The sequence below is a fragment of the Ipomoea nil genome, unplaced genomic scaffold (assembly GCF_001879475.1).
Source record: "Ipomoea nil cultivar Tokyo-kokei standard unplaced genomic scaffold, Asagao_1.1 scaffold1043, whole genome shotgun sequence".
Lineage (NCBI taxonomy): Eukaryota > Viridiplantae > Streptophyta > Magnoliopsida > Solanales > Convolvulaceae > Ipomoea > Ipomoea nil.
Window position 1 is genome coordinate 5755407 of NW_017617471.1, and position 68032 is coordinate 5823438.

Here is a 68032-nt window from a genome sequence, read left to right on the forward strand (position 1 = left end):
AAACCCCATAACAGAAGATCATAAAAAGCAGTCTGCTTTGATGACAATCTTAAGAAACAAAAGAATTGGAGCAAGATGAACCATTTTAAATTTTAATTTTACCCTCCATGAAGAATATCAACATTGTTCTTGGAGGAATTCGGCCACATATCGAGCTCAATCACCCTAACACCGCGCTCCAGAGCTTTTATAATTGGCACGTCGCTACAATCGCTGTTTAACTGGTTCCCAGTTAGGTAGGTATTATGGCTAGTGTATATGAAATAATGTGACAATGGAGCATTCATATCATGATGCACCTGGGATTCCAAAAAAAACATGACCATTAATGTGAAACAAACATCAGAAAACCTCCAATCTTAAATTTCTTAATCCTAACATCACATATATCAGAGTAAATGGACAATTTGGATCAACTGATGATGATTGTGTTGAGCCATGTGCAATCTAACTATCAGGCTTTTAGTTGAAATGGAGTCTAATTTGGTATCAGAATCAGACCAAAGGTCATGGGTTCGAGATTGAGCCTCAGTACCTTATTAGCAGGGGGAAGAGGAGAGTTTGTCTCACTGAAAAGGAATCGAAAGAACGATTCGAGATTGAGGCCTTTGCTGCGATGGAACACATGGAGATGCTCAAGGGACTTGAGTGCAGCCTCCATTATAGTCTCAGCTTCTTCCTTAGAAACCCTTTCTTCTCCCTGAACTTCCTTCAGGAACTTGTGCAGATGCTCCGCACTCATCATTCCATTCTCCGAAAATCTGCCAAACAGGGCCTTGATCTCATCTGGTGGCTCAGCATCTCTCAGCTTGAACTTTCTCGAGAAACAGCAGATTCTGTAAGTTTGCTTCGACATTTTTTTTTTTGGGATTCTGGGGAATTTGGGATGAAGATGAGGCTTTGATACTCCACAGTTCACACTATGATTGCTGCTTTTAGTAAAGTGAAAAAATAAAAATTACTCAATATGCTTAGTTCAATGATTAAGGGTCCTAAAGCAATAATCTTGGAATTCATATATGGTGGTGTTTGAGGCAAGAAATGACATCACAATTCGCAAGCAATACAAAGGCAACCACTAAGTTGGATATTTTTGCTGAAAAGCTTGCATGAATTATGAATACGGACAATGTATAGTACAGTAGCTGAAATGGTCCCAAATTCCCAATATTATTAAATTGCATATACCGTAACCAAAAATAAGACCACTTTGGCCAATAACACCACTAATTTAATCCGGAATTTATATTTACAATTTCATTATATTTAATATTTCATTTTGTATTAGTTCACAAAGTTTATATATTCGGGTGGATATTTAAAGGACCCCGTCAACCATCCTTTTATCGAAACGTTACACCGAGTGATATACAAGTATAAGAAAATAAAGTTACATTCATTCAAAAAAAAGAATAATAAAGTTACACATTCACTTCTAGCTATAATTTTTGGCAAAGTATTAAACGTTTAATAAGACAATTGGCACAAAAGCAAGCATATTGTGCCGTTGAAACTGACATGAAAAATTAAATAATAATAATAATAATAATAATAATAATAATAATAATAATAATACAATTGAATTTTTCCAAATAATTTTGTTACTTATTTGACCCTTTTTCCTTTAAATTTATTTTAGAAATATTAAAGAAAATAAGTAAAGAAATAAAGAATTTAATTTGTTAGTAAACATGATAGTTTATGTGGGATGGATGAAATACTTGTTTAAATGAATCTGAATGTCACATCAATCTTAAAATTTGAATGTAATTTTTAATTTGCATACATGTTCAGTTGTTAGTTGTTACTTTGATTTTTTTTTTTTAACAAATTTAATGACGTAATTATTATTTTCAAATAAATAAATATTGTTTTTGTTTCACATTTATCCCTTTAGTTACTTTAAATTGTTTATTTTGTTTTATTTAGTTAAGGGGGTGATTAATCTTCCTAAGATTAAGATTAACCAAAGTTTAATCTTGGTGTCTAAAAAGACATTCAATAACAACAACTTTATGAGAATTTGTCTATTTCTTCCTGGAATGAATAAACACACTATATTTCTATATCTCAACTAGATAACTATTATATAGGTCATGTTTGATAAATGACATATTCATCCAATTTTTTATATATAGATTCGTCATTTTTAATGTTTTGTCAAACCTTTTATAAATATTTATGTACTTTTAAAAAAAAAAATTACTGACTCTATTACATTATAGTAAATATTTATGTACTTTTTGATTAATAAGTTTGAGATGAATGGTCGTGCTAGTAATGCTATCATTCCTATCAAAACAAGCATGAGGATGCATGGTTAATGGCGGTGGGGTCCAAATTAAAGAAGACAGTCACGTTCAGAAATTTTGAAGTCAATACATGATAAAGTAGTGGGCCTTGGCTGTGACAATCTTATTAAGACATGTTTCTTCTATATACAATGGAAACCAACATAAAATCAATCATTAAATTTAGAACTTATTACTTTTGTACAATTAAATCATTCAATTTTAAAAGTGGGCAATTGAGCCATCAAATAAGCAAAATATGTACACTTAGGACAATTTTATGATTTATTTTAATGTAATTTAAGTTAAAAATATTTTAATCTGTCATCACTACTAGTATGATTAAAGAAATTGCAGTTCTTAATAAATACGATGTAATTAATATGATAGGATTGTATCGATAAAAAATAGAAAAATGTCCAAATTACATATATTTTACTTGTTTAATGGTTTAATATAATTACACATTTTTAAAGTTTAGTGACTCAATCGTACAAAAGTGATAAGTTTAATGACATGTTTGACATTTTTCCTTCAATTTAATGCCTCTAAATTAGGGTTTAGTACGTATAGTATATATATCTGTTACGATCTAGTAAAGGGTGATGGTTTAGAAGGAAAATGCTACATGTAATCTCAAATTCTACTCCTAATTAATTTTTTACTCCTACACTTCTACTGTTGATGTGAACATTTTGGTAGGACACATCACACACATAATGAAAATGTCTTATCATATTTTACCATGTAAGGGTGTAAAGTAATCTAAAACTCGGTTAATAATAATTATCTAAAGATATCTTCATCCAAGCAATTCTTTGATTTCTTTCTCATTTTCAGAAATGGTCCTAATTGTAATATTATTAAATTTACAATTAACCACTATTCAATTCGTATGTATCGTCTATACAATTCTCTCTCTAATCTCAAAAGTCGTCGCACTTTCACATTATTTTTTTGAAAAAATATTATCAATAAAAAATTCTTTTTTACAATTATTTTCTTTTATCTATATATAATTTAATTTAAATATTTAAAATAATAAAAATACATATTCACATTCTGTCAAATAATTTTACAAAATTTGAACTAAAATAATTCGTATTCCACTGCACAAATATTCAAAAAATTTATTATGTGAAAATTTGAAATAAATAATTCATATTATGCAGAATAAAAATTAAAAAATAAAATTAATTAAAATTTAAAACTCAAAATACATTGAAATTATTAAAATTATTCAAACATAAAATCCGAGTGCATAAATATAAATATAAGATATGTATGAATGAATGAAAAGTGCGTGATTAAATATTAATATATTATTGAGAAAATTTCACTTTTGATCCCATTACTATTGGGGTATTGTTAATTGGGATTCACGATTTTAAAAACTGTCAATTTGACTCTACAAGTATTCAAATTTTTTCAATTTCAGTCCCTTTGACCAAATTGTAGACGAAAAGTAGCTAAAAAATTTTAATGAGTGAAATGATGAGGGCAATTTAGTCTTTTGTTTCTTCTCTATTTCTTGCTCTTAAACTGCAATTCCCCTGATCTTCTTGAGTTGTTCCTTGGCGATGTTGTGGTTGCCGCGCTCAATCAAGGAGTTCGGTGTCTTCGGGAGGAAGATGGAGCCGATAATGATGAACATCGCAGAAATGATGGCACTGCTCAAGCTCAAATGCATTATCTAACAAGTCGATGTTGTTGAATAGCATGGGGCGTAGAACATGATAACATTAATCCTTGTAAATTGTTGGAAAAGATTCCTCTGTACACATGTTGCGCCATGGATGCTCGACTTTCCTGGAGGTTTCACTTGCCGCGATCAAGTCGTTCAACTCTTCATCGACGTTGTCAATTCCCCTTATTTTCTTGAGCCATTCTTTGGTGACGTCTTGGTTGCCGCGCTTGATTAGCAGAACGACGGTGAATGCTCCTCATAGAAATACTAATGCTCCTCATAGAAATCTAGCCAAACCAAATGATTATATTTAGATACAAACACAATATCAAACAACACACTTGAATAAAGTGGAAGTAATAAAAACTAAAGGTAGATCGATCAAGATAGTGAAACTAAATTGAGAGCTATTGCACGCAAATTAAACCAAACCAACAACACATGTAGCCCACCTTTATTTCCCCTCTATAAGACTTCAAAACCCATTTGAAATGCTATTCTTTATAAGGTGAGAGTCCGAAGAGTTTTGATTTTTGAAAGCAAGTTAAAGAATGGCTTTCCAACAATACTTGTGTTGCTATATAGGGCATCACAGATATTACGCACGAAATATATTATATTAACTTTATTTTTAATTACAAAGGAAGGGGTTACCCACTTATATACAATTTAGTATACTAGGAGGCTCGAAACTCAGACCTCCCACATAATGAACCAACCGAATACCAGTGGACTTCCCATATATTATATTTAATTTAATTTTTTATATTAACTTTATATATTCAACATTAATTAATCTTCTTTTAAACATTACCCTCAAGATCGATCCATGAGACTTATGATCAACAATCATTTCAATCTCTCAAATCATGCGGAGCCAACAAATTGAAACCAAAGAAAAGCATGCGGTTATTTCACTCACGGCTTCAATCATTGGAGCAGATCAGATCGAAGACGTACAGACATTGTGTTCTCATGTGGGAAATGATAACACATACGTCGTATTTTGTGTATTTAAGAATGAGATGATTGTGGGATCAAGGTTTGCGCCCGGAAATTGTTATGGGTAATGGGCCGGATAATTAGAGGGCTGCACCACAAAGAGGAATAAGCAGAATGAATGCTCATCTATATTCAGTCAATCTCTCCTCAAACTCCTCATATCAAGAGCGGGAATTGCCAGAAGATTGGGTGCGAATTGATTCTTCATCAGATCAGAAAGAAAAGAGAGGTATGAAGAACAAGGCCAAAAATCTGGTAAGAGCTCTGAAGGTTAGGTCATGGATGGTGATTGGATTCTGCAAGAGAGCCTGGTATAAGTTGCGCCACCGTTTAAATTTCTGAATCTGCAAATAAATTAAAAGCGCCCATTAAACATGTACCAAATGTTGTATTCATAATCCTATCCTATATATATGCCTTCACTACTTTTATGATCACTTCTCTATGTTTCTTTTTAGCTATATATATGTGTGTGTTTTTAAATTATCATGGTGATTGAGTTTTGCAATTTGAATGTCTCAAAATGGAGGAAAAAAAATGATTATGTTTATTACGTGATAACATGTAGTGTATTACATATATGATAAATGAATAATACAATAAGAATTTGGAATATATGTAATTGAAATCTCAAAAATATCATTCATAATTAAATGTCTTTAGGTTGAATGATAAGAATTATTCACCATGCATTAGAAATTAGACCATTATTTCATTCTTACTTTGCATATACACACACATTTTAAAACATTTATGTTGTAAAAGCTAGTTTTTTCAACAAAATAATAATAATAATAATAATAATAATAATAATAATAATAATAATAATAATAATAATAAAAGCTAGTGTTTTAAATTTGGAGATAGCTCCTTTAAAAAAAAAATTGGAGATAGCTGCTCAACGTGACAATTCTCAATAAGATATTTTTACTTGCATTACTCTTCATATAGAATTGTGGTTTTATTCCATTCATTGCATAAGGGCTTGGGGCTTTTTTTCAGGCTTGTTGGGTGATATTGGCTTGTTAATTGTATGGTTTGGGAAAAACATCATGGTTTATATGCATATATGGTGTTTAGAGATTATATTATCTTACTTAAAGTTGATTATATTTTCATCTTTTTAATCCTTGATGTTTGATGTGGTTTAACATTGATACTTCAATAATTTTAGACTTTGTTTCCACGTTATACCTACTCAATATATAAATGTATATTTACATAGTTACAAATGAGGGGAAGACATATGTATTTGCACCTACATTATGTCATGGTGTTGTCTTAGCACCAAATCTATTGAACATAACTAATTTGACCTCGGAATGACCATTGGGGATGTTGGATGGATATGGCCAAGCTAGCTTCCAGCTCAACTGATTGTCTCAATTAATTTGTGTTGTCGTTTATTGATGGCTCTGTCGAGTTATAGGTCAACTGTCAAGCTAATGGCCAGGAGAAGATTGGTGGTAATTTTCCCCAAGGCCAACACCTACTCAATATATTTTTGGCATGAAGCCTTTTCTACTCAAGTGTTTTTGAGTTGTTTTCAAACTTTAGGTCTTGAATATACTTAGACTTAGACAATATACTCTTTGTTAGGATGTGGTTTGTTTGATATCATGACACCTTTGGTGGCCTTTAGTATGTATATGTTTTCTTCGAGTAATAAAATGATCATGTTTAAAAGGAACATTTATGTTGTATCTAATATCGTGATGATAGACTAAAGTTTTACTTTTTTATCGTTTATTACGTCTTGCTATGTCAGACAATATTGTTATTTGATACAAAAATAATTATAAACTTTCTTAAAATGTGTATCTAAAAAGTTTTATACATGACCTATTAAAGTGATTATATTTTTTTTAAATTGTAGCAATTAGATTCGAAATGAGTATTCTGTGTAAAAGGTATAAATTATTCCATGAAATTGAAACCAAATGATGAGGTGAGCCAATTACTAAAAGGAAACAATTACAACATAAATGACTACATAACAAATAGCTAGTTATTGAGTCTATAACCTCATAATTGAAATCTTACACTATTCCCTAGTTCACTGATTAATTAATAATAACAAGTGGACTAACAGAATCACCACCAATGAATTTTACATGATTTTTGAAACAGTACAAGCGCAAAGAATTAGTTTTTTATTAATGGGATATGAAGTTTTTTAATTTGTTAATTTTTACTTCTGCAAAGGGCCAAAGGCTGCAATATACAAGTTTTTGTAATTTCTTTTTTTTTTTTTTTTTTTAAAAGGCCAGTGGGACGCACAAGTCTCACGTCTCACTGGCCTCCCAAGTACACACGCGCCCGCTTGGACACTATCAATTGAAGGCTTATGTTCTTTAAATTTAAAAACATGTTGGCCGTTGTAAATGCAATGACCGTATTCTTCTTTTTAAAAGAAAAATTTAAATTTAATTTTATTAACATTCTTGTTTTTTTTTTTAAAAAAATAAGTTTTAATTTAATATTATTATTCAATTTATAATTATTAATTAAATTAAATTTTCTTAATTTCAATAATATTATTATTAAATTTATAATTATCAATAATATTATTATCAAATTTATTATTATCAATAAATTTTAGAATGATAATTGATAAAGAAATAATTAAAATATAGTGGAGTAAAATAGTTGGTTTAAAAAAAATGAAAAAAAAAAAAACTAAAATTAATGAGGATAAGAGTTTTTGTAATTGAGTGAGATAATGGATGATAATGTGAATGTTGGGTCCATAAAAAATGGAGAAAAATGATGAGGATGCTTTAAAATCTGCCAGTCAAATATAGTGTTAGATTGCTAGTTTTTCTTTAAAAAAAAAAAATCATAATTTACATAATTTTTCAATCTTATCCATGTTTCCAAATATAGTGTTAGATTCCTAAGCATTTGACCTTTAACTATAACTTCTTTATCTTGCGTTTTTCTCTCTTTCGCGGTTGTTTGCAGTATTTTTAAATCAAGAAAAATACACAGTAAGAGAAGGAGAAGATCCGTGAAGAAGAAGATAATTAGATAGCTTTAATTTTTTTTTTTTGTTTATTGTTTAAGTGATGGTGAAAGACTTAATTACCCCTCTTAAATCTAAATATAAAAAGGTAATTTATTGATTCCGATTAAAAGTAGTTGCTCATATGACCGGAAGAACTAAAAGTGAAAAAAAAAAAAATCAAAGTCAAGCACTACTTATGTTAGGAATGAAAATTGTGAACCTAAGTTGACTGAAACACTAAAGTCATAGGACCTAAAGTGAAAAAAAAAATTCTTTAAATTTTTTTAATTTTAATAGTACTTTTAATATAGATTCTAAATATACAAATTTTATATATTAATACTAAGTTTAATATTATGGAAAAGTAAATTAAAAGTAATTTCAATTAAATTTCATTAATTGATTTAGTATATAAAATGAGATGAAAGAAGTACATAAATAAAAACTTTGGATCCGCACCAACCAAACGAACCCTTATCATACAAAGTCCCCATCCCGTTGGAAACAACGAAATTGCCAGTTAGACCTCACACTTTACCAGGCTGTTCCACACTTCCACCATACTAATTGCCAATTTCCATTTCATTTTTTCAAAAAGTTGAATTTTCAACTCCAGGGTCTTCACATTCTGACCCGATAGAACATCTAAGATGATGTAATCATGGTAATTCAGCTGAACCACAGAGGACCTTTGGAGGTTTGTGCGAAGAGCTCGATAGCATCTGCGTATAAGGCCTCACTTTGAGAGGTTGTTCCCACACTGTCGAGACTCGATCCTGGTCATTTTTTTCAAACTTTACCCCTATAACCAACTGAGCTGCCTATACGGACCCCAATTTCCATTTCATGCCCCTAATGATGATTGTGTTCAGTTGTACCGTCGTTTAAAATGACATCATATATTAATCATGATGGAGAAAGTGACAAAAAAAAAAATGAACGCTCAAAAATTTATTCCCAAATTTTACTTGTATTTAAATTTGATTGGAGGAAGACAAAATTGTATGAATAAACATCATGACCCCCTATTAAATTGAGCAATCAAAGCATGTCAAATCATAAGAAGTAGAAAATAGGAGTACATAGGATTATTCAAAACAAAGCAACATAACAATCATAATAATGATAATAAGATTGATTGATTTTTTTTAAGTCACACATCTTGCTTATTCCTTTTTTTTTTTGTTTTTTTTTTTTTGTTTTTGTTTTTTTGTGTTTTTTGCTTTTAATTAGCTAGCTCTGTTAAGTTTGTTAGAACTGTCACAGTTTTTTTTTTTTTGTTTTTTTTTTGTTTTTTGTTTTGTTTTTGTTTTGGTTTTTGTTTTTGTTTGTTTTTTTTTTTTTGTTTTTTTTTTAAATGTCTTACATGATATATCTACAATTTGTTGGAAATTCTCACAAATTTTGAAATAAAATTCTTCAAAACTATAGTCGAAGTAATCAACGAAAATTCAAAATTTGTGAAAATCACACTTTCTTTAAAATCGATTCGTTCCCTTCGAGAGTGCTATGTGCATTGAAGCGCCAATTTTTCAAGATACGATGAATTACATGTAAATATTTGAACACTTAAATATAAACATTTCAACGAACTTGCACAAATGCACACCTCGTAATTTCAATATAAAGTGTTGACAAAATAACAATAGAAGTCTAAAGAATTTTGAAGGAGAAAAAATCATAATTTTGAAGTCACAGAAAGCATTTTACAACATTATGTCCAACATAATTTTTTTTTTGGATTCAATGGGTTATTTGAATTTGGTGACTTAATTGATATTTTTCAAATAGCTCAGTGACTTATTTGAACTTTATCCTTAATAATAATAATAATAATATAACAGTTTTTAGGAACCCCTCTAAACGACTGAACGCATCAAACCGGCTCTCCTCCATTGCAGATTTCCCTACCCAGATTAGCAGCAGAGGACCCGTTTTAAATCCAGACCCGTTTTTTTTGTCCACGACCAACAACCTATAAACTCGTTACACTAATTTCTACCCGACTCGGATCAAGTCAAATCTGGAACTGGTTCGAATCGAGGGAGAAATCACATTTCTTCGTAGCCGGAGAAAATGGGGGATTTCAATCTCGCGCTGTTGATCGTCGCCATAGTGGTGTGCGTTATCGTCTTCCTCATCAACATCTATCTCCTCGTAAACTACCAGCACCCAGACGATGCCAACCAGGCCTATTTTCCTAAATTCGTCGTCGTTTTCGGCCTCTCCGTCGCCGCCATCTCCATCCTCATGCTGCCGGCGGATGTGGCAAATCGGCAGGCCTGCCGCCACTCGATTTACAACGGCGCCTGCAATCTCACGCTTCCGATGAAGGAACTCTGGCTCGCCATCTACATTGTTAACGCTGTGCTCGTTTTCTTCATTATTCCATTCGCTATGTTCTTCTATGAAGGCGACCAGGACAAGTCCGTAAACAACATTCTCTCTGGGTTTGTTTTATTCACTAGGTTGAGACGTTTATCGATGATTGATCTTATCATTTTTTTTCTCTGTTAAATTATTCACAGGAGCCTTGGCAAGAGGATTAAGAGCTCTTTATGTTGGGTAGCGGTCACGGCAATTGTGTGTGCTCTCTTGCTTGGAATTTTATATGGTTAGCCTTTCTGTTAATATATTCGTTCAAAGCTTTTGCTATTTTGAAGATAATAATGTGGCCTTGGTTCTGGATGCAAATGTCACATAAAATTTATGCTTTAAGGATAACCTGTTATTATCTTTGAAGAGGAAAGGATCACATTTGAATTAGGCATGGAGTTTAACTAGACTAGACCAATTTCGGGGGTTGGGGGGGTATATCTGTATTTATAATATTGATTGATTGGTGTGGCATAAATGATAATGTTGATATCCCTATGTCTATTAAGTAATTTGAAATTTGAAAAGTTTATCAAAATGGGGAACCTCTCACCCTATTCAAATTTGTTGTTACCTTTGATTTCGAAAGCAGAACTGTAAAATGAGGGAATGAACTAAGGACACTTGAAATTAGCTTGCCGTGTATCACCATATATATGATACTCATATATGCATATAGAAATTGTTGTAATATAGATTACTCTTGATTCTACACTCAAGTGTTTCACTTTAACTGTTTTAGGGCTTGTTGGGAAGGTAGACTTCACCGTGAGACACCTTTCCTCTGGTACTACTGCCTTCACGAACACATTTTCATTCTCTAGTAGCGAGCCATGTATTGGAAATGGTCCTCATCAGGTTGGAGAACTGTTTGTTACTTCAATTCATTTGTCATTTTATCATGACCTTCCTGTTCGGTAAAAGTAGTCATCTAGCCAGACCCTAGTAGATCTTATTGTTTCCTTATATTCTCCATCTATTCACAATTCATACATTCTGTAATTTCCAGTGCTCTGCATATTCTGCAAGTCCTTCATCTGAGAAGACATGGACAATGCGCGCTACATTCCCTGAATATGTTGTTGCTCTGGCTACAATTGTTGGATCAGTGCTTTTCATGGTATGTGCATGTTTATTGTATTTAGGAATAGAATACTACTCTGCCCTATTGTTGATAACTGAGCAAAGTGATTTTACATCTTTTAGAACATTCTGACTTGGAAATTAAGCAAGGCCCAAGGCCAGCTTACGCTCAATATAAAATTCATTGGAACAACTGAAAAACTTAACTATCATATCAGTGTTCTTATCAAGTTTCAATGTTGAAATCATCTGCTTATTGAAATTTCTTGTTAAGGCAAAACAATTTGCCATTGATGTTTTGATGTTTCATTTCAAGGACTGGCTAAAATAAATAATTCAACCGGGACAGTGAAAGGCATCATTTTAATGAGATTACTGGAGTGGCTAGTTTTATCACTGGGAAAATGGAAGTCACTTTATTACTTCATTATTCTGATTATAATTCCATCTCCAGATTTTTGGTGGTGTTGGCATTGCTTGCCTTCCATTGGGGCTTATCTTTTCATTCATTAGGCGTCCAAAGGCAGTTATAACCCGGTCACAGTATATTAAGGTACATTTACCTTTCCCATAAACAAAAATTTAGAATAAAAAATCTTTTCTTTTATGTGCGGCTCATGCAGCGTTTTTCTTTTAATATGTTATAAAGGAAGCAACTGAACTAGCAAAAAAGGCAAGAGAATTGAAGAAAGCAGCTGATGCACTGCATCAGGAAGAAAGGAATGGGAAAAAAGGAAGAAAGTGGCGTAAAAATGTGAAGGCCGTTGAGAAGGCATGTCTTTTCTTAGCATGAAGGCAAAATGTGCTGTTTCTTAGACAATAATTGTGAATTAATTAAACTTGTGGTTATGAGTTTGCATATTGAATATTTTCTTCTGAAACACTACATTCTATAACGTCTAGGGTTCAATTGTACCATTTCTTGAAAAGTTAATTGCTTTTGTTGCTTTACTTTTGCAGGAGTTGCTTCTTCTGGAAGATGATGTAAAAGCTCTAGAAGAGATGTACCCTCAAGGTGAAAAGGTAACTGACTGAAGTGTATTTATATTGCTCAGTGTAATTATGCTTTTTAAAGTTTAATTGGTTTAAGTATAAAAGAAGAAAGCCTAATGTTATATCCTTAATTATTTAGGCAGAGACTACTTGGGCTTTGACTGTTCTCGGATATTTGGCCAAACTTGTGCTGGGCATTTTAGGGTAAATAATTGATTTATGTTTCCTTGATAATGCTTTCTTTTTAATCTGCTATCTGTAAACCTTTGGTGGAATTTTACTGATAGCATTCAATCTGGATTGCTTCCTATGTTAATTATGCTTACATTTATTTATATACTTGTATGTATGGAAGTGGGATGCTTTTTATCTATGAACTTTGTGTGACAACACATTGTACATGTTATGCGATTGTTTTAATTGTTATATGACCATGTAGAGATAGGCTTTATGGAAGTGCATCCATTTTCAGACCCATGCTCTAGTCTGTGCCCATGATCTTTATGTTTGGAGGTGTAAACTCAGGGGATATAAGAGAGCTTCATTTTCCATGAAGGACTGGTATCAGTTTGTTGTTTAGTCAAGATGTGGCAAGAGTAACCCTGACTTAACTTGAAATTATATGACAACCTTGCATTCTGAGTACTAAAAATGTGGACGTAATGAGTATTAAAAAGGATAGATCAGGGATTAGAAAGAAAGTACTGAATTGAGGCTAGGTTTTGATGTGTGATTTGTCTCACCAGTGAGGTATTTAAGTTTGAAGTACACCTAAGGTGCAAGTTAAATATATTTGGTCTCTGTTGGTTGTCTTGAAGTCCTTCTAATGTGTAATATAATTCAGGTTCCTTCTTATCTTTAATTAAGCTATGTTTGAGTGTGGTTTATGTATCACAAAATGTAAATATTTGTTCACTCTTAACTTGTGAAAAACAGTAATTTTGTCATCTTGTGCAGCTTTACGTCTATGAATTTTGGTGGGGTGGAATTCATGTCTTCCTAACCATAACAGCTCCATTTCAGGACAACATTTTGATACACATTTTTTCTTGATCTTTTTAACAGATCGATTGTTTCAATTGCTTGGATTGCTCACATTGTGATATATTTGTTGATTGACCCTCCACTTTCTCCATTCCTAAATTGGGTTTTCATCAAGTTAGATGATGTTTGGGGTACATGATTCTACATCTCTCATCTTTCATTAGCTTATCATGTGGTAATCATGGATTCTAATAGAAAAATTTCTATTATTTTTCCAGGTCTTTTGGGCACTGCAGCATTTGCATTTTTCTGCTTCTACCTTCTTCTTGCAGTGATGGCTGGGGCTATGATGCTTGGGTTGAAATTAGTTTTCGTCACAATCCATCCAATGAAGTAATGAATTTAATAGTCTTGAATATTTTTCTTTTCTTTTGCCGTCCACCCCTTACCATTTTTCACCTCCTTATGTTAATAATGCGCTGATGCCTCCTGGCTATGTTGTTGCACTTGAACCATATTTGCAGATGGGGAGCTACGCTAATGAACTCGTTTCTTTTTAATGTGGGCCTCATTCTTCTTTGCTCTATCAGGTTGGCTTTGTTACCCTTCAATTTAACTTGTTTCTGGAGAAATTCAGCTTTCTCTGGATTATAGTGGGCTTAATTTGTGTGTGTGTGGATCTAAGGTAGTCACTTTATTGCCAACGCTTATAAGAATTTTGGTTTTCTGTGAAGTGCTCTGTGCTTGATATGTTTTAACATCAGCAAATTTTATTCTTTAGCAAGTTAGCTTCAAAGTTAGGTATCTGCTGTTACTTTATTGGCAAATTTAGTAGTTAAATCTTTATCAATCTATTAGTTTAAGTTTAACAGAAACGTGAAATTTCATGATACTAGTGAGTTAAGTCTTGTTTATTTCTTGTAATTTTGTAGAGGATCATGTTCTATTCATGAATGTATTGTCTGATAGAACTTTTTGATATCATAGTTATTGTTCTTCTGAATTATTTATCATGGTATTTTTTATTCGTTGCAGTGTCATTCAGTTCTGTGCGACTGCCTTTGCATATTATGCTCAAGCTACTGCAGCTCAAGAAATATTTGGTCACACATTGCAATCTCTTCGCGGAATTAAATATTTATACAAGTCAGTGTCTGCTTTCCCCATCAGTAGTTGTGTATTAGAATTCTGTGGTGATATATGGATACTATGTTCCGTTGCAGGTATAACGTGTTTCAAATTGGATTCATCGTTCTCGCAGGGCTGACATTTGTGTATTACTCACTTTTTGTAAGCTCTAATCCCTACTTAGCATTGCATTCTTATTGCTGGAATCTACTAAGCCTATTCTATTCTGTTACCTTTCCAGGGATGGAGACGGAAAAAGCCCACTGGCAGGTTCCAGCTCTCAAGTTGAGGATTCGGTTGCTACATTAAACAAAGCATCCGCTAACACTTTGGATTTTCTGCCACCTGAGTGAATGCTTGCCTACTTTTGTGTTCTGACATTATTTTCTACCTTTTATATGTATATTTGTTTGCGTGTTGTACATCGACATGGCCATGTATTTATCAGCATTTTGGAGCATTGGTTTAGGAAGTGCCTCGTGTGTAGCATATATACATTCTGCTGAAACAAACAATACTCTCAAAACCTGCTTCTTGTTTCTTGTATTGCGTAGATCTGATCTGATTGTTTATCAATCTGCTCTGTAATAGTAGTACTATTATCAGCAACAGTGTCATTATACAATTTTGAAGACTTCATTTTTAAAATTTTTGTGGCATAAACATGCAATCTTTGGGGCTATCTAACCAAATAAGTAAATTCATGAAAGTTTAGCAGCGAAAACCACCGTCACAAAATACAATGTTAAATGTTTACATATTATCATAGAGTTGCAGAAAGCAAGCATCATGAAAAGAGAAGATCTAATTCCACTGTGGTTGCCAATAAAATGTCAGTTGAGAAGTGTTAATAGGGGTCTTATTGGGACCTATAAATATGATGGGTGAGGTTTCAGAAAACTCGTTGGCTAACGACTGCCAATGTAGACTCGGCTCCCAATCAGCCTCTTTTAGCACCTTCAAAATTTCTTTCACCACAATCTTGCTTCCCTCAGACGTTAAATGGATTCCATCCCTGCAGAATTCACCAAAATTACCATCAAGAAATTCCCACTGCGTCCTTCCCGGCATGGGAAAGTACCAAACAGCCTCTAAAAGTAGAGTTCTGGTCATTCAATTCAGTTAAAAGCTTAGAGCCCTTTAGTCTATCAATGCAAGCAACATAAATATTTTGCTCAGAACACATAAGCACTCACGTAAAGCAAGTAATCAACCAATCATCCCGCTGCTGAAGTGCTGTCCATAGATCTATTACTTTCACATCCAACTGTTTGCACAATTCTATGCATGCTTCTGAGTATTTTCTGCCCAACTCATTTGATCTGCCTAAGGTACTGCTCACAAGAATAAGATATAAGGAAGCACTATTTTTATAACTATGGTTCAGGAAAGCCACGAAAACCAAATGATTTTAGCTTTACATTACCCGAAAACTTCAAGAGCCCGTGCTTCATTGATGGGAGGGCAACTGAGAAAGATTATCCGTGTTTTATCTGACAGGCTCTGGTGGCAATAATAATAACCATCATTAAGGATATGCTATATGCTCAGTGTAACGTAAAGACCAAACTATGAAATATCCATCTTAATTGTGTAATGAAAAGACCTCAATAACCAAGTTTAAGGTCCAAAGATTAGAACAAAAATTGATATAAAACCTTCAGATGAATAGCAATCTTCCTCATATTTTCAACATATTCAGGAAGCGGAACATGAGCATTCAGTCCAGATGGGTCAGGTAGCATTGAATCATTGCCTCCAAAGTAAACTATCACCAGAGAAGGCTGTACGCCTGCATTCTAAAGTAAAGTAAAGCCTCAAGTAAGAGAGTTGCTTAGAAATGGAAAACGGAAGATTAGTAACGCTCAAAACAAAGCCGTGGAAACCAACATCATAACAGCTAAACTTCAACAAAACGGAGGAACTTGTTTCCTCCTTTTCGGGGATAACATAGCACGGAAGATTTAGAATTGTTGATCAGTATTTGCAGCTTGCAAACTGGCATGAATTACCTTTGGGAAAACTTGGTCCAGAACTTGAAGAGCACAGCGTGAGTTCCAACCACTATATCCACGAAGCACTACATCTGCCTATGACATTCAATGAAAAGTAACTTATTAAATAGTTAAAACATTTGAGCACTTCTGTAAAAGACTAAAATAGTAGAGATCACACATCAATATAAAAGACAAAGTAGTAGAGCTAGTGTTCCCGTAGTCATAGCTAGATTCTCTGGTGATCTTTGTCCCTATAAAGTAAAAAGGACGCTATTTTAGGCAAAAATCCCAACAAACCACTAACCATATATTGGTCATATTGGTCCGATTTGACAAAGCTTACTTCCAGATTGTTGGATAAAGTAAACCATAATCTTCATTTAAGAAAAATCTTTACATTTAGATGATTCTTGCCATAGAACTACAAGATCCTTGGCACAAAATAGCAACTTTTTAAAACAGAAAATAGGATTCCAATGGACTGTACATTTTGATTTGAAAAACCCTGCTTCCCATTTGTTAAATCCGTCAATTATTTACACTGTTCCAACACTAAACCACACAAGGCCACCGACACAGGAAAGCCCTTTTGTTTGAAGGATTAAGATCAGACAATCGACATTGTCGATGATCATTAAGGAAGTGACAACAAAAATACATCGAAAAGAACCCGAGAATTGATTCCGGAAACAAGAGAGAAAAATCATACCTTGCGTGAGTAGATATCAGCGAGGAGAGCACCCCAGCCTTCCTGGCCGAAGCTGAACTGCACAATGGAGGATCCGAATAGCACGAACTGCGGGCGGGTCGGCCCTACCATTTCTGCAATTTTCCCCTCAAGAAAACAGTGAGAATGAGCTCACTTCAAGAGCCGCCGCTTATATCTGTAGTGAGCAGAACCTGACAGACATGTCAGCAACAGGAATTTACGGCTTAATAATTATCATACGTATTAACAATTATTTTAATTATTAATCAATTTTAATTACTGGTTCCTCTTCTTGTTTTTCACGTTTATACGAAAAGAATCTGTGTCAGCCGCCATACGTTGGCATTTAGGTAGCCACAAACATGCTATAGAATCTTAAACAATTAATAATTACTACTCCGTTTATTCGTAAATTTAAGCGTTAAAATTATTTATTACGGAGTATTAATAAACTTTTGACGTAATGAAAATTTGCAGTGTATTCTTCTTTCCCAATATGACATCAGGGTATTTCCGTCAATTCGGCCACATTGGACTTAGAGCGTTTATCTCCCTCGCCGCCCCCAATCTGTCGGGGTACTCCTAAGTCCTAAATCTCTGCAATGGAAACTGCTCTCTTCTCCCTATCTTCTCTGTTCGCCGGCTCCGATGGAAACTCTACTGGTACTACTGTACTTACCTCTCTTCGATGGTACCACACACTCTGATATACGTATAATTATACGGCTCTTTTGCAGATGAGGAGATTATAGATGCTCCGCAAAACTTCGTGGAGAGGAGGCACCAGTTTCCTGGAATGGTAAGTCAAGTGAAAACTTTGATTATTTTCAATTGTAAAATAGAAAATAATGAAAATTGTGATGCATTTCGAATGGAAATTGAAATATTGAGCTGGAGAGGGAGAGCTGATTTATTACTCCGATGATGATGTTTAGCTATGCGTTTAGTTTTATTTAGGTTACTTGTTTGGCTTGCTGAAAAGATACGGTTCGTACGTATATAGATGCAAGTAACTAATAAGCCTGAGTGATAAGTCAATGTATGGTTAATTTTGTTTCTTATATTGAGTGTAAAATTGTAAACGTGTTGGCTTTGTGCACAGGAATTGCTCATCCGAGAATTTGATTTTCACGAGTTGAATGCTAATTTACTTTGGCCTGGGACATTTGCATTTGCAGAGTGGCTAGTTGAACATAGATCCTGGTTGGAAGGGCGGAGGATACTTGAGTTAGGCAGGTATTCATGTTTCTAGAGCCTATTAGGAAGCTCTGAGTTTCTTTCAGCACTTTCTAGATATCCATGTCTTCTTTAATGTTTGATCTAGTGGTTCAATCTTTGATGGTGTAATACAGCAAGACTATCTTATCTGCTCTGCTCGTTGAGAACATAATGCATTTGATAGTTTGAACAGCAAACTTAGGGTTGCTTGGTTCAAATCCATGCAGAGATTGGTTTAGCAAATAATGAAGGGATTAAAAATCATAGATTTATGTTTGAATTCTTAAGGTTAAGTCTGGTGTTTGATATGGGGGACTAATGCCGGGATATCTCCTTTCCTATGGTTTGTTATAGCCATGGACTAATCTTTTTTTTTTTTTCCCATGATATCCTTCACTTGTAATTTGGGAGCTTCAAAATCAAAGAAATACTACAAAAATATAATTATTTAAAATAAAGTGGACATCTCGTACAACAATTCTTCCATGGTCCTATAGACTGAAGAATGGATGCAACCTATTCACAAAAATCGCAAAAGTTATTATATTGAAAATTGAAAACTGCAAACGGAAAAATGTAAATACAAAAAAAAATGGGAAGAAAGGAACTTGATAAGAGGACATGAAAAGAGTAGAAGAGAAAAGCTTTCATAGAGAAGGGCAGTGCCATAGAGTTGATAGCAAAATTAGTAGGCTTTGTAGGCTCAACTTGATCCAAATTGAAAAGTTTGGCTTGCAATATTGGTTTGATACATAAACAGGCCTAATCCAAATAAGGGCTCAGTACTGTAGTAATATATATGTATTTCCATGTATATGGGATCTTTGAAGATTTTGTACTATGTTTTTGACTTGAAGGTATTAGTCATATAATGTAATTAGTATAAGTTCTTAGTATAAATTATTATGGTTATCAATCTATGGGTTTAGATGAATCATGAATGTATAAATCTTGATTTTTGTTAATTATCTACTTTTGCTTGAAAATTTTGGTTTATTTCAATTTTCAATACTTTATAAATATATATAGCTAATCAAGCTTAACATTTGACATAACCAAGCCAAGCCTAGCTCAAACACATTATTAGGCTTGATTAATAGACTAGCTAAGTCAAGTTTGGCAAGATTAATAAACAAGCCATGCTCAAAATCTTAGGCTTGGTTTGTCCCAGATTATTTACAACTTTAAACAGCATGCCTAGGGAGAAAGGAAAATATGAGAGAACTAGAGAAGAGTTTAATCTATATTTAAGGATACTTTGGGAATTTTATGTCCATGTCCAAATAGAACTATAATTCCAAGCCCAGCCCCAACACCCCCCCCCCCCCCTCTCCCCCCCTTCCCCCCTCCTCCTCCTCCTTCCCCTCCTCTCGGACTTTATGCCCATCAAGATTGGGTTATTTGTGGGTGACACGAATTTGTAAAATAAGCCAAATTGGGGATATGCGTGTCCCTGACTAATATGAGAAACCAAACTACCCCTTGCCACTGTTTTGGGTACAAGATATCAAAAATTTTCTTTTTCCAATGCCTTTTGCTGAATTGGAAGTGTTTTGTACTTTTTGGAAAGAAATTTACAAGATGCCTGCAGCATAATATTTCAATATTTTTAGGGTTGGGGTGGGGTTGCAAAAAGTTTTGTTCAACTTTGCAATGTGATATTGCAAGACTTTTGCACTTTGTATTGTCATCTCTTTCTGGTAATGCTAGCAGATCTTTACCCCTGACCCCGTTTTCCTCTAGTGAAAGGAATACTTAAATTACATTGAAAGCTTTGTGAAAACCCCTGTTTTGGGCTTTATTTAAAACAGTGTTTATCTTTCTTTTGTGCTCATCACAGTGGAACTGGTGCACTGGCCATCTTTCTACAGAAATCATTTAAGTTTGATATCACGACATCAGACTATGATGACGCAGATATTGAGGAGAATATAGCCCACAATTGCCAAGCTAATGGAATTTCACCTGCCCTTCCTCACATAAGGCGTTAGTTCTTTTTTCTTTTTATTGTTAAGTTCCTTCACAATTCTGCTTTATTTTCATCTGAGCATTCAACAAGTGAGTTGGGTTGATGGCTACAAAGAGGTTGATTTTATGTGATATTAAAAAAATTTCTTTTTTGTCTTGAGAAAATTATAAATTTACTTTGGTGACTTGCCAGATACATGGGGAGATGCCTTTCCAATTCCTGGCCCACACTGGGACCTCATAATTGCAAGTGATATCTTGTTGTGTAAGTGTCTGATTTTATGACGCCTCAAATTAAAGGACATGATCTTTACTTGTGAAGTGTATAAGCTACATGAATCAAAGTGGATTGCTTTTAAAGTTTTTTGGTGATGAATTCCTTAGCCTTACTTTTGAATTTTGATACATGTAAACTGACTAAAGTCACAATCCATATCCCCTTTTACCAATTTACAAGTTTCATAGGGACTTACCCTTTGCCTCTGTGCCATGATTTTTATGCATGATATTTGATTCCTTCTTTTGTACTCTCCTTGCAGATGTTAAACAGTATCCGAATTTGATAAAAACACTGTCATTTCTCCTGAGAGCTTACACACCAAAAGTTAGTCAGGCTGATTCTCGTGATTTTGAACAGCAAGGTAGCATTTTCTTATGTTTTCAAGTCCCTTTTACTTGGAAAGTAAATGCGCTCTATTATTACTTTTGTACACTGTGTCGTACATCCACTCTGATAAGTTCAAAAGATTGAGCTCCCTAACATGGTGTTATTTCTCAGATTTGTCCACGCTGCCCCAACCAGCGTTTCTAATGAGTTGGAGGCGAAGAATTGGCAAAGAAGATGAGTCACTCTTTTTTGATGGTTGCGAAAAAGCTGGTCTCAAAGTAAACCATTTGGGATCCCGCGTCTATTGCATTAAGCCTAAAGAAACAGGTGATGAATGAGGTTATTAGCCACTTCACAGCATTAGACTTAAATGAATTCAGTTTTGTTTTGTGCTAAAGGATGAAGTGATCATTAATGTTTCTTACAAATACTTAAATGAATTCAGTTTTGTCATTCTTTCAGCCTCTCTATATCCAATTGTCTTTACCTGGCTTTCACCACTTTTAGATTTTATTTTTTTTTTGGGTGTCGAAGAGAAGGTACTGTCTCTTGCCATATTTCAAATCTAGTACGAGGTTGTTGGCATTGGGCCCATATTTATATTGTGAGTATATTTTTTTTATAAAAACGTTCAAATTGACCATCGAACTGAACATATTGGCCATAGGCACCACTATGACAAGGTAACTTGTTGAGGGGATCAAGCTAATGGGATAATTGAACAGATTTGGTTACTCGAGGGATTTAATTGCACATTTTTTAAAAAATTTAATGGCATGATTTGCATTTTTTCGTGTTTGGTTTTTTAGTTTTTTAGTTTTTTTTTTTTTTTTTTTTTTTAATTTAGAAAACAATACTATCATTAGCTTCTTAAATCATTTTGCAGTACAATGAAAAGAGAAAGGAAAGAGAACGTACAGTCTATTCCATACAAATTGGCAACTTGGTTCGTAGAATGTTTAACAAAAAAAAAAAGTGGCTAATGTTTAGTTTGATGGCCATTGGCCAATTTGAACCTTTTTTCAAAAAATTAAGGTTATTAAAATGACACAATAACAAATAACAATAATAAATTACTGACGCTTTTATATGTTAGTTTACATATTTAATTCAGGAACCAAAACTTAATAATGAATTTAAAATGATAAGTATGTTTTTAATTAGTAAAACTTTTGTTTTCAAGTTTTGGTGTCCCATTCCCTTGTAAAAAAAAAAAAAAAAAAAAAAAAAAATTGTTTTCAAAAAAAAAAAAATAGTAAAACTTTTGGCACACGTACCAATTTTATTAGAAGATAAAAATTGAAAAATATGGTAAAAAAAAAAAAAAAAACCTTTGAACTTTATATAACAAAAGTGAATGTCTTTAAATTTTAAAAAATTGCAATTAAATATTTTAACTTGTTGATTTAAAGGGATAATTTGTCAAATTGTACAATTAAATCAAGTATTTGTTAAATTTAAAGTAAAATATGTAAAAATATGATGACATGTCAATTTTTAATTTTTTTTGTTGAATGCTACTGGCGTCAATTTTTAATTTTAAAAAACAAAATTTTTAAATCTAATGGTTGCCAAATGCCAATAGTAATCTTTCTCCATCGATTTTTCGACATCTTCTCCGATGACCACTGCCTCTTTTGGCATTTCCCTATCTAGATTTGGACGAAGAAGTCATCTGTGCTTCTCCACGTGTTTTTAAATTAATTTATTTGAATAAATATTGTTACTCACACTTATGTGAGAATGTCTCACATATTCTTATCTGTGAGATATGTCAGGTCAATATGAAATATAATATTTATACTAAAAAATGTAATATTAATTAGAAATAACATGTTAATTATTTATAAGGGAGAATATAATAATTTTGAGGAAATACAATACTTTTACATTTTAATATAAAATTATTACATTTTTAATCAAAAGTATTACATTTTCCTTTATAAGTAATGAATTGGCAAGTATTTGTTACTTATAAAGAAAATATAATAGTTTTGAGGAAAAATATAATACTTTTAAATTAAAATGTAAAAAGTATTACATTTTTCTATATAAGTAATAAACATTTTTATTCTTGAATAGTATTACATTTTCTAGTATGAGTATTACATTTTCATCTTGACTCGACCCATCTGACAACCAAGAATTCATTGAGATGGTCTCACACAAGTTTTTGCCCAAGTTGACATGCACATTGATGTGTTTATTTACAACTTTTTAATATTTTTTATTAGCCTAAATTACTTTTTCATATAAAATTGAAGTCCTATTTAGCCCTTTTTTATATATAAAAATTACAATACACTCTTTTTTGAATCAATTACAATATAATGTAATATTACTCATAATGAATAGTCAATTTATCAAATAAAATGCTAAATATCCCTACGTGAAATAATATTTTTGGTCACTTGTTTCTCAGTAATGGATTTAATTAGAATATTTTTTAATTTTTTTGGTCAAATATATTAATAGAAGTTAATGTATTCAATTAATTAAATCAGTTAAAACCTTTTTTTTTCTTTTTTTTGAAAGTTACTGGCTCTATTACATTGTAGTATCTGAGGCTTGAACTCATAATCTTCCAAATGAAAATCCAACCCGGGTACCATTGGACCACATAGTCCTAGTAAATGAGTTAAAACCTAAAATTAATACAATCATATCAATTAGCAATTAATCACCTGACATTCCTTACATAAATTTGAACACCGGCCCATAGTTAAGGATCTTTCACTATTCTGAGTAAAAGATGTAAATCGCAAAATGTGAATAGTATTTTTATCAATTGTTATATCGTGCACTAGGGTGCACAATGCATTGTGCGTCCTAAAAATCTCATGTTTCGTATGTACATAATTGTATAGTAGAAATGTAGAATACATATAAACTCTTAACATAATACACATAAACTTTTAGGATACACAATTCAATCTGCACCCTAGTGTACGGTATAATTTGCCTATTTTTATGGTACATAAAATTTTAGACAAATTGAAGTCCAAGTTAATTTGTACGCGTGATACAATACTCATATATGTTAATTGTTAAAGACATACCATTTTAGTCCACAGAAATTTAAATACAAAAATAGAAGATTTAATTCCACTTTTAGTTTATAATAATAACACTTCCATAGTAGTCAATATCTTTAGTCCACCGAAATGTAAATAAAATTACAAAAGCTAATTTTGTTTTTGGTGTATAATGACAGTTCCATAGTACTCAATATATTATACTTTTGACGTAATTATATAAATTTATATTTTTTTGAAAGGAATATAAATTTATATTTAATATAACTAATATTAATTGATTAGAATCTATGAAGTTTCCATGAAACTTCCTAGAACGGAACACAATTACACGTGACACTAGACTACATTATATATTTTGTAACGGTTGATAGTAGGCAGAACAGAGTGACATTTTGATAACAAAAACATTTACACAGAGGGATTTTGGTATCATTTGAAAAAAAATGGCGTCAGAAGTGCAGGCATGTCTTTTGGAGAACGGGAACTATACGAAGGCGGCGTCGAGGCACGGCGGCGGCGGCCATTCCCGGATGGCGCACAACGTGTCGTCGTCATCTCTCCGGCGAAAATCCGATCTGGTCGTCTCCAACGTGCGGTATAGGATCGTCAGAGACGTGCTGGCTAATCTGCACCAAATTTTTCTCGGCACCAAACTTTGCATTTTGTTCGTTACTGTTCCATTGGCCATCATCGCCCATTACCTTAACTTCAATAGGGTAAGTTTATCCTTTCACTTTTTTTTTTTTTTTTTTTTAAACTTTGTAATTCATATTGATCGTAATCGTACTTTCTGGATATAATAATACTAGTGTTTTACTATGTGATATAATGGCACATCTGTTATTATTTTGGTTACAGATTTAAATTCAGTGGTGAGACATTGATTCTTTGAGCGGAAAAAAAATTGAAAAAGTATAGAGCATATACTGCTTTTTTTTTTTTTTTAAATAACTTATTTGCATTTAAAAATAAATAATAAATCATACTTAATTGCATGTGTTATATAAGACATGTATTTTTCTTTGCATTGGGGGAAGAAGACATGCATTTTTATTTTTATTTTTATTATTGAAAAAACAGTCATGGATTTTTGGATTGAGCTTAATCGGACTGACTCCGCTGGCTGAACGCATCAGTTTTTTGACCGAGTAAGGAAATAATTAATTACCATTATACGAAATTTTTACGTTAATATTGTGATATTAATATAGGATTTAAGGCATTATATTAAACCACTACTTACTAGTAACGTGTGTAACTTGCAGACAAATAACCTTCTATACCGGACCAACAGGTATTTTATTTATTTATTATTTTCAATTAGTTACTTACTTTGCAATTTATTATAGCATAATTAAATTTCTATATATAAATGGAAACGTATATTTGATTTGATTCCTACAAATTAAATCATTCGGATTGATATGATGCTTAATATTTTGAATATATTGACTCTATTACATTGTAGTATCTGTCCATCTATACTTTCTCAACATCTTAAAGTACAAGAGGAAAAGTCACTACATGTTCATCTGAGTACAACGTGCTTGACGATATGATGCTTGATAGATTAGATAATGTTGCGTTATCTATATATTGTGATTCTATTTAATTAATTAATATAGTTTATAGTTTATGAATGGTTAATTAGGTAGGTTTTAATGAATAAATTGTACGTTTTTGATAATGTGTTAGTGGGAGGACTGCTAAATGCAACTTGTGGAAATGCAACTGAACTGATAATTGCAATATTTGCTTTGGCAAAACACAAAGTAGATGTGGTTAAATACTCTCTCATTGGCTCTATACTCTCCAATCTCCTATTGGTTCTTGGAACATCTCTCCTTTGCGGTGGTATTGTCAACATTTCTAGTGAGCAAAGATTCGAAAGGGTAAGCTACATTTCAATTATTTTAATATATATATATATATATATATATATATATATATATATATATATATATATATATATATATATATATATATATTTTACGCAATTGGGATAATGCCCAATTAAGAAATTAATAAATGAAAATATCTTTAAAGTATATCTTTAAGGAAAGAGGATGACCATAATTAAGGCAATTTTTGGATTCTCAAAATATGTTGTAAATTGTAACCGCAATTGATTAATTTACTTTGACTATCCGAGTCATGATACATAGCCCTATTCAAATACTTTTGTTAATATATATATATATATATATATTTAATTTTCTCACTAATTTGTTCTCATTCGTTTTGATGAATACCAATCAATGTTAAATTTGAACAGAAACAAGCGGATGTGAACTCGCTCCTTTTGTTGTTGGGACTGATTTGCCATGTTCTTCCTCTCATGTTTCATTACGTTGGACAAGACCCCACTTTGATCGCAAAGTCAACCCTTGCATTGTCTAGGGCTAGTTGCATTGTGATGTTGGTTGCTTATATTGGTTATCTGATTTTTCAGTTATGGACTCATCGACATTTTTTTGAAGCACAAGTATGTATACCATAATATATATCATATCCAGTTTAATTTGGTGCCTTGCTATATATGTTGAATATTTTAATTTTTAATCACTTAATTTATATGATTAACGATAAAGGAAGACGAGGACGGTGATAGAGAGTCCGAGGAAGCACCTGTACTAAGTTTTTGGAACTCATTTCTTTGGCTGGCTCTCATGACTGCTATTGTAGCCCTCCTCTCTGAATATGTAGTAGCCACAATTGAGGTAAGTAATTATACTCTCTGAGCAGTATGAGTACTGTAAACTATATGTACTATATACTGTATATCCTATATTCTATCAATATAGTAGGCATAGAGCCTGGTTGACTAATAACTAGTTATTCAGTCTAATCAAACTATTTAATAAGTCTAGTCAATTTGTGACACATAGTTAAAAATATTATTTTTTTTGACAGGATGCATCGGAGTCTTGGGGCCTTTCTGTGAGCTTTGTGAGTGTAATATTGTTGCCAATTGTTGGGAATGCAGCAGAGCACGCTGGTGCTATCATTTTTGCTTTCAAGAATAAGTTGGTAGGACTACCATTACTCAAAAATACCCATTTTATTTAATTTATTTATAATTTTCAATACATTATAATATATATATTTTATTTGATATGCAGGACATATCATTGGGTGTGGCTCTAGGTTCATCAACACAAATTGCCATGTTTGTGGTATGAATTGGCAAACACACATTGTATAAGACTGATTTATAATAATTCACATATAATTATTCTAATAAGATCAAGCCAATTACGGTTAGAAATTTTGTTTAGTATATATTATTGACTTTGTTACAATTTAGTATTTGTCTATACATATTTTTTGTCCTCATGTGGCTGGACCACAAATCATTTGCCCGGATTATAAATTTATTTGCTTAGAAATACTAATAAATATTTCATTTTAAAAAAAAATAATGTTCAGGTTCCATTATGCGTGATCGTTGCTTGGATGCTTGGAATCAACATGGACCTCAATTTTGGTGTCCTTGAAATAAGCTCTCTTGCTTTGTCAATAATTACCGTCGCCTTTGCTTTGCAGGTAATCCAAATATAATCCTTAGTATAATTTTTGCCTCTCAACCACAATGGTGTAGAAATTATGTTCAAAATGGACAGATCCCTTATGTGTATCGGCATTTAGCTCTATCTGTTGAGTCCTTGAGTCACTGTAATTTACTTCCTTCCAAATATTATGTCGGGTGAGGTGTGGAAGACCTTGGGGTTGAATTTTTTGAAGATTCAACCTTTTGAGGGAGAAGTATAATTTTTGCATATTTAATTAGTGTGAAAATATCAATTACATACACTTGAACATTATTACAGGATGGAACATCTCACTATATGAAGGGACTGGTACTTGTGCTGTGTTACATTGTGATTGGAGTGTGTTTTTTTGTCAACCGAGGGCCATCAAGTAAGCTGCATTTTGGTGAACTATTTACATAGTCTTCCTAAATTGTTCTCATTCTTATATGAAATTATTATATTAAAATTAATGTAAATCGTTGGTTTAGATAGATAATTTGTGACATTATATGATTATTTTTATAATAAGATAAGATTTTACTTACATTTTTCAGATCAAGGAAATATCAGCTCTATTTCAAGTGAGTAAATTATGTCGAGAATTTGACATAATTGATTGCGCAGATGGGCGAATGGAGATGGAAGAAATTGAAATTTTTTTTGATTTGTTATTGTATTTTTTTTGGTTGTATTGTACAATTGCTAATTCATGCATGGTACTATTGTAGAGATTAATACTTGGGGATTAATGGATTATATTGTGTTATTTCCTTTGTGTTTGCACCTATTGACACACATTATAAAAAAAAATCTCACATTTCTAACTTATTTTTGTATGTTGAAAACACAAGTTTTTATATTAGAAAATGTCTTTTTGCATTCAACATATAATAAAAATTCGCATTGCTAATTTAATTTAATAGCATCTTACTAGATTTTAGTTGACTTTTGTAGCATTTTTAATGATATATTTAAAAATTTTAAATTTGAAGAAAAATATTTTTTGATGTACTAGTACGCCAAATTATGAAAAAAGAAGTTTTAAAAATGTTGTATTAGACCTCGATCATATTATTAGTAACTTTGACAAATATCAAGTATTGACTAAATAATCTATTCAAATGACTATTTTATGTTTTTTTTTTAAAAAAAAAAAAAACCAAGGAATGGGATTCGTATCGGCAAATTATTACGTGGATTTAAATCCACTTTACAAAGTAAACTCGAATTCAAAATACACAGTTTATAGAATGTTCACAATTTTGTAAAAAGTAAATTGTCCAGTTAAAAATTTAACTTTTTTTTTTTTTTTTGGTTTTTTGTTTTTTTTTTTTAATGGGGAACGAAGGCCCGAAATATCTTCCATGTCTGACCCACTTGTCTGCGTAAATAGTGGCCCAATCCACTTTCTGTTCTTCATTTTGGCCACCCTTTCTCCACCAGCATCCGTTCATTTCCGTCGCCGTGGAACGGTGGAGACCGGTCACCGGAGGAGACTTGTAGATGAGCTGCTAATTTACTCAATGCCTCTGTCCTGATAAATTTCTCTTCTCTCGTTTGCTTCAGTGAAAATGTCCTCCTGTGCTTTGCAATTCTCTTCTTTCCCTAATTTCAGCAGCTTTGAATCTCCCCGGCGGTCGGAAAGACTTGGCAGCTTCAAATTATTCTGCATTTCTTCGCGCTCTGGTTCTGATTTGCACTCAGGAGAAGCTAAGCAAGATTCCATTCACCACCAAAGGTACATATGTTCATGTATATAGCATACTTCATATATGTACTTGAATACTCGGTGATTTTCTTTTACTTTTTTTTTATTATAATATTTTTTGTACAGCTTGGAATTTATTTCTTCTGGAAATTTCTAGGAGCTAAAATGCGTTTTTGAATCTAAGCTTTGGTTTTATTTGAGAATTGGAATGATGCAGGGAGAAAGATGAAGCCAGGGTGATTTTAGTGGAAAAGTATGGGAATGGAACCATAAAGAGGTACTCTGTGGCATTTTACCTGGCTTATTTACTATTTATTCATTAGTGATCCGTCAAATCAATTATTTCTTTCTTTTTAGTATTTTTAATTTTAATGATTTTTAGATTTGATTTTTTTTTTTTTTGGTGTTTAATACTAACAGTTGTAAAAATTGACCTAGGCGCCCCTAGGTTGAGGCGATTTCAGCTCTAGGCGAATTTTAGTCGGTTGGTCGGCCAGCGCCCTAAGCCTCAAGTTGGGCCCCGAACTCGACCGAGTTGGTGCTCAACTCAGACGAGTGGTTTTTTTTGCATGCTCGGCTACTTATCTTCTATATTCCTCCGGTCATGTACTCTCAACTAACAATCTAACATATGCAATTAACTAGTTTGGGGGATTATAACATTCTAACAACTCACAGCCCTGAGTGGAAAAAGTGGAGACTATATTCTCGGATTACTCGGCTGCCTAGGCGCTTGGGGCCGACTAGCGCCTAATGGGTAGCACCTTCTGCAACATTGAATACTAGTGTAGTTTCTAATTACATAAATTTTATATACTAATATCAAACTTAACATTATAAAAATTGAATTAAAAATAACTTCCATCAAGTTTTGTTAACCGAACTAGATACAGAAAATGGGACGGAGAGAGTATATTTTACCTCCTAAGTCTTTTATATAGTTTGTAGTCATTTCGATTTTCGATGTATGTTTAAGGAAGGATTATAGATACTTTTGGCTTTATAATCTTTTATCAACTCAAGCACTTTGTGCTCAGATGGCACCGTTGTGGCTTCCCTTGAGGGAAGATCACAGGATCAAACCCTGGTGGTGGGGAATTGACTGTGTTTGTGCTGCAATACTACCTTGTAATAGAGTTGATAGTGTTAAAAAAAATTATTCTATTTTGGATGGATTAGTTAATTTGTTTTTGCTACAAGCTTTGAAAACTTTGTTAATTGTTAGTTTGGCATTTTAAATGGATGGAAAAATTAAAGTATTTATGTTGAATGTGTGCTTTTTTGTGCATGGGTTGTTTAGATATTAACCCTCTGGAATGTGATTTTGTGAGCTAGGTATGTATTAGATAATGACTCACAGATAAAATCCCTTCTTGAGGAACATCCTCCAGAAGTTTCGGGATCCCAAGATTTGAATGTCTCTGAGTTGGAGTTACCTTGGCTTCCAAAGGTCATCAAAGATTTTGTTTTACCAGCAGGCTATCCAGGTGATGAAAATTAATTCACGTCTTTCTTCTCTGCATTATTTGTGTCCTGGCCTTTAGAAAAATACTTAATGTAGTTTCTGATATGAAATATGATGACAATTTGTGTAGAAACATCTTGAACAATATGCATGAAAGCTTTGCCACAATGGTTTATTAGAACCCATTTTACCTTGTAATGCAGATACAGTTTCAGACGATTACTTGGAATACATGTTGCTTCAGTTCCCCACAAATGTAACTGGATGGATCTGTCATACATTGGTCACTTCAAGTCTCTTAAAGGCAGGTCAATCTTATTGAGGCCATTAATTCCACTTTGGGTATGTGAACTAGGAAATGGTGAAACTTTTTAATCACTACCTGTCTGCCTTCCTGATGTGCTCCTAAAAGATTCTATGTTGCCCTTGTAGAGGAGTCCTAATTGAGGAGTTTTTTTTTTTTTTTTGGATTTTTCTAAAGTTCAGTTTCTTTATTTCTTGTGTAATGAAATAATTCCCATACTATATTTCTTTTACTCCTTGTGAGAGACTAAGAGTTACTGATCATCATATTGCTGAATAAAGAGTTTGCAGGAATAATATTCTTTTTAAAATTTTCATATATAAAAGATGATATAGTCTAGAGCCTTTCCCTGTTTTTAGGAAACAAACTTTAAAAAAAAAAAAAAAAAAAAAAAAGATGAAGGAAACTGCCCCTAAATGCCAAAAAGGGAATAAAACAGGAAATTACAACAAGATGATGAATAGCTGTCCAAATTGATTCCTTTATAACTGGGATTTGTTCTAAGTTTCCAACAATTATTCATCTCAAAGTTAAAAGCAATACTTCAGGGTCTTTTTTTGGGCTACTGTGCTCAATATTGCCTGTATGCATATGCATGACCTTTATACTAATTTTTATTTTGTAATACTCAACATGAAGGCTGTTGGAGTGGGATCGTTCTCAGGAACCACTGCTGCAGCTTCTGCTGCAGCCATCAGGTGCTTTTTCTTCTGCATATCTTGTTTCTCTGCTAAAGCATAAACTTCAGCCTCAACTTTGAACAAATAAATACTTGTTTCTTTTACTTTCATATGATAAGATGTGTTACGTAAAATCATGTCTCCGTATATGTTTGATAGCTTTTGACACCTGTTTATTGCAAAGCTATTGCTTACACGATGAAATTGGTGGTTATCGATTCTATTTTGCAGATGGGTGTCAAAGGATGGCATTGGTGCCCTTGGACGCTTATTCATTGGTCTGACAGTTTTCAAACCATGTGAAAGGAAATGATTTTCATTGATATGATCAAACCTTAGACAGAAAATGATATCTTGCAAGTTGCAGGTGGGAAGTTTGGAAATCTTTTTGACGATGATCCTAAGCAGTGGCGCATGTATGCAGACTTTATAGGCAGTGCAGGAAGGTATTGGAAATTTTATGGGTACTCATCTTTTAGTGTTTTATTTAACTTGACCAATATAATACCTTATTTTTCAATGCAGCATCTTTGATCTCAGTACTCCATTATATCCTGCTTATTTCCTGCCATTGGCATCATTAGGGAATCTTGCTAAGGTATTGGACCTAATTCAGCACCACTTTTACTATTTAACATAATCGATCATCAAGCTGACTCTTTCTGCACTCCCTACTTATGCCTATTTTTTAAAAGGTAATGGTAAACATTGAAGTTCAACAATCATGTGACAGTAGTATTTTGACAGGCTGTTGCAAGAGGGCTGAAAGACCCTTCCTTTCGAGTGATACAAAATCATTTTGCTCTCTCTGATAACCTGGGAGATGTAGCAGCAAAGGCATGTAACGTATATGTAAACTTTGGACAATATCACTTGGTAAACCATTTGTAAAGTATGACTGTTAATGAATAGTGTGATTGATCATAACAGGAGGAAGTTTGGGAAGTAGCTGCTGAGCTTCTTGGTCTTGCCATTGGTATATTTGCCCTGGTCTGTGATATAATTCATTTATATGCTTTTACCTTATTTGATCATTAAATGATGATTTTTTTTTTAATTTTTACGGAGGTAAATGCTTGTGCTTATACTGTCCTGCAGGATACACCTGGCCTCTCAAAATCATATCTCGTGTTGGCATTAACATGGTTGAGCATGCGGGCTTTGCACCTTTGGTTTCGCTACTTGTCCCTTTCAGTTCTGCAATTTAACACCGTAAGATGTTAACTATAAAAACTCTTTTTATTAGGAAGCACTGAAGTAGTTATTCCTTTTCTGGTCCTGTCCCACCCCAACTCCCATCCGATATGGATTGTATCATATATCATCTACTCTTTTTCTTTTCCCCAGTAAGATCTCATGAGTCACAAATATATGATGATTAAAGTATGAATTCTAACTGAATGCAAAAAAAATTATGAAAACTGAATGCAAAAAAAATTATGAACTTTTGGCCACTCAGGTTTAATTTGCTTTGATTATGTTTCTTTGCAGATAAATATCAAACGTGCTCGTATACTAGTTAACTCCCATCTTTTGCATCGTACAGTTCCAGGTATTGATATCCAGATTTTACCTAATTTGGCATTTTATGCTGTATCGTTTATCGAATTTATTGGTCAGGAATCAATGAGTGCAATAGGAAAGAGAACATTTTGTTGTGGGAAAGGTTCTCAACTCCTCGTATTATTTTTGGCGTCTCTATGGAGGAGATGGTTGGTGGAGAGAAAAATTGCTCAATGGTACAGCCTATTTTTGTTGAAGGTTACCCGTCATATGTTTAGTTACATTAGCTAAAAAACCAGTTATTTTATATCCAGTACAAAATAGCTATAGAATATGAAGGCACGTAACTTTGATGGCTATGCATTTAACTTAATTGCTCAATGTACTTCACAAATGGCTAACTTCAATTTTCATCTGATCTCTGCACCAGATAAAGGGACTGCTTAATCTGTACCACAATGAAAGGTATTTTCTGGTAGTGAACAAACATCAACCGGAAGACTTTGAGGTCTTTATCTCTTTCAAGGTGTGAAATTATACAAGGCAATTGAAATTAGGAAAAACTGCATTTTGCTTTAATCTAATCTATGATCTATCCATTCAGTTATTATTTCATCTTGCAGGAAGGTGCTGGAAGTTTATCTGTATTACGAAGTGTATGGCAAACTTACTGGCTCTATCAGAACTGGGGCTGGTCAGATGATGCTCTCGATCAACTTGAGAAGAGCTTAACTGAACTAGATAATAGATTTCCAGATTTCTTGCAAAAATTAGAAGATGTTGGATGGGATTTGAATAATTTGAGTCTAAAGATCCCCAAGGAAATATCAGTCCAGGAAGTTGAAGCATAATTGCAGCCACATTATCCTATACCACGGTCAGGTCCCTCGGTCCTCATAGTCATTGCTTTGAACCGTTCTCTTTAATTTGCAAGGCTCATCATAAACTCGACGCATTTGACTTTGTTGCTGAGTTTAAGTTCAATTTGAGATCATAGAAGTTTCTACCATACCCCCGCCCACTAACAATCTCATACGTGCGCATGTTTGATTAGTTGCTTTCTGGGGAATTTGAAGAATAGGAAGTTAGAAATAGCCATTTTCTTGTGATGTTATTTGATCAGTTGCTTTCCTTACCTAACAAGTGGACTTTGTTATATTGGCATTGAACATAGTGGAAACTGGAAAGCAGATTTTTCTGTAATTGGAGGGTCTTCCAATGCCCTTAAACAATGACTACTTAACATCATAGTTGTATATATTTTTGTTGTGAATTTATGATTTCATGAATATGATAATGATTGTTATGACATAATTTGTTGCTTGAAGGTTTAATGGGTGGAGTGTTGGCAGAATGGCAGCTGACACCCACAAGTTAAAGCTTTTAACTCTGAAGCGTACACGGTCCCGACACAAGGGATCGATACTTACAGGCATGATTTATAATAAATTATAATCCTTTTGTCCCGACACGTAGTATCTGTTTGGAATAAGGTTCAAATTGACCACTGAACGTAACCTGAAAATGCAATTAGGTCACTGAACGAAAAAAAAGTGCAATTAAGCCATTAAACACTCAAAAAATGTGCAATTAGGCCACTGAACTCTCCAAAAGTATGCAATTTTACCGGATAGCAGGTTACCATCAATTTTAGCAGGTTACCTGCTTACATGGTAGCTTAGTTGGCGTTTTTAATAATTTTTAATAATTAATTTTAATAATAAATTTTATAAAAAATTGGAAAAAATTAAATAAAAAAATAAAATAAAGTCGTTTTTATTTTTTTTTAAACTTTTTTTAATAAAAAGTTATTATTAAAATTTATTAAAAATTAATTAAAATTTATTAAAAATGCCAACTCAGCTGCCACGTAAGCAGATAACCTGCTAAAATTGAAGGTAATATGCTATCAAGTGAAATTGCACATTTTTGGAGTGTTCAGTGGCCTAATTGCACTTTTTTTTTTCGTTCAATGGCCTAATTGCATTTTCAGGTTACGTTCAGTGGCGAATTTGAACCTTATTCCTATCTATTTTATACTTTCAATGTTCCACCATCAAGATTTGATCATGTGACCACCAATTTGGAGTGGTAATAAAAGTGTTATCTGTAGTTGACACATATTCTTTAAAAAAAAAATACATAATAAAGTTTAAATATTATATTATAATCATTGCTTTTATAAATATTCTTTGTAATTATATTTACTCAATGATATTTAATATACTTTATTATATCTTCTTAAAATATTATTTTAAGCTAATGCTGATTTGATAAAAATTGAACCTAACTTGATAATTATATAATTTAAAATTTTTAAACATTTTTTTTTGATATTTTTAAAAAACCTATTAAAAGGAAAATGTTTTTGTCCCCTCATAATTTTTCTTTGATTTTATTATTATAATCAAAGGTTAAAGAATCCAATCAAATAATGTGATGTTTGGAGAATTTTTTTTTTAAAAAGAGCATGTAACATTACTCGTATTAAAACCAATCAAACCGAATTGAATTCCCAGCTGGTTTTGTTTTATGTATGGCGTCAAGCAGAAGTTTGGTATATTGGAGTTTTGGTGGTTCACGGAAAATGGTAGTCCATTACTCCACGTATGGTGCTGAATATTTGTTTTTATTTTCCGTATTATTAGTATATAATCCTCTTTAATTAAAGACAAGTTGACATGTCATTATCATGAGAGCCCCAATGATTGGTTACCATTATCATTTTTATTACGCATGATTATCAGCAAATCCTAATGACACTAATTTTTCCTAATTCTTACTTGCATTTGGCTTAAATCTACTTGCTAATACTATATACATGACAAGAAAAGTAGACCAATACATCTCTTTTTGATAAACTGTCAAATGATGACTAATAAGTTACATATTTAATTAGACCTGTCAATTCAAATAGAATAATTCGTTAACGGTTTAATACAAATACGATAATACTAAATACGAATACGACCTGTTAAGGTTAGCAGATTAAAATTCTAAATACGAACACGAACATGAATATGATTTTTAAATTGGTTAAATGAGTTGATACAATAGACACATTTAATTAACGTGTTTTGGGTTCACATAAAACGAATAACGATAACTCGTCACTCGTTTAGAACACATTAGACATGTTATGCTTTTTCTTTTTTTTTTTTTTTTAGAAAATAAAACTTATTTTTTTTAAAAAAAAAATCTTCAATTAAATCTAACACAATTGTAAAAACATTTAATTCATAACATGCCCTAATTAACATTAATTGACTTATTTAATACAAGGTAATCAAATCGGAAAAATGAAATTTAGACACTATATATTGATTAAGAATAATGCTAAGAATATTGATTAAGAATAATGCTAATTTTTCTTACTTAAATCATTTCACAATGTTCAGTAACTTATTTCCTAACATGAAGTTATTGAAAAGTTTTTTTTTTTTTTTTTTTTAATTTTAGGGCAAGTTATTGAAAAGTTTTAAAAAATAAAAAATCTTTATTTTTATTCACTACACATAAATTAGCAAACTCCATCAAGATGCTTGCATAAACATATAATAATGAAATATTAAAAAAACATGCAATAGTGACACATCATGAAAATATAAACTTCATTAAGGTCTTGGATTCAGAGATTCAAGTTTTATCAAGAGTGATTCTATATAAATTATTTTTCAATTATGATATTTAAAGTATTTTAATTTAGTCTTTATTCTTTGAAATATTTTAAATTCTATAGTAACTTGTGAATAGAGACTTGGAATTTGTTAATGGAGTGCATTTAGTGATTGTTAAGTTATTATAAAGTAAAACTATTATATCATCCTCTCAAGAAAAAAAAAAATTATAATGAAGAATTTTTAATTAATTATTCAGACTTTGTATTGATTCAATTCTAGTGTTCCATGACTATAAGGAATTAGAGTGGAAATAAAAATTTTAGAATTGACTATTTTAGTATCTTATTTGAAAAATTGAGTAATCTATACTTCACCCTTGGTCATGAAACACATATTCTTCCCTCACTTTCACTTCCAACTTTTAAAGGCAGATAATTAACATTTTTTTTTTTTTAAACCACATGGTGTCTTGACTCTTGAGCAGGCTATAACTATATGAGACATCTTTAAATTCATACGATATTCATACAAATTTTTGTCCACAAATCAACCCAATAAAAGAAAAAAGTGTTGATCATATCAACTTACCATGGATACAATTTTTTTTTTTTTTGACCCTATCAAAAGGGAATCTTTGTTTGAATATATTCAAATTAAAGAAAAGGTGATAATGTTAGAATAAGTATAAATAACATATTTTGATGATGCCAAACACCTTTGTGTTCAAATTATTGTGGCATGACCATTTGTTCCTTGTCAACAATGATAGCTCAGGGACGAAAATAGAGTAAGACCAACACTTAGGGACAAATTCTACAATTCTCTTATAACTTATAGACGAAAAGTACAATTTTCCCTAACAATAACAATAACAATAACAACAACAGTAATAATAATACGGAAAGATAAAGAAGTTCGCAAGCAAGGGAACCGACTCCTTCCATCCCTTCGTCTCGCCACAACACAAACTCTGATATAACCTGTCTATACTTAATTTGGTGAAGTCAATTATTCAGTAATAATAATAATAATTAATAACTACCACGTATTTGGGATATCTATGAATCTCCATAAAACATATTTGGTACATGTAATATTCATTTAGGTTAAAGTTCAAAAATGATTAAACGGATGCACTTTACCTGTTGATCTAAATTATTCATATGAGATAATGAGAGATGCATATAACAACAACAGCAATAATAGTTAATATTAATAATTATAATTATTAATAATTAATTGGGGTATGCTTTGTCGGCTTCAACTAATGAATTGAGATCCAAGTTGAAGAGGGTGATGGGGATGTCTGGCACATTGTGACACAAATTTGTTTACGTTCCATACAGTGCACATCCTTAGGATGACACGTGCATGCATTATCACCTTCTTCAATCTTCATTGCTATCTTCTTTTTAATAATTTTTCTATATATATTAATCCCCAAATCTTATTTTTTAAATTTTACTTCATGATATGATCAATACTGATAAATTATTATTTTATGTGGGTCTTAATATAAGTGTTTATATCAAAATTTTATATATAAGATTAAAAATTGAAAGTAAAAAAAGAGAGTGATTTTAATTGTTTGTCGTCTTCAATTCCTTTCTGCAACATTTAAGCTTAACTCCACCTACAATTGCCTAGTTTTAACTACTCATCATAAATATTTATTTATATTCATATTTACAATTAATTAAGTGTATAAGTTTTTCCATCCTTTTCGTCTAATTAATAATGACGACACTTGGCAACTAGCGAGACTATTTGTCTATTAAAAGGAAAAATGTGTATTCTGTCACTTCATTTGATTTATAAATCAAAATTTGATTCTTAGTAGACTTGTTGTATAGTCCGTCAGAATTTGACTAAAATAGTAAATTCATCTAGTTTATAAATATTCTTTCACTACAAATTTAAAATTATCTTACTTTTAACGTGATAATATAGTATTGGTGAATGAATGAATGACGATAGTAAACGTCTTGTTTCATTTCATCCGATTAATAAAGACATGTCGATTACTGAGAGTATTAGTCTATGAAGAAAAACAAGCATTAAAAGTGTCGCCTCATTTGATTAATAGATCAAAATTTGATTCTTATCTTACATATAATAAAGCTATATGGTTGGGAAGTAATTAATTTTACAATTAATTACCAACATTATTATTATTACTAGCTATAAATTAAATTAGCCACAACATCTTTTACTAAAAAAAAAAAAAAAAACACACACACACACACACAACATTTGAAAAATAAAATAGCTATTTTTTTTCTCGCCCATAACAAAGGATTACATTTATTGAATTAATGGAGTTATTAAATGTTATGATATTAGGATTAAGGATTCTGATTCCCGATTAATAGAAAATATGAAACGATGCAATATTAATTAATTCTCTGGCTTTACAATGAAAGTCTATTTGATATGCTTTTGTTATTTATGGTGGTTCTTGGGATTACAATATTAATTAAATTTTCGATGAAAGCCTATTCGATATCTGAAACAGTGCAATTAATGCAAGCCTCTACATATAATTTTTCTCCATCTCAAATGCTTCAAAGAAATGGCAGAAGCGAGAAGGGATGAAGAAAGCAAATGTTGCGGACCGTGGGTCAATTATTGGACTTCAGAATAAAAAAAAAATTATTTAAGCCATAAATAAAAATTTAAATATATATAAATGTATATATCGTATGGGTTTTTAATGTTTTTCTGGATGCCTAAACTTAGGACTTTTAAAAGAAAAAAAATATATTTGAATTATCTCCACAAAAAGTGGTCTTGGACGTATAAAATTACATTTGAATTTATGGAATGCCATGTGCATAATGAATATATTATATAACCATATAAAAAAATGTGTTCAATTAGAGTTTAAATTTACTCATACAAAATTTGAAATTTGCTTTCTAAATGTAATTATCTTAGTTATTATTCGTATTGTGAAAATTATAATATAGATGAAATACAATTAAGAATAAATCAATGTAATTATGTAAATTCTCTCTATAAGTTTATTTGAGTATGTACATAATTAGAGAATAGAGATTATATTAACCATACAAAATTTTAATTATAATTTTATATTCTATAAAAATAATAAATACTTGACCAATGGAAGCTCAAAAATATTATTATATTAAACAATTTAAAATATTTTTATTTTTTCTATTTTTTTATTTATATTTATAATAACATAATTTTTCCCCGTGCATCGCGCGGGTGAATTACTAGTAAGTTATAATAACACAATTTATCAGGGCAAACTTGTAAATTTAACTAGTTTAAAATTATTCTTCCACTAAACATCCAAACTTTTATTTTAGTTTTAATGTGACAAATTGGCAATTGTAAACATTTCATTTGTCTTCTTTTCATATTGAGGGTGTTTGGTAAGTAGCTCTTAGTTGATTGAATTAGTGGGTTTGATTAATTGATAATATAATATTTGTTGATTGTAGAAAGTTATTTGATAAATTAGATGTTAGTTAATTGATAGCTGATTATATCAAAATGACGTTTTTAAAAAGCTAATTGAAAAAAATGCTCATTTGAATTCTAGCCTTTTATAAGAATAAGTTGTTATAAATAAGCTAATTAATCAAACACTTATACTAATTATTTAATCAAGTCAAACAATTAATAGTAATTAAACAAGTCAAAATTAACTGATAGACTAACTATTTTATCAAACAGGGTCATAATTAATAAGAGTACATGACATTTAGTTAGAGTATTAATGTACATAGTGTTTTTGGTACAAAAGTGTGACTTCATTTGACAAATATACCAGGAATTGGTGTTTATGTAACCCAACTAAGTTTATCAGTTTGTTGATTTGATAAGTATAAGGTTTTAATTTTTCAAGTTTGATTTTTAGCGAAAAAGACTTATTGACTTTCTTCGTGTAAACCGGTCAACTATATGTTTATATGCAATTTAAACTAATTTATCTCCTTTACCAACTAAGATTACAAGACTGTGTTTATCTAGTACACACTTTCGAATTTTACTTGTCATCCAAAAAAAATGGTCCTTATTAGTTGGCTCGTAATAGGAAATGATAAGTGTACTATGAGGAAGTAAAATTTCAGTCACTTGTCTGAATTTTATTAGAGGAAAAAATTAATAAACGAATCAAAATTATGTTCTACATTTTTTTGGATGAATCAAAATATGTCATATCAGTACGAAATAAAATAGCTTGCACGAGTTTAACTTATTGATTTATTAGATATTAGATAGTACGGAGTATTTAGGAGAAGAAAAGAAGAAAAAAAAATAAGTAAAAGGTGAGAGTACAAGTTTTTTTTTTTTTTTTTTGAAAACACTATTACTAGTAGTTAAATATGTTAGAAGTGGCGGCGAATTAAAGTACAGAAATACGGAATAGTAAATTAATCTCATCAAGAAATCTTCCTCTACGTCTGAACCTATCTATATACGGAGTTAGCAAATTGGTATAGTTCAGTAAGCTCAACTGCAAAACCTGAAGAAGCGTGCGGTTCAAGCGAAACACTCGAAAGAGCAGTGTCCCTCACCCCAACCACTGCCCCACAAATCCCTTCTTTCTCACACTCAAATACCCTCTCAACATTTTCTTGCACAAACCCAAACCATCCCTCTCCGGCTCTGTATTTCTGTTCAGCTGGAAAAAACAAAAAAGATCAGAACTTTGAGACTTTGCTGGGGTTTTCGTTGACTTAATCTGGGTGGTGGGGGTGTGTTTGGCGGGGAAAAGTTTGGGTGGTTGATTGAATGGGAGTAGAGATTAATACCGGAAGGGGAATAATTCATGAGGGTGATGAGGAAGTCCTATAAAGATTCTCTCAAAGCGCTTGAAGCCGATATTCAACATGCCAATACCTTGTATTGTCTTTTCTCTTTTTTATTTTCGGATATTTTTTCCCTTTTAGTTCTTGGTATGGCTTGATGGAGGTTTTTGAGATTCTGGAATTTGTACTTTAGTCTAACTTTGCTTGATTGAATTTCTGTGTTTGGTTTGCTTTAGAAAGTATAAATCTTTACCTTCTGAATTTGTGTTGAGCAGTTTAAATCTTTTATCCATATCTGTATCTAAGAAATTTGATAGTTTAATGATGTTGGGTTGTACCTTCTCTAGCAGGACATTTTGGACATTATGCAAGATGTTTTCCTAGAATAGGTCACTGTATTGACTTCCATTTTGCATTTTCCTGGAGGGATTTCAATTTTCCAGTGTGTATTGGTTGATTTATGAATTATTATGACATTATCAATTGTGAATGTCCCTCTGAAACGTGATCATTGAATGCCATGTTTAATGTTGCATAATTTTGTAGTGTCTTTCTGGGATGCAGGGCTTCTGATTACCCAAGAGAATATGAAGGGGCTTGCCTTCAGATGAGGCTTTCTTATAGTCCCTGTGCTCATGTCTTTCTGTTTCTTGTTCGGTGGACTAATTGTCATCTCGCGGGTTCTTTAGGATTGCTCAGGATCCTAATATATAAGGTTAATTTTGCAGTTCTTCTGTGGTGTTGTTAATCTTTGATGTGGTCATGAAATCATGTGACTCGTGTTGATTACAGGCTTACGAGGATGGCAAGACGAGTATGTATGTGCACGAACGAAAAGCTACTATTAAAGAGTTTTATGGTGAGTAAATTGCAACATATGTGCCAGCATGTTTGGTACAAAACTTAAAAATTTCTCCTTTCTTTAGTGGGAAAGATATCGTGTTATGGAATGTGATATTGGTGATGAGTTTAAATTCACGAACAGGGGTAATATTCCCTTCTCTTTTGCTACTCCAACGGGGCATAACTGATGTTGAAGACAAGAAACAGAGAGATCTCTGTGCAGATAAATACAGCAAAAGGGACGAGACAAGCAAGGGCAAGATTCCCGAGGTTGAAATCGAGAGGGAGGAAGAGTGTGGAATCTGCATGGAGTTGAAGACGAAGGTTGTCTTGCCAGACTGCAACCATTCTTTATGTATGAAGTGTTATAGGAAGTGGTAAGAAATCGGAAAACATTCCATGTTACCTAGTACTAAAATGTGGTTGGAGTTGAAAACTAACATTGTTTTGCCAGGCTGCAATCTGTTGTTAGCTTCTAGTCGCAGATTTCGTGGCAATCTGTTGCTGCTGATGAACTCGTTTTTTGTTACTTTTAGGCGTGCTCGATCACAGTCATGCCCGTTCTGTCGGGACAGTCTCAAAAGGGTGGACTCGGGCGACCTCTGGATTTACACGCACAATAGCGAAATTGCAGACTTGGGTGCAATTGCAAAGGAGAATTTGATGAGACTTGTGATATACATAGAGAAGCTGCCTCTCAGCATTCCAGATCCAACACTTGTTTCCTATGATCCTTGCTTTAGATAATGCTTAATATTAAGGGGTGATTTAATTTGTACATATAACAACAATGGTTTTTTTTTTTTTTTTTTTGGTTTTAAATCCTTATTGCTTCTTTGCTTCAGAACTTTATTACAGTATAGGTGTGTTGGCCATTGCCAGCAAAGGTTGATATGATTTCTGCAGTGTAATTAGTTCATTGATAATGTACAAATGGATTCTTTTCAAGATTTTATGCTTGTCCTCAACACTATATACATACATACATTAGCGGGAATTAGTACTATCAACCGGCAAATACGTACAAGTGGTGAGGTCAAATCATAGCTGGATCCTTCTCTAGTCCCTTGTTGGTTTAAGGCTTAAGCTCAGATGATGACGTAAGGTCAGAGGCTCCGGGGCACAATAAGGCTAAATAGAAGTGTCCAAAGTCCCTCTACATATTTAATGCTGTATTTATAGGAGGTGTGAGGGAACACATGCCGGTCTCTCGACATGTGTGGCATGTAGAACGCATGCATAGGGAAGGTCGGAGGCTTCACAAGTCCCTCCACGTGCCTCGAGATTCCTGACTCTCTTGGGCCCACTGCTACTGGATTTGGTTGAAGGAGACCCTTTACTTAGTCCTGTGAACTCGGGTTGACACGCTTCTAGATCGGTCATGCTCGGCGACGGCTTTATTCGGTGGGACGTCACGGTACCGAGCATGTATATAGTATGATACAGTAAGGAATAATCGTATCAATAACGATGGAAATAGATAATCACTATAGATGATATATACGGAGTAAACCCTACCTTGTGAATCTAGTTGACAAAAGAATCACAAGGAAATTACCAAGTCCAGTTTAGCTGATGTTACCCCCGATCCTATATTATTTCAGGTTGAGGAAATATAGATGAACAGATAGTATGTAATAAAGAATCGATAGCACTCAAAAAATAAAAAATAAAAAAATTAGCACCACTAGAAAACCGGATAGGGTCATAGGGGGATCGTAGTTAGTTACCCGGCCCGCAATACATATGTATATATAGCTCCATAGGTCCTCGTCAACGCCGCTGCAATTTCGTTCAGGCTGAGCACACAGGAAGGAAATTTTGCTCTCTTCTCATCATCAGCTATGGCCGAGGTAAAACAATCGAACAATCTCATTCCCTTTCCGATTTTTGTTTGGATTGTATTAGGGTTTAGTGATTGACTGTTTTTTCTTTGTTTTTTGGTCTTCTAATAATTTTTGTGATAATTCACAGGCTTTGGGAGTTTATTGTGTCTTTATTTCGCTGCTAATTCAGAGTCTCTGACACGATAGTCTCTGGGTACGGTTCTATCAAATGGTGTTTTATGAAGTGAATTATAGGCCAATGCTGCTAACGCAGAGTATTTAATTTGATGTTTCTTTTCCAAAAATTAAAAGAGGAGCCATTTACATCTAGTTAGTATGCACTTGCAACAAGAATTAAACTATACACAAATAAACAATGCTAGAGTATCAGGCATTTTCTAAAGTTGAAGACACCAAGCTATATCTTCTTTGGAAAGTGGTGGGGGGGGGGGGGGGGGGTTGCTTTTGCTACTTAGGTATTCATTTTCTCTTACACTTTTAAATAAGGGAGAGATTGTATATTATCCTGAAACAATTGGCAGTTTGGTTGTGAATTATGCCTGTTGACATCTGGGCATAGTGAAGAATCATCATGGTCAAGAATTAGGAAAATGGAAGCTTTGCATCTGCATTGGTTTTACTCTTATTCATTGAGGTTGCTTTCTGAGATGTTCATATATATATATATATATATATATATATATATATATATATATATATATATATATATATATATATATATATATGACATCTCAATAGTGTTCATAGTTTGTTGGCGATTTATGAATTACCTTGGATACTGATTTCATTCTGAATGGAGAGTAAATTTTACTATTTCATATTTTGATTGTCAAAAGGGTGTATACAAAATTACTTGTTTATTCATATGTTTTGTTTTCCCTCCTAACATTGTGGCCCTTGAATCCATTAGTATAGCACCTAATAAAGCAAGCAATTTATTTATTTTTTCTATCACTAATTCTACAATAAAATTGTAGGTGATTCATCTCAGCAATCAGAGACCAAGTAATTGTTTTCCCTTTTAAGATAGTGACATTTTGTATTATATGGCCACTGGAAGACATATTCCATCAATGTATGAGGGGCATTCTACTCCTGCTGCAGGAATGGCATCTCATGGTTTGTTGCCTGCTGCACATCACTCCATGGGTTCACTTCCTCTTCATGACATCTTGGAGAACAGATTAGGTTCCCAAGCAGCAGAAATAGAGCAACTTGTTACGGACAATCATCAATTAGCATCTACTCATGTGACCTTGAGGCAGGATCTTGCTGCAGTTCATGAGGAAATAGAGAAACTCAGAGAACATGTTAGAAGTATTCGAACTGAAAGTGATATTCAGATTCGGGTCATATTGGATAAGATGGCAAAAAAGGAAGAGGACATTCAAGCTTCTGATAGTATCAAGAAGGATCTACAACAATCCCTTGATGAGGTGCAGAAATTAGTTACAACTAATCAGGAGTTGAGTGCTAAAATAAAGCATACTACTGAAGAATTGGAGAAAGCTCGTTTAGAAGTCAAGAAGTTACCAGAAATGCACACTGAACTTGAAAACTTGCAGCAAGAACACCAACAGTTACGGTAAGCATAGCTTTTAGGATTGCTCCTTTTGTTTTTCTCTTACTGCTACTATTTTCTCATTTGGAGGAGAGGGCTGTAGAGGGAGTATGGGGACTGTGGTATTAGGGGACTCGGAGAAGTACATGAAGCTTCGTATATTTGGACTAACCACAAAATCAACAGTACCTTATTTGGAGCAAACCAAAAGAATTATATGGACCCTCTTTGTAGCCCCCTCAAAATGATGATTGCAATTGCAAGTGGTACTAAATCAGTTTATTCATCAAAACAATATATGCAATTTTGTTATGCTTAGTTTTGGTTTGGGCTTCATATCAGGATGTTTATGCAGTCTTGTTTACTAAGGATTCTATGTGTCTTGACTTTCAGGATGCCTTCATGTGTTGAATTCTTGAATGAGTACAAGCATTTATCAATTTCTTATGCTTTTCCTTGGGTTCTAGATAGTGTTTTTCCTCCTTTACTAAATGTTAACAGTTAACACTACCAGATGCTATTTCTGCTTAGTATAAGTCTTTTTAGATGTTTTAGCGTTGAGGATTCTTTAAACTATTGAATTTTTAAATGTGTCCTAGCATTTGTGGCATTGCTATTGGATGCTTTTCTCTGGTTCTTTGTGTTTTTTGACCTTTAAGAGATTGTAGCATGTCTACTCATGTTAGTGCGGAAGAAACAGAATGTGAAAAAATGTAGCAGATGTGCTTTAGGCATATTTTTTTTAAATATAATGAGATAGCAGCATGTGATTTTTTACTGATCTTTATTTTATTTTTATTTTTGAGGCAAAAGCAAGACATTTGAGTATGAGAAAGGTCTAAACATAACGAAAGTTGAACAAATGAAACTTATGGAGATCGACCTGGTTGGCAAGGCTACAGAAGTGGAAAGATTGCGGACTGAGGTGTTAAATGCAGAGAGGAGAGCTCAAGGTAACAAATTTGTGCTAGTATCTAATCCTATTCTCTCCCTCTCCTACGGTCTTACTTACAAGTGTTGCTATCCATGCAGCAATCAACTCATATGGTCAGCCTTATATGCACCCAACTCCTCCAATACATGCTAGCATGTTGTATATGGATGGCTATGGAAGGCCTCATTCACAAATGGGCATTCACTCTACAGGAGGCACTGCTGGAACTGCCGTCCCTCCAAATCCTGCCTGGGGACGAGGACCATATTAAGCTTCACATGCTAGGCAGTAAGTAAATTGCATTGCCTTGGGGCTTCAGCTGGAGATGATCTCCCCCTTTACTAACTACAGGTGTGCCTGATTGTTTTTACATCTTCCCAAATGCTCTGTCGGGCCGGGATGTTAGGCCTTTTGGGGAAGGTGTGCCTGATTGTCGTGTGACGTCCCTGATTGTTACTCATGTAAATTCTATCTAAGCTTTAGTGATTGATGGTATTAATACCAAATAACTGAAGGATATTAATGAACTGTGATATAGGAAAATGCTAGCCCGGAGCAAGTGTTGTGTTTTACTGTTTTAGTAAACTAGAATTGATACGAGCAGCATCTTCCATCACCTCTGAAAATTCCTTTCTTCTTTTCAGAAATTCCTCTTGCCTGGGTGAATATGTAGAAACGTTGAATAATTGTTGTAATATGTAGAAACGTTGAATGAATGAATGAATGAATGGAATCTTTTCTCTCCTTTTCTCTTCTTATTGGTATTGCCTTGAGCGTTGTTAAGAGCATAAGTTTAAAACAAATTGCACAAATTTTGTTTGTTTAATGTCTCCATTATACATTTTTTTTTTCTTTTGTTTAATTGCACAATCTTTTCTCCAAAATACCAAGTGCAAAGCATTTTCAAATCGCTGAGTTACCAAACACAATTTTCGGCGTTTTATAAATACATTAAAATTATTTAAATTTATTTATATATAATATTCAATAACACAATGCTTTATAATATATATGGTACTATGTTGTAATGTTCAATATAAACAAACAAGTTAGTGTTGTTAAAGAAAAAAAATAGTTTTGATAATCAGAGAATAATTATTTAATTCTATCATATTTTAATTTATTTTTTTAAACCCTATGTATAATAAAGCTATTTAAATTTTAGCTTGTGCATCGCATATCTGCAATACAAGTTGAGACTAAAAGTAAGAACATTAATAATCGAAAAGTTCGAGATCGAAATAATCTCTCTCCAAACAAATATATTTTGATTTTTTTAGTGGAGGAAAAACCTTAGTTACTACACATTATTCATAGTGTACACCAGATAAATCATATCTTGTGATCTTAGTTAATAAAGGATTACAATAAGGGGGCGTTTGGTTCACGGAATCTTAGATTACCCCAGGTAATAAGATTACCTCCAGGAAGGTAATGTGAGATTACCGGAATGTAAGATTACCTTATGTGTTTGGTTTGGATTGTGGAATATGATATTACCGTGTTTGGTTAAGGGTTATATTTTAGGTTATATGAATCAATTTACAATAATGTCCTCAATAAGATATATATATATATATATATAAATAATATTATGTGTGTGTATTTATTTTATTTATTTATATGTATGAATGTATGAATGTATATCAATGTTCAAATATTAAAAAACTAAATATATAAATATACACATGTATATTTTATAGTATAATAATAATAATAATAATAATAATAATAATATTATTATTATTATTATTATTATTATTATTATTATTATAAGGATAAGGATTAGTTAACAAGGGCAAAGTTGGAATAATTCAAGGTAATCTAAGATTACCTAAAAAAAATGGGGGTAATCACATTACCTTGAAACATTACCGCCACATCAGCTTTCAGGTAATATAACATTACAAGGAATCTCATAACTTAAACCAAACAAGGTAATATAACATTACCAGACTCAGATTACCTAGGTAATCAAAGATGACCTGAACCAAACGCCCCCTAAGATAAATCAGTTTAAATTGTTCATAATTGACCGGCTCAAACCATGAAAATAAACAAACAGCTCTCGTTGGAATCAAACTTGTAATATTAGTTAATAATCTGATCAACTTGATTGGGTTTTCTCTATATTTTGATTTTTGAATGCAGGGACTGAAGTGTAATTGTGTAAAACAGCAAAGAATTAATCAAGAAAAATACGGAAAAAATGATACAGTACAAATAAAATGGAAATACAATCTTCATTTCAATTCCTCTTCTTGGCAAAAACTTGGATTCAATACAATAGTGGTCTCTTTCGCAAATGTTGCACCTCATAGCAACTGTTACAAGTATGTGAGCTACATATGTATCAATTGCTTCAACCATTACTCATCTTCCCCAGTTCTTCTCTCATCTGCATCGAGGTCAGATAATTGTTCTTCAATCTTGATAATCTTTTCTTCCTTTATTTTTAGTTTTAAATTTCTGTTTTTGGTTAATTTTTCTTATTTTAGGAAGCATTGCCAATCAATGCCGATTAATATATATTCATTTTTGGGTCTGATCGACGTAATTTCTGTCTACGTTTCATTGGTTTGTGTTTTGTTTTATTTTTCTTTTAGCTGAAAATGGGATTATTGTTCTGAAGGGTTTTCGTTGTTTGAAGAGAGTGCGGAAATGGGTAGGCTATTCTTGCTCTTTCTCGAAGGCAGTTTCTATAGCTGCAAGTACTGTCAAGCACACCTGGCTGTGACTGATGACATTATCTCCAAGGTCTCTCTCTATTTGTGTGTGATATTGATGTACAATTTCACATGTACGCAAAATTGCATATCTGTATTTTGTATAAATGTATGAATGTGTGTGACAAATTCAGGCATGACTGGGCTGGGCTTGTGCAAATTGCATGTGTATTCTGCCTGTACGTGATTATGGAACTTGTAGGTAAGAGATGACTGATGAGTCTAGAAAATAAATTAATAGATCTATCTAAAGAAAGGAAATAAATGTTCTGTAGGTATTTTTAGGTTTGATCTCTACTTTCCTGATTTTGAAATTCTTGTGCTTAATTCATGTCTGTAAGTCTTTTTGACATACAAACTCCTGCAAGGACTGATATAATTTCCACGCATTGGGAAATTTGGAGACATGGTAGCACATGGTGCTAGTGTAGGATAAGATCAATTTTAGGCATCTCTAGAGCTTTGGAGTGTTATCAAATCTCTTAATGTTGACAGAAAGAACTTTCAAGTACATCAATACAGTGACACAGGTAGTTCCAACAGTGTTTTAGGCATCCAAGTCAGAATTTAAATTATCTGTTTCAGTCCTTGGTTACACTATATTCATGAAGTGGAAACAATCCAGTTACCAAACAAAAATTTTTAGGTTCCTCTGAAGCCCCAACAAAAAAGAGGATTACATTTTCAACAATTTGACCAACTTTTTTTGGTCATTATTATGGTGGTCAAATGAATATGGAAATGTCTAGTGACATGTATTAGCTGTTTCCCAATCTGATCTTTCAGCTAGGATGACTCTCTGGTTTGCCCAACGGAGTATGCACAAGTACACTGCAAATATCACTGGCTTCTTTGTCTACACACATAGTGTGGTTTTCCTTGTTTAATGAATTTAGTCTTAATGTTTGCAATGGAATTGCCGAGTGTGTATTGAGTTCTGATGGTTATATGCATAAGTTTAGTTGAATATTCAGTTGTAAGGTGACAGTACACCAGATATAACTTATGCAAATATTAATAGGCTAGCAAAGTGATGAATCTGCATTTCTCCTTGTTTATTTTTGCATATAGCATCCAATATTCTCACCATTGTGGCACTAATCCGGATTTCACCTAGGTTGCGCCTGCAAAGTTTGACTCTTACTCGGGAAAAGGTTTGGGCCAAAACTCTTTAACATGGGCACATGGCGCACACATACAAGAGTTTATCCTCTTCTGACCTTGCAGTTGCTTTAGTAGGCCTGCATACCAACTACCCCAAGCTATTGGGTTGGTAGTTGGAGACCTGCATTTAAGTATCAATTTTGAATTTTAATTAGATAACATGTTTTGCTTTCCCTAATGGGCATAGCTTTGCTGCATGATTCAACAACATGCTTATTATTTTGTTATTTATTACATTCTGTATATAAACAGGAGAGATATAATTGCTGCATAAATTCTTTACTAAAAATTATATTGCTATTCAAAGACATGTAAACCCTTCATTCAAAATAATTGAAAATCCTAATTGGACAAATCATTAAAATGATGAAATTTTCTCAGCCTCCCCTGCCTCAACTCTTCCTCTATTTCTCCCCAAGAGGCCAAGAGAACATGCAAAAAAGAGGAGAAATTAGTCTGAATTCTTTTGTCAGCTTTTATATGCATTAACCTGTTTTTCTATGTATGTTTTTCAATTTATTCATCATGTCTTCCTTTGAGAATGCAAGGGCAAATGTATATGCATATCTATAGATAGACATTAAAGATGGAATGCAAGGAAACTCTGTCACTCTATGAAAATATCCTCATTTAGGTCCATTTCACTACTTGGCTTTTCTTCATTTCTTGTTTAGATTTGTGCCCTAAACCGCAGGCCCAATACCATTGTCCAAGTCAGTTGGGAGCTCACATGTTGAACCTAAATTATAACTTCTAATACACTTTTCCAGTTTTCCAACTCCCAAGCAATGCCAGACATCTGAAATGGGTGTATTGCACTGAGCATTATAGAAGAAGGTTATTAGTACTAATTGCAACATAGTGCAGCTTTGTTAATGTTTTTATCATCCAATATGCTAGTTATCCTGCTACTAGTTGTCATTTGTCTACTTGCTTAATTCTAACCCAAGTGTTCACCTCTGCTTTCAGTCTTTCCACAGCAGGCATGGAAAGGCGTATCTCTTTGAGAATGTGTAAGTATTCAGTGGTAGAGTGCCAAACTTTTCCGACATAGGTTATGATAACAGGGTGCAATCTTTACTAGCTGTTATCAAACTCAGGCCTTTGATAACTGTGCATTCCTCCGGACATCCCCATTCCCGCTTTCATATTTTTTTATTTCATATTAGTTCAAAAGAGTGCATATGAACTTTTAAATGAAAATTATGATAAAATGAATGGCCTTGTGATCTTACTAATAAGTTGCATGCCTTTTCTTTGCTCGTAACTTTGAATAGATTGAACAAAGTTACATCAACAGCACAGTTCACATTTTTGCAGAGAATTGACGGGAACAATTCTGTTGAGAAGAGCTTTATTTCTTCAAAACTAATCACATTCATTAATGTTGTGTGCTTAGCTTTCTTGTGGAACTGCAGAAAGAACTGCTGCCCTCATATTGATGCCATAACAATTCAATCTCTCCTTATGCGTTACAGCGTTAATGTGTTTGAAGGGGAAAGGGAAGAGCGGATGATGATGACAGGAATGCACACTGTTGTTGACATCTATTGTGTGGGCTGCTGCAGTTTGCTTGGCTGGAAATATGTGAGTTTCTCATTCGTCACGTGATACACTTGAATCACCTATTGTTACACATGCTTCTGACATAGTTTCTCCAATAGTTTGTGGTGATAAGTTTGTGCTAACTCCAGGAATCTGCTGAGGACAAAAGCCAGAAATACAAGGAAGGGAAATTCATCCTGGAAAGGTATGTATTGCACTGATCAATACTTTTGTTGTGCTTATATACCATGCCAGATCAAGGTTTTTACGTTTTCTCCAACTGATTTAGGTTCCAAATACTGGGACCTGATGGAAGCGGCTACTCAGGTAGCCATGACGCTCAGCTTGAAGGAGGGAGTGATGGCGATGAAGCTTGATGATCTCATCTCATCTCCCATCATCACTTAAGAAGTAATCATCGGTGACCCATATAATGCAAGTAGCCTAACACACAAAGTTTTGCAGCATATATATACTTTAGAATGGAGATTGTCTTTCCATTTCACAATGATGGCCTGTCCTGTAAAATAAATGAGTAAAATTTAGTCATACCCAATGCAACTTGCTGCCTGCCTATACAGGTTTTGAGCCCATTACATTTCACAAGTAGAATTGTTCTTGTAGATATGATTTTTCAGGTCAATAGAAATTCGATTAGTACGATGTTTCCAATGGAGTGGAGTATAAATGAGATGAAAAATGTTAGTGTATTCTTAGAAAAGGAATGATTTGCACGCTCAGTGGGTGCAGGTGGTGCGCGGAATGTGTACCGGTGCGAGTAATATTTAAAAAAAAAAATTTGTGAGACTTACTAAAAATCAGGTCTTCTTACAAATGTCTTTTTTTTTTTTTTTTTTTTTTTTTTTTTTTTTTTTCTTTTTAATTTTCTCCTCTCTCCTTCAACTCATCTCTTCTCTCTCCAATGTATGTGAAAAAAAATCCCAAAAATTACTGGTGGGATGCCCTTAGGAACTCTCTACTTCTAAGGGTTAAATTATAAACATTCTCTTGCTTATCCTAACTTCACAGAATAATAATAAAACTAATAATTATGGGAAACTAGTGCCCTAGCTAGTGTATTACTATAAATCTGTAGAATATAGAAATAGTGGGTGGTTGAGTGTTAGTTGACATCCCATCATAATTAATTAGGTATCAACCATAGATACTAAACTTAGCTTCACTATTCCCTTTTTGTAATTGTGTTATAGGATAAGTACAACTCTAGTTATATACTCCGTATTACTTTAAATATTATAATTTATTCATTATTTTATTGTGATAAACATGGTTTAGTTGCATATTAAAATGTGTTAGAATATAATCCACAATAAAAAATTTTGAGGAATTTTTGGTGAGATCTAGTAAAATATAGTTTTTGTGAGTCTCGCAAAAAAAAAAAAAAAAAAAAAAAAAAGAAGATAGAAGAAGGCAAAGAAATCAAATTGACCCTTTAGCTTCTCACAGAGTTGAATCCCCAACTCCGGCTAGACAGGGCCAAATGCCGGTGCATATAAGGGATCTGTCTACTTTTGACATAATTCTCACATTGTCGTTATCGAGGTTCAAACATTGGTCTCTTCTCTCAAATACTATCTACTGAATCATTGAATTAAGCCCGTGCGAGCGACCCTTTAACTTCAAATCACTGTGACTCAATAGCTTAGCAAACAATGCCAAATGTTGGTGCACACAAGAGACTGCTCACTTTGGACATAATCCTCACATTGTCGCTACCAAAGTTCGAATATTGATCTATTTTCCCAAATATTACCTAGTGAGCAAGTAAACTAAGCATATGCGGGTGACTTTTTTTTTTTTTTTTTTTTTTTTTGAAAACTGCGGGTGACTCTTTAACTTCATATTACATTGAGATGAGATGTTATACTCAACCAATGGAGTTGTAATTGACTAATTAGTGCATTTAATAAATTAATTGGGAGGATATTCTAGATTTTTTTAAAAAATCATTATTAATTAGTGTGTGTTGTGTAAATAAGTTGGCCAAATTTTATTTTCAATGATTTCGTAGAATTTATGCGTAGATGGAGACATGACCTTACAAACGTGTAGTACGTCAAATAAACCATCATATGCTCGTTTGTATTATGTAAGATGTCTCCACTTTGAAATCTTAAATTGTTATCTGACCTTTTCTCATCTCATTATTAATTTATTATTAATTATTAGACTATATAGTAGTATATATGTACAGACTATTTTACATTTTCTTCAGCTAAATTAAATGACGTATTTTATCATAAATAAAAATCTAGTGCAGCTTTGCCAACTAGAAAAATGACCAATGCGAATGACTTTAGTAAATTCTATCGTGGATCAGGGTCTACAGTGTACTGTAGACACTGGTCCAATACACAGAATTTGGTTTCATAATGTACAGAATTTATATTTATAAAGCACACTGGTAGGGAATATCCCGACCGACATAGTTTCACCACGACCGAGAAGTCTTTGTCCTTTTCTCTTTGTCTTTGCAGGTAACAGGTCGGGCTCCTTGTGAAGAACCCGGTCGGGGTCCGACCGGGAGTTGCCCGAGCAACGATGTCAACCACCGAGCGGTAGCCCTTTGGCGAGAGAGCTGACGAAGGACACGTGGCGGCTCTCTACATCGACAGGCAGGGCACCCGGGAGGATGACACGTGGTGGCTACGTGGAGGACATGCCGAACGGCTGGAATCCTGTCCCCGGCAAAGCGGCTATAAATACCCACAGTAGCTACAGTGTAGGGGACTTTTGGACGATCGATAGGTTGTTGTTAGAGAATCCCGACCGCAGTCAGTCGGTACTCAGAGCAACCAAGTAGATTGTACTTAGGGCCTCTACCGTGATCAATAAAGACATTTACTCGCTTTAATTGGTCTCGAGTTATTTCATATTGCTTACGTATAATTAGCAGTATCATTTTGGCGCCGTCTGTGGGGACCCGTGCAAGAAACCAACGTCTTGACGAGCACCCGGTCTCTATATCAACATGTATCCGTGGGCACACAACAACTTTGCCGACGACCAGGCGGATGCGGCGAGCTCCTCCGACCACTATGCTACCCAACAGCAGGGTCAGACGATGGACCTCAACCTCAACCTCTCACCACCGCATCCGTCAAACGCATACCCGGCCGCCCAACAGCCGGTGAATTACATACAACCGGGATACCCAACACCCGGTTTGCCATATCACCAGCAGCCGATGATGTATCCCGCCCAGTATCCGTACCCGGTCCCACCTCCGCCGTATGGGTATTGGCCAGGCCAACCGATGTGCTACACTCCCCCGGTTGGTTATCCACCATATACGCCTGCTTATACAACTCCAGCCGCCGCCCCTCCAGTACAACCGACCGCACAGGTAGAGCCGCAGCGTCAGTCCGCATCCCGGGCTCGACGCTCGGCTCATTCGCGGTTGGGGTCGGGGGGTGCTGATGCGATGGAGGCACCAGCTCAGGCCGTCCAAGCGGAGGACCCCGAAGAAGTTGCCCGAGCGGTAGCTTTTGATCGTCTTCGACCGGAGATGCGCCAGCGCTTGGGACCCCAAGACCCGAACCGCGGGCAAGAAGACGTACAGATGCAGGAGGCTAGTCAGGAGGCTTCATCTGGGTATAGCGGGTCGAGATCTCACCGACGGCGACGCGCTCGGGATACAGCCCAAGCCGCTCAAGCCGCCGAGCTCAACGAAACTCGAGGATTGCTCTATAACCTCCAGGCGGAAGTTGCGCAGCTCAGGAATGCGTACCCTGCAACACCCCCGGTCAACCAATCGACCCTGCACCAGACGCCTTTCACAGCAGCGGTAATGGCCCAGCCTTACCCGCTTGACTTAAAGGTCTCTGGAGAGAAGAGTTATGACGGACGGGCAGATCCTGAGGCCCACGTGAATGATTTTTTCAGCAACATGATGCTGAAGGGCGTTTCGGACGCCGTGATGTGTAGGGCCTTCTACTCGACCTTCACCGGTCGGGCAGCAGAGTGGTTCCGAACCCTGCAACCGGGGTCGGTCGATAAATTTGAGACCCTGGCGATCAAATTTGTGAGGAAGTTCATCACTTCCAAAGTGGTGAGGAAGTCCTATATGTATCTCGAGAAGGCCAAGCAATTAGAAGGGGAAAGCTTGACCGATTTCCTCATCAAGTGGAAGGCGGCGGTTGGGGAGGTCGAGCCTATGGACGATGCGACCGCCACCCATATGCTTCACATATCTCTCCGGGCGGGACATTTGTATCAAGATTTCATCTTACACCCCCCGACCAGTTACGAGGAGGCCCTTTGGAGGGTCACAGACTATGCCAACGCCGGCGAGGCGAACGCCGTAAAGCGCTTGCAGGAGGTCGGCTCTTCGTCCCGTAAACCGGCCGGCCGGGCGGAACATCGGTCGGGCGATGACAATCCCCGATCCCGCACCAGGCCTGGCGAGTTTACGGCCTTGAACCGATCCGCAACGGAGGCCATGCAATACGCCCAGTCCTGCAATCTCATCAAACTCCCCCATCCCGATCGAGACGTCCCTGACAAGAGTAAGCACTGTGCTTATCATCGATGCGCTGGGCATGACACCGAGGAGTGTACCCACTTACGCCAATTGTTGGAAGATCTGCTCAACCTGGGAAAATTGGACAAGTGTGTGGGGAAGAGAGAGGACAACAAGAAGAATACCGATCGGAGGGATTACAGGCGTTCTCATCACCGCTCCGATCGGTCAGGTCAGGACCGAAGAGACGATCGAAGGGACGATCGTCATGATGACCGACGGGACCCTGACCCTCCGTCTGGTAGCCGCCCGTCCGGAAAGCCTACCATCCACGTCATTTTTGGTGGACTGGAAGATGCTTCCCGACCGCGGACTAATTGCCCGGTCGCAATAGTGGATTCCCGAGAGACCGGGAAGAGGCAGAAGATGGAACCCATAACCTTCACCCTCGAGGACCAACCTACCAGTAGTGACCACGACATGGAGGCGCTCGTGGTCACGATTGACGTTAAGGGGACGGACGTCCAAAGGGTTATGGTGGATACGGGCAGCAGCGTGAACGTCCTTTACTTGGACGTCTTTGAGAAGCTTGGCCTCGACAGGAAGGAGCTGACTCCGGTCGGTGTACCACCGTCAGGATTTACCGGGGCTCTTATTTACCCCGAGGGAAAGATAACGCTCCCGGTCGAGATCGGCGCGCCTCCAAAGTCGATCAAGACGGAGCTGGAATTTGTTGTGGTCAACCTCCATTGCGTCCACAACATTATCTTGGGCCGACCCGCCATTATGAAGATCGGTGGGATAATTTCTATGCCCCACCTGTGCATGAAATTCCCCACCCCTAATGGGGTCGGTGTGGTCCGCGGCGATGTCCAATCCGCCCGGAAGTGTTACACCCGAGCGGTCAACAGACGAGATTCCGGACCCTCTTCCCGGGTGAACACCAAAGCCAAAGAGGAGGCTAAGGAACGGAAGGAGCAGCCTGAGCCTTCCGAGGAAATAGAAGAAGTTCCCCTGTCCAAGGACCGCCCGGATAGGAAGATCAAGATTGGCCGAGCCTTCACCCCCGAGCTTCGAGCGGAAGTTTTGGCCATACTCCGGGAGTATGCTGATATCTTTGCGTGGGGGCCTGAAGACATGCCCGGGATCGATCGATCGGTCATCTGTCACAAATTGGCCGTCGATCCCTCAGCAAAGCCGGTCGTGCAGAGGACACGACACCTTTCCTCCGATCGCCGCGAATTTGTCAGAGAAGAAGTCAAAAAGATGGCGGCGATCGAGCACATCCGTCCGGTGGTCTATCCCGAGTGGGTGGCAAATATCGTTCTTGTTCCTAAGCCCCCAGCATGGAGGATGTGCATCGATTTTACGGACCTCAACAAGGCCTGTCCGCTCGACCCGTATCCTCTACCGAGCATTCACCAGATGGTCGACGAGACGGCCGGGGCCGAACTAATGAGCTTCATGGATGCCTTCAAGGGGTACCATCAGATCATGATGCACCATGAAGATGAGAGCAAGACAGCCTTCGTGACCCCGGACGGGCTGTATTGTTACCGAGTGATGCCATTCGGCCTCCGGAACGCAGGAGCGACCTACCAGAGGATGGTCAACATGCTCTTTGCCGATCTATTGGGCCGAACGATGGAAGCTTACATCGATGACATGCTGGTCAAGAGTCGGGACCGATCCGACCACACTCGGGACCTCCGGGAGTGCTTCCAGATCATGAGGAAGTACCAGTTGCGGCTGAACCCGACCAAGTGCACATTCGCGGTTCAGACCGGCAAGTTCCTCGGCTATATGATGACCAAGAGAGGAATCGAGCCTAACCCGGCCAAAGTAAAAGCGATTCTGGACATGCAACCACATTCCACCGTTCGGGAAGTCCAGCAATTGACCGGTCGGTTGGCAGCCCTCAGCCGGTTCCTCTCCAAGCTAGCCGAGCGCGCTTTACCTTTTTTCAAGGTATTGCGGAAGGTTAATGGATTCGTCTGGGACGAAGAATGCCGAGCAGCTTTTGATGAGCTGAAGGAATATCTCATGTCACCGATCGTGCTCTCAAAGCCTGAGCTCGGAGAAGAGCTAGACGTGTACCTCGCCGTGTCCGATCGCGCAGTAAGCGCAGTGTTGTGCCGAACCGATCCGGAAGGGGTCCAGCGACCGGTGTACTATGTAAGCCACGCGCTACATGGTCCCGAGCTCCGGTACTCCCGGCTAGAGAAGGTCGTCTACGCCTTATACATTGCCGCGAAGAAGTTGGCTCCCTACTTCCAAGGTCGAGCAATTCGCATGTTGACCGATCAGCCGATCGGGCCAGTCCTCCAAACCGCTTCATCATCCGGCCGCCTAGTCAAGTGGGCGTTAATGTTGACCCAGTACGCGATCGAATACCGACCGAGACCGGCTATTAAAGGTCAAGCTCTTGCTGACTTCTTGGTCGAGTGCACCGCCCGGGATACCCGGTCTCCTGAGGTTGCGGATCCCGAGGCCGAGTGGTGGTCGCTGGCTACAGATGGGTCAAGTAGCAGGAAAGGGGCAGGAGGAGGAGTGGTGGTCACGAGCCCGGAAGGATTCAAAGTCTATTTTGCTCTAATGTACCAGTTCCACCCGACCAACAACGAAGCCGAGTACGAAGCATTTGTTAATGGCTTACAGTGCGCTCGGGACTTGGGGGCTGAGTACATCCGAGCTCAGACAGATTCCGCGCTCGTGGTCGGGCAAGTTCTCGGGGATTATGAAGTCAATGGAGAGCGTCTGCAGCTTTACCGAGATCTTGCCATGGAGAAGCTTGCTCAGTTCCGGGGGTATACCGTCCGACACATCCCCCGATTGGATAATGCCGACGCAGATATTTTATCTAAATTGGCTCAAGATGCCCCGGAACACATGTCGAAGATAGCTCGGATTTTGGTGATCCCGAGACACAGCATTCATCGTCTACCGGTCAATCCAATCCAACCGGTAGAAGACAATTGGATCACCGATCTGAAGGAGTACCTCGAGCATGGTCGCCTCCCAGACGACCCACAGCGTGCTCGGAAGGCCAAGCTTAGAGCCCTAAGGTTCCAAGTTTTGGACGGTCGTCTCTACAGGTGATCGTATGGAGGCCCTCTGATGCGTTGCTTGACCGCATTTGAGGCCGATATAGTCATGAAGGAACTGCACTCGGGAATTTGCTCTTCACATCAAGGAGGCCGATCCCTGGCCCGTCGTATCATGCTGATCGGGTACTATTGGCCGTCCCTCCAGCTGGACTGTGAAAAGTTAGCTCGGGAATGTGAGACGTGCCAACTGTTCGCCCGGATGCCTGGACGACCGGCAACCTTCTATCAGCCAGTCACGACCGCAATTCCTTTCGCTAGGTGGGGAGTAGACATACTGGGCCCCTTCCCTCAGCTTTCCGGTCGGAGAAAATTTGTGATCGTCGCCATCGATTACTTCTCCAAGTGGATAGAAGCCGAGCCTTTAGCCACGATCACCTCTCAGCAATGTGCTCGTTTCCTTTGGCGAAATGTGATTTCCCGCTTTGGTGCGCCCGTGCATCTCATCAGCGACAACGGCCGCCAATTCGTAAGCCAGTATTTCCAGAACTTTTTGGCCACGATCGGGACAACTCACGTTCGGTCGTCGGTGGCTTACCCGCGGGGAAACGGTCAAGTGGAGAACGCGAACCGGACGATTTTGGAAGGTCTGAAAAAGAAGTTGCACTCGGCCGGTCGTAGTTGGGCCGATGAGTTGCCATATGTCTTATGGACTTATCAGACGACCCCGAGGGAAGCTACTTTGGAGACCCCTTTCGCCCTGGTTTATGGAGCTGAAGCCCGACTCCCGATCGAGGCTTGGATCCCGACCGATCGAGAGAGAACCTACAATGCGGAGGAAAACGAACATGCGATGGCTGTGGATCTCGATGCGGTCGAGGAAAAACGAGAGCTAGCCGCTCGGCGCATGGCCGAATACCAGAAGCGTGTTAAGAGTTCTAAAGACGTTCGGGTTCACCCTCGTTATTTTCAGGTTGGAGATTACGTTCTACGACGAAGGGAGGCCAGTCAACCTTTAGAGGGCGGAAAGCTAGCTCAGAACTGGGAAGGGCCGTATATCGTTAGCGCGGTCATACGGCCGGGTACGTACCGGCTGGAGACGACAACCGGTCGGGTAATCGAGGGGACTTGGAATTCCGAGCACCTCGTTATGTTTAGGCATTAAGCCTATTTTTTGTAATCTTTTGACGAAGTGGGGGCTTGACCTGCGAGTAGGTCCCGATCGTCGGTTGCAATTAAGCTTTATGGTTGTAAATATTTGTTTAACCGCCTGCGAGCGGGAAGGTTTTAATGTATATACGATCGGTGATTGTTCGACCGCTTGCATGCGGCGGCCCGGTCGATTATTTTCTTTACCTTCAGTGCACGCAGATCAATTTATCAAGCTACACCGACCGGGCGAATTTATCGACCGGTCAGATGCGCTCCACATCGGCGGACATTCGAGTCACGCCACCGGTCGGGGAAGCCAGGAGCACACAGCATAATTCCCCGATCTGATCACTTCTTGTCCACTATTGCACTCACTCGTGCCATGAGAGCACAATAGTGTGGGGGCTGGGATGAAGGAAGTATTTACAGGCCCGTCGTTCGGAAGTATCCCGACCGTAGAGGCTTACTTATTATTTTGACAAGGCCTGGAGACCGGGTAAACCCGATCAGGTTGGCCAGTTTGATGTCGAAATCTCGGATGCACGACCGGGCCATAAAGGCCATGAGGTCGAGCATCAAGGGTCGGCATGTGCACGACTAAAAGTAAAAAAGCAGAAAGAAAGACGAACAATATAAGTTTAGCAAAACAAGTTCATTGATTGGAAAAAGAGTGCCCGGTACAAATTCGGGACCGGGCTCCCGATCAGTGTTTCTACAAAAAAGAAGAAGCCTATTCTACTTCTTCAATTCCTGAGCTCCGGCAGCTGCCTCCTTCTCGCTCGAAGTGGCCGCCGACGATGCCCCAGGCTCGGCCGCCTTTTCCTTGGGAGCGAAGGGGGAGGGGCCGGGGTCGGCTAGGTCCGGGGGTAAAGCCGACAGGACCAGCTGGATATCCTCTCCGTCGAGAGCTTGCTCCAACCGGGTACGGGCCCGCTCCAGCATTTTGCGTTGCCCGGACTTGAACGCCCATCGGCCGAAGGAGACGATCAGGTCCTCTCCGACCTTAGTTCCCCGGGCCGCCGTGAGAAACGCTGAGCCTGACTCGCTGTCCTTGAAGACAGTCTGCACCAGCTCGCTTGGGTTATCGAGCCGGGCCTTCAGCTCTTTCGCCTCCCCGATCGCCCGTTGGGCGATTTTCTCTGCGAGGGCCCGGTCTTCCTCGCTCTTTTTCAGGCCCTTCTGGGCCTTCTCCAGCTCGGCCTGGATGTCCTTGATTTCCTTCAAGCGACGAGCGGCCGTTTTCTTGTGGTGGTCGGCTTCTTCGGCCAGCATGGCCCGACCTTGAAGGAGTTGGGCCGCTCGGGAAATCTGCAGTACAAGAAGATGTTCGGCGTTAGCCCGGTCGAAGACACTTGCATATAAAAGAGAGTTAATGGAAGCGAGCTTACCTCGGCCAGATCGTAGCCAATCCTCTCGGCCACTTGGGTCGGGGTCATCTTCCCCAAATCCTCCTTAGCTGGCCCGGCGTTGCCGATCCGGGCCAGTATGGACGTAACGGCCCTCTCTCGCCCGACCGAAGGGCTCGGGCTGCGCTGTTCTCGGCGGCGCTTTATACCGCCCACCTCAGTCACGCCCTGATCGGACACTTTCTCTTTTCCCCGGGCGACTTCCACCCGGGTGACCAGGACGTCCGTCGGCTCAACGACGAAGCCCTCCGCCGTCGTGACGGTCGAGGTCGGAAGAGGTCGGGCCGTCAGGATCTCCTTTTCCCCGGCTGGCTTCGCCTTCGCTTTCTTCTTGCCGCCAAGGGAGATCTTGGCGGGCGGGGGAAGGGGGGCATCTTCGTCTCCGAACTCCGCCATGGCTGCAAACAAAGAAGAAAGTTAGTCAATTCGGGACGATAAAGAATATACGCTCAGAATGCTAAGGATCGGGAAAGAAGTTAGCTTCAAGCTTTTACCCTTCCTCTTGCCCCGAGCGGGCATCCGTGCGATCGTTACACCTGCCGGCTCGGGCTTGTACTTCTCGGTCTGGTCGTAGACCGGATCGGGTAGCCGGGCCGCGTCGCAGCACTCGGGCGATTTGAAGATGTGGTATTCGTAGATCTCGCCCGAGATCTTGGTCACGGCATCGATGAGGGTCGGGGTCTCGATTGGCGTGACTTGCTTTCGAAAATGTTGACTCCAAACCCTCTCGACCGGGAGGATCCACGGATCGTATTTTACGGAGAAGATCCGGTTCTTCCACCCCCGGTTGTTCCCGGGCAGCCCTTCGGTCGAGCATCTATCTGCTCGGGATTGTATCATCAGAAATCCACCCCCGTACGCGGCCGCTAGCACCTTCACTTGGTAGACAAAGTTGAAGAGTTCCATGGTGCAGGCCACGTCGTGTCGACGGCAGATCTGGGGGAAGCACGCGATTATTCGATGTGCGTTCGGGCAAATCTGCCCGGGCATAACTTGGTAGTAACCCAAGAATGCTGTGAGGAGGCTGGAAAAGGGGAATGTGATCGGGGCCATTAGCGAATCGTAATGCAGCCCGATCCATTTCCCTTGGTGCCGCTCGATGATATTTCCGAGCTGTCTGCTGGTATCGAATTCGACCCGACCAGCAAGAGTTGTCGCAATTTTGCTTGCTTCTCCTTTTGTTAGCAAGCTCTTCTGGCCTTCAACGCTCTCGCTATTGAGGAACGCAAACCCGTCCCCGCCCGGCGGCGCCGGCCCGGTCGGGTCCTCTTCGTCCCCTTCGGCCTCATTGGCCCGGTCTCCGCCCTCGTGCTCGACTCGAGGGTAATCCCCTATTACCCTCGTGGGCGTTTCCCTAACACCTTCGTCCGGGAGGTTTCGTCCGCTCGTGGACGTTTCTTCGCTCCCCGACCCGCTGGAGCTCGACCCCGAGGTCTCTGACGAGCTTGATGACCCTGCTGGCTCGGGGGCTTGGTCGGGAGTGGGCTGTGGTCGTCGTTCGACCTCTGGGGAGTAGGACATGATGTCCACCTCCTCGCTGAGGTACTCGACCTCCTCGTCATAGTCCGCGATCGAGGCGTTCTGGCTGTCAGAATCCGTCATTTCGATCTACCTAAAGGTCGGTCGGGGTTAGTAAGGGACTTGAGACGTCCGGGACAGTTAGTTGGCCTATCAGTTCTACTTATAAATGAAAGCGCAAAGTAAAGGGAGGGGTTGAGAATTTACCGAATGGAGGAACTTTGCGGTTGAAAGCTTGAAGGTTTCCTTGCTCGACTGCCTTGTTAAGGTGCTCTGCTCGGGACTCTCTGAGGGTACCGACTGCTTCAGTGGATTGAGGAAAGTTCAAATGGAGGCCTCAAGGGCCTATTTATAGGAAAAACATTTAGGCGGGAAACCAATCCACTTGCATGACACGACCCGCACTGATTCCGAGGCCAGCAGTGGCCGACACGTGGCGAGGAGGGGAATGACAGCTGGCCGGTCGGTTTAGTGGCCGACGGTTGGGCTTCTTCATCCCGTCCCGTTTTTTCCCGGACGATCAAAAAGGTCCGGGCTGGGGGGCTCTTGGTAGGGAATGTCCCGACCGACATAGTTTCACCACGACCGAGAAGCCTTTGTCCTTTTCTCTTTGTCTTTGCAGGTAACAGGTCGGGCTCCTTGTGAAGAACCCGGTCGGGGTCCGACCGGGAGTTGCCCGAGCAACGATGTCAACCACCGAGCGGTAGCCCTTTGGCGAGAGAGCTGACGAAGGACACGTGGCGGCTCTCTACATCGACAGGCAGGGCACCCGGGAGGATGACACGTGGTGGCTACGTGGAGGACATGCCGAACGGCTGGAATCCTGTCCCCGGCAAAGCGGCTATAAATACCCACAGTAGCTACAGTGTAGGGGACTTTTGGACGATCGATAGGTTGTTGTTAGAGAATCCCGACCGCAGTCAGTCGGTACTCAGAGCAACCAAGTAGATTGTACTTAGGGCCTCTACCGTGATCAATAAAGACATTTACTCGCTTTAATTGGTCTCGAGTTATTTCATATTGCTTACGTATAATTAGCAGTATCACACACAATTCATCTTCATAATACACACACATAAACACAACATAATGAACATGAATTTTGTGTATTACAATTAAAAAAGTATTTGATTTTAATTACGATTTCAATCTTAATATTTGAACCAATGGGGTTAGCTCATTCCATTGGTTAGCTCATTCTATGTCAAAATTAAGTTTAAATTTCAATGGGGTTAGCTCATTCCACAATGACGAGTCATTGGATATTGCCACAAAATTTAAATTTCAATGGGGTTAATTAGTTCATTCCACAATGACAAGTCATTGGATATTCTCATTAAAATAACTGTTGACTCATGACTGAGATCGATTCTCTAGAGTCTAAACTTTATTCTATATCAAAATTAAAGAAACCTCAAGGTTGACAAATTGGCAACCTTTGAATTTCTATAAATTAGGGCACGTGGTGTTGAATTGTTAACATTTAACGAACTATGATTTTGTCAATAGACTAAAATGACGCATGCATGAAGCATTATCACTTAATACAAAAGATAATCAGAAAGGGAACCCTCGAGGCTTCCATAAGTGAATATAAGTGATTGATCATTTGATCCCAAGTCATAGCTCAAAGTAGTAGGGTAGGGGTTTGAATCTAACCTCAAACGACATTATTGGAATTGAACGTCTCATATTAAAATGTGGCGTGGGTTGAATTCTTTGTACGCATAATAAGTCGGGTGACTAACTGAAAGGCTGCTCGTGCGACTCACAATTTACATCCTCCAGTGATTCTAGGGCGGGAGAGCCTAGCGACCTTAGCTTTTATGTTTTTCTTATAAATATTGTAAAAAAATAAGAAGGGCATAAGAGTCAAATAGCTCCGTATACTATCCATGATGATTCAATTCACACCTAGGACTAAAATAAAATCAATTAGATACATTTACTTTTAAAATTTTATTCATTTAGCATTTTCTCTAAGTTTCCCAGATGTAACTAGGGTTGTTAACGAACCAAACATAAACGAACGGAGGTTGTTCGTGTTCGTTTGTTAAGGTTTTTGGAGTGTTTGTCTTCGTGTTCGTTTGTTAAGGTTTTTGAAAATTCTGTTCATGTTCTTTTGTTAAGCGTTCATTAGTGTTTGTTAACATTCGCAAACATGTTCACGAACGTGTTTGTTAACATTAACGAACACGTTCACGAACATGTTCGCTAACATTAACGAACACGTTCACGAACATGTTCGTTCACGTTCATAAAGACGTTCATGAATGCTTAATAACCAAACATATGAACATGTTCATGATCATAATTCTTTCGTGAACAAGAAATAATATATGTTCATGAAAAATAACTAAACAAGTAACACAACTACAAAGAGAATACAAACAAATATTAAACGAACACAAATGAGCTTGTTCACGAACATTATAAACAAACACTAAACGAGTTTGTTCGTGAACATTATTAAACGAACACAAACGAGCTTGTTCACGATCTCTTAGCAAACGAGCTTACAACTGTTCAAACTCTGTTCGTTTATAAATCGAGCTCTAAATTTTGTTTGTTAATGTTCGTTCACCTTAATAAACGAACGCTTACCAAACAAGAACACGAGTAGTTTACCGAAAGCTATGTTCGCTAACACCCCTAGATGTAACCCTTCCACAATGCTGACATGAAATTTAAATAAAAATAAATTTGTTGACTTGTTAATTTATCACCTTGTTGACCTTTAAACCATTCAAACCTAGAGAAAAAAAATTCTCTCTCTTAAAACTCCTTGGACGCTTCTAGTGTTATAGCAACATAACGTCATCGTGTTTCTTCCGTCAGCCGCAAACAGTGGATGATCAACTTGAAACTCTGGTGGCTGATAACTCTTCCGTCATGAATGACTCCACCAGTTCCAACGAAGCCAACGTCTCTACATATGACAATCAAGCATCTACTCCAAAAGCAACTAGCAAGACAAAGCACCTTCCCGGAATGCCATGTAATCCGTTTGAGTGCAAAGCTAAGTATTCGACTTACTAAAATCAGAAAAATTAATTTTTGGAAATTTTTATTTTTCTAGGTTTTCAAGATTTTGATGCAAAGGTGATTACTTTATCATTCAAGACTTTATTGGCTGCAAATAGATTTATTTGTGAAATCTGCAACAAGAGGTTTTAAAGATATCAAAATTTGTAGCTTCGAATTCATATAAGGCCATAAGGGGTCACAATCTGTCATTGAAGTTGAGACAAAATTCAAACAAGTAGGTAGAGAAGAAAGTTTATGTTTGCACTGAATTGAACCTACTTGCGTTCACCATGATCATTCTCGACCTCTTGGAGATTTGACCGAAATCAAGAAGCATTATTGTCAGGTTGTGTTGATAACTTGGTCTTTGTTTTCTCTGGATTGAATGGGTTTAAATGTCAACAATGAAACCAAGTCAGCAAAATTATTTTATTTAAATTCCATATCAGCGTGGAAGGGTTACTTGGAGAATGTTGAAGAAAATGCTAAGTGAATAAAATTTTAAAAGTAAATGTGTCTAATTAGATCTTATTTTAGTCTAAGGTGTGAATTGAACCGTTGTTAATAGTAAATGGAGTTATTTGATCATTCTACCAAAAAAAACAAAAAAAAAAAAAGTAATAAAAACTATAATATACTCTTTTTCTATATGAATTAGAACATGCAAGCAGGGGTAAAGTAAAATAGAAATTGGAAATACGTATAATATTTTAGTCATATTATAATAAAATACTCTTAGAATACTTCTAATCTACTTCTAAAAGTAAAAAGTGTGACACATTTGAAAAATTCAACTAGGTCACCATAAAATTAAAGAAAATCAGTTTATTGGAATCTAATATACTTTTATTTGTTGTCATATTCATTGTGTGAAAAAAATACCAAAAGCAATGACTTATAATGATTAAAAAAGATGGATATCCATAATCCAAGTAACAGATCAACCAATTGGACGGATGATAATGTTTTATTTGAACAAAATTGTTAATTTCGTATATTATAAAAATATAGTAAAATGACACGCTATATTTATAAGTAATTAAACATTCACAACTTTCTAATTTTAAAATATAGCATCTTCTTTTTTTTTTTTTTTT

At 36.2% G+C, this 68032-nt stretch overlaps 9 protein-coding genes across 17 annotated transcripts in view; 7 read left to right on the plus strand and 2 right to left on the minus strand.

Annotated features, from left to right (window-relative positions):
• The window catches only part of LOC109181610 (phosphoinositide phospholipase C 2-like), a 3108-nt gene extending 2053 nt beyond the window's left edge, over nucleotides 1-1055 (minus strand). Inside the window, exons 1-3 of the mRNA XM_019331462.1 lie at nucleotides 937-1055; nucleotides 536-902; nucleotides 103-299 (exon numbers count right to left, since the gene is read on the minus strand). Coding sequence (XP_019187007.1) covers nucleotides 103-299; nucleotides 536-856 — 518 coding nt within the window. The 5' untranslated portion in view covers nucleotides 857-902; nucleotides 937-1055. The remainder of the gene's footprint in view (nucleotides 1-102; nucleotides 300-535; nucleotides 903-936) is intronic.
• Nucleotides 1056-9857: 8802 nt separating this feature from the next.
• On the plus strand, nucleotides 9858-15183 carry LOC109181611 (LIMR family protein At5g01460). The gene is made up of 14 exons (XM_019331463.1): nucleotides 9858-10413; nucleotides 10516-10601; nucleotides 11106-11221; nucleotides 11373-11483; nucleotides 11901-11999; nucleotides 12096-12218; nucleotides 12407-12469; nucleotides 12579-12643; nucleotides 13505-13614; nucleotides 13702-13816; nucleotides 13948-14013; nucleotides 14459-14569; nucleotides 14647-14713; nucleotides 14793-15183. Exons 1-14 carry the CDS (start codon nucleotides 10064-10066, stop codon nucleotides 14838-14840), a joined length of 1530 nt encoding a protein of 509 aa, XP_019187008.1. The 5' UTR covers nucleotides 9858-10063; the 3' UTR covers nucleotides 14841-15183.
• A 45-nt stretch (nucleotides 15184-15228) lies between these two features.
• On the minus strand, nucleotides 15229-24724 carry LOC109181615 (GDSL esterase/lipase CPRD49-like). 2 transcript variants are annotated; one of them, XM_019331469.1, is made up of 7 exons: nucleotides 24721-24724; nucleotides 17258-17383; nucleotides 16564-16641; nucleotides 16210-16350; nucleotides 15978-16054; nucleotides 15748-15885; nucleotides 15229-15566 (listed from the first exon to the last, which is right to left on the minus strand). In XM_019331469.1, the coding sequence occupies exons 2-7, from the start codon at nucleotides 17366-17368 to the stop codon at nucleotides 15356-15358; spliced, it is 756 nt and encodes a 251-aa protein (XP_019187014.1). In that variant the 5' UTR covers nucleotides 17369-17383; nucleotides 24721-24724; the 3' UTR covers nucleotides 15229-15355. The 2 variants fall into 2 exon arrangements, with proteins under 2 accessions (XP_019187014.1, XP_019187013.1); XM_019331468.1 differs by lacking the exon at nucleotides 24721-24724 and having other exon boundaries at nucleotides 17258-17448.
• On the plus strand, nucleotides 17787-21514 carry LOC109181616 (protein N-methyltransferase NNT1). Its single transcript, XM_019331470.1, has 7 exons — nucleotides 17787-17920; nucleotides 17995-18056; nucleotides 18360-18493; nucleotides 20316-20461; nucleotides 20637-20708; nucleotides 20983-21084; nucleotides 21222-21514. The coding sequence occupies exons 1-7, from the start codon at nucleotides 17860-17862 to the stop codon at nucleotides 21386-21388; spliced, it is 744 nt and encodes a 247-aa protein (XP_019187015.1). The 5' UTR covers nucleotides 17787-17859; the 3' UTR covers nucleotides 21389-21514.
• Nucleotides 24500-28387, plus strand: LOC109181614 (vacuolar cation/proton exchanger 3-like). The gene is made up of 11 exons (XM_019331466.1): nucleotides 24500-24804; nucleotides 25169-25236; nucleotides 25354-25382; nucleotides 25784-25980; nucleotides 26364-26573; nucleotides 26680-26808; nucleotides 27002-27118; nucleotides 27211-27264; nucleotides 27518-27634; nucleotides 27919-28009; nucleotides 28176-28387. Exons 1-11 carry the CDS (start codon nucleotides 24532-24534, stop codon nucleotides 28208-28210), a joined length of 1320 nt encoding a protein of 439 aa, XP_019187011.1. The 5' UTR covers nucleotides 24500-24531; the 3' UTR covers nucleotides 28211-28387.
• A 581-nt stretch (nucleotides 28388-28968) lies between these two features.
• LOC109181613 (protein root UVB sensitive 5) lies at nucleotides 28969-34592 on the plus strand. Of its 3 annotated transcripts, none has more exons than XR_002054234.1 (15): nucleotides 28969-29359; nucleotides 29547-29606; nucleotides 30665-30816; nucleotides 30998-31098; nucleotides 31738-31796; nucleotides 32010-32056; nucleotides 32146-32224; nucleotides 32304-32376; nucleotides 32526-32615; nucleotides 32709-32768; nucleotides 32877-32990; nucleotides 33270-33330; nucleotides 33399-33539; nucleotides 33712-33807; nucleotides 33905-34012. XR_002054234.1 is itself a non-coding variant. In XM_019331464.1 (15 exons), exons 1-15 carry the CDS (start codon nucleotides 29193-29195, stop codon nucleotides 34130-34132), a joined length of 1506 nt encoding a protein of 501 aa, XP_019187009.1. In that variant the 5' UTR covers nucleotides 28976-29192; the 3' UTR covers nucleotides 34133-34592. The 3 variants fall into 3 exon arrangements, 2 of the variants coding, with proteins under 2 accessions (XP_019187009.1, XP_019187010.1); XM_019331464.1 differs by having other exon boundaries at nucleotides 28976-29359; nucleotides 33399-33517; nucleotides 33905-34592; XM_019331465.1 differs by lacking the exons at nucleotides 28969-29359; nucleotides 29547-29606 and having other exon boundaries at nucleotides 30704-30816; nucleotides 30998-31136; nucleotides 33399-33517; nucleotides 33905-34592.
• A 6747-nt stretch (nucleotides 34593-41339) lies between these two features.
• On the plus strand, nucleotides 41340-43479 carry LOC109181617. Its single transcript, XM_019331471.1, has 5 exons — nucleotides 41340-41779; nucleotides 42250-42400; nucleotides 42478-42544; nucleotides 42671-42905; nucleotides 43065-43479. Exons 1-5 carry the CDS (start codon nucleotides 41706-41708, stop codon nucleotides 43273-43275), a joined length of 738 nt encoding a protein of 245 aa, XP_019187016.1. The 5' UTR covers nucleotides 41340-41705; the 3' UTR covers nucleotides 43276-43479.
• A 797-nt stretch (nucleotides 43480-44276) lies between these two features.
• LOC109181551 (protein FLX-like 4) lies at nucleotides 44277-47442 on the plus strand. Of its 4 annotated transcripts, XM_019331382.1 has the most exons (6): nucleotides 44278-44381; nucleotides 44503-44568; nucleotides 45353-45380; nucleotides 45480-45960; nucleotides 46750-46889; nucleotides 46969-47230. In XM_019331382.1, the coding sequence occupies exons 4-6, from the start codon at nucleotides 45482-45484 to the stop codon at nucleotides 47139-47141; spliced, it is 792 nt and encodes a 263-aa protein (XP_019186927.1). In that variant the 5' UTR covers nucleotides 44278-44381; nucleotides 44503-44568; nucleotides 45353-45380; nucleotides 45480-45481; the 3' UTR covers nucleotides 47142-47230. The 4 variants fall into 4 exon arrangements, with proteins under 4 accessions (XP_019186924.1, XP_019186927.1, XP_019186926.1 ...); XM_019331379.1 differs by having other exon boundaries at nucleotides 44277-44381; nucleotides 45353-45960; XM_019331381.1 differs by lacking the exon at nucleotides 44503-44568 and having other exon boundaries at nucleotides 44279-44381.
• A 1668-nt stretch (nucleotides 47443-49110) lies between these two features.
• LOC109181553 (protein yippee-like At3g08990) lies at nucleotides 49111-52974 on the plus strand. Of its 3 annotated transcripts, none has more exons than XM_019331385.1 (6): nucleotides 49111-49278; nucleotides 49477-49627; nucleotides 51730-51773; nucleotides 52239-52347; nucleotides 52455-52510; nucleotides 52595-52974. In XM_019331385.1, exons 2-6 carry the CDS (start codon nucleotides 49532-49534, stop codon nucleotides 52680-52682), a joined length of 393 nt encoding a protein of 130 aa, XP_019186930.1. In that variant the 5' UTR covers nucleotides 49111-49278; nucleotides 49477-49531; the 3' UTR covers nucleotides 52683-52974. The 3 variants fall into 3 exon arrangements, with proteins under 3 accessions (XP_019186930.1, XP_019186929.1, XP_019186931.1); XM_019331384.1 differs by having other exon boundaries at nucleotides 49503-49627; XM_019331386.1 differs by having other exon boundaries at nucleotides 49521-49627.
• Nucleotides 52975-68032: the final 15058 nt, after the last annotated feature.

Excerpts from the sequence above, each read along its gene's own strand:
- LOC109181611 (XM_019331463.1), top strand. The coding sequence starts at position 10,064 with ATGGGGGATTTCAATCTCGCGCTGTTGATCGTCGCCATAGTGGTGTGC. Across the intron at positions 10,414-10,515 it reads TATGAAGGCGACCAGGACAA|GAGCCTTGGCAAGAGGATTA; the intron begins GTCCGTAAACAA and ends AATTATTCACAG. Across the intron at positions 14,014-14,458 it reads ATTCTTCTTTGCTCTATCAG|TGTCATTCAGTTCTGTGCGA; the intron begins GTTGGCTTTGTT and ends TATTCGTTGCAG.
- LOC109181615 (XM_019331469.1), bottom strand. The coding sequence starts at position 17,368 with ATGGTAGGGCCGACCCGCCCGCAGTTCGTGCTATTCGGATCCTCCATT. Across the intron at positions 16,351-16,563 it reads TGGACCAAGTTTTCCCAAAG|AATGCAGGCGTACAGCCTTC; the intron begins GTAATTCATGCC and ends ACTTTACTTTAG. Across the intron at positions 15,886-15,977 it reads CGGGCTCTTGAAGTTTTCGG|TACCTTAGGCAGATCAAATG; the intron begins GTAATGTAAAGC and ends TCTTGTGAGCAG.
- LOC109181616 (XM_019331470.1), top strand. The coding sequence starts at position 17,860 with ATGGAAACTGCTCTCTTCTCCCTATCTTCTCTGTTCGCCGGCTCCGAT. Across the intron at positions 18,057-18,359 it reads GGCACCAGTTTCCTGGAATG|GAATTGCTCATCCGAGAATT; the intron begins GTAAGTCAAGTG and ends CTTTGTGCACAG. Across the intron at positions 20,462-20,636 it reads TGCCCTTCCTCACATAAGGC|ATACATGGGGAGATGCCTTT; the intron begins GTTAGTTCTTTT and ends GTGACTTGCCAG.
- LOC109181614 (XM_019331466.1), top strand. The coding sequence starts at position 24,532 with ATGGCGTCAGAAGTGCAGGCATGTCTTTTGGAGAACGGGAACTATACG. Across the intron at positions 24,805-25,168 it reads ATTACCTTAACTTCAATAGG|TCATGGATTTTTGGATTGAG; the intron begins GTAAGTTTATCC and ends TTGAAAAAACAG. Across the intron at positions 28,010-28,175 it reads TGTCAACCGAGGGCCATCAA|ATCAAGGAAATATCAGCTCT; the intron begins GTAAGCTGCATT and ends TACATTTTTCAG.
- LOC109181613 (XM_019331464.1), top strand. The coding sequence starts at position 29,193 with ATGTCCTCCTGTGCTTTGCAATTCTCTTCTTTCCCTAATTTCAGCAGC. Across the intron at positions 30,817-30,997 it reads TTTACCAGCAGGCTATCCAG|ATACAGTTTCAGACGATTAC; the intron begins GTGATGAAAATT and ends CTTGTAATGCAG. Across the intron at positions 31,797-32,009 it reads GCTTCTGCTGCAGCCATCAG|ATGGGTGTCAAAGGATGGCA; the intron begins GTGCTTTTTCTT and ends TCTATTTTGCAG.
- LOC109181617 (XM_019331471.1), top strand. The coding sequence starts at position 41,706 with ATGAGGGTGATGAGGAAGTCCTATAAAGATTCTCTCAAAGCGCTTGAA. Across the intron at positions 41,780-42,249 it reads ATTCAACATGCCAATACCTT|GGCTTCTGATTACCCAAGAG; the intron begins GTATTGTCTTTT and ends TCTGGGATGCAG. Across the intron at positions 42,545-42,670 it reads TACTATTAAAGAGTTTTATG|GGGTAATATTCCCTTCTCTT; the intron begins GTGAGTAAATTG and ends ATTCACGAACAG.
- LOC109181551 (XM_019331379.1), top strand. The coding sequence starts at position 45,422 with ATGGCCACTGGAAGACATATTCCATCAATGTATGAGGGGCATTCTACT. Across the intron at positions 45,961-46,749 it reads CAAGAACACCAACAGTTACG|CAAGACATTTGAGTATGAGA; the intron begins GTAAGCATAGCT and ends TTGAGGCAAAAG. Across the intron at positions 46,890-46,968 it reads TGCAGAGAGGAGAGCTCAAG|CAATCAACTCATATGGTCAG; the intron begins GTAACAAATTTG and ends CTATCCATGCAG.
- LOC109181553 (XM_019331385.1), top strand. The coding sequence starts at position 49,532 with ATGGGTAGGCTATTCTTGCTCTTTCTCGAAGGCAGTTTCTATAGCTGC. Across the intron at positions 51,774-52,238 it reads GCGTATCTCTTTGAGAATGT|CGTTAATGTGTTTGAAGGGG; the intron begins GTAAGTATTCAG and ends TATGCGTTACAG. Across the intron at positions 52,348-52,454 it reads GTTTGCTTGGCTGGAAATAT|GAATCTGCTGAGGACAAAAG; the intron begins GTGAGTTTCTCA and ends TGCTAACTCCAG.